This window comes from Podarcis erhardii (genome assembly GCF_964252035.2).
Source record: "Podarcis erhardii genome assembly, chromosome: Z".
NCBI lineage: Eukaryota > Metazoa > Chordata > Lepidosauria > Squamata > Lacertidae > Podarcis > Podarcis erhardii.
The window spans coordinates 31,670,260-31,742,348 of NC_138504.1; the positions used below are offsets into that span (position 1 = coordinate 31,670,260).

The window sequence follows — 72,089 nt, forward strand, 5'->3', positions numbered from 1 at the left end:
TACTACTACAATTTATTACCTGCCCTTCAACAGAAGGTCCCAAGGTAGGTTGCAAAGATCGAAATGCAACTTTCCTATTAAAACACAATATTAAAAACAGCTTAAAGCCACTTTAACCAAAGATGTCATCGTCATCATAAAGGGATGCTGTTCCTGGATTCAACCGCTGCAGGTGAAGGGATTGCATCCTGTACATTGGCTCTCCCAGGGACCTTACCCTCTGCTTCACAGCATCTCTGAATGTCATCTGCTGGGGTTCAGTGAAGGAAGGTGGCTTCCTAATTTGGACTGGGTGGGCCTTTGCCATAGCTATGGAGGGTGGGTAGGAGCTAGCCAGGTTTTTTGTTCTGGAGGGGCACCAATGAGGCTCCCAGCCTCTCTCTCTGTGTGTATGCAAATCCATGGGTGGGTGGGTGTGCCAAACTGGGTCTTTGACCCAGGTGAAATAAAGCCTAGTTTCACCCCTGCCTTACCCAGCACGGCAGGGGGATTGCCTACCCAGCAAGACAAAGCAGTTCCCCACCACTGCTGCTATGCCCTCAGCACTCTCCTGTCTCCTTAAGAAAGATTGTCAGAAAAAGGAGAAAAAGGAAGTATGGGAAGCCATGTAAGTATCAATCAGTGTTACAGTCCTCCAGGGAGGAAACGCTGAGCTCCCCTGCAGGAGCGGCAGTCGATAAACATGGCGCATGCTTTATGTCCTGTCAAAGCAGCCCTCTGTCTATTGATAGAACTGACACCAGCCACCATGTCCAAGAGACGAGAGAGCATTGAGCACTGCAATGAGGCTGGCTTGATTTCCACATCTTGCACTTCTTATGCACATAAGAGAATAAGGACAGGCCTGCTGGTTCAAGCCAATGGCCCATTGAGTCTGGCATCCTGACTTCACACAGTGGCCATTCTTGGAAAACAGGTGAGGTCCCTGCAGACTGGAGGCAGGACCTGAGTGAGCCTTAGTACAAGAGTGCTGTCTATTCCTGTGGCCTTCATAAAGATACAAGTTTCAGGATTATAGGAGATGGAGGAAAATCTTTCTTTACCCACTTCCTCCACGCCATGCATGATTTTATAAACTTCTATCATGTTGCATCTTACTCGCCTTTTCTCCAAACTAAAAAGCCCCAAATGTTGCAGCCTTTCCTCATATAAGAGTCACACCATCCTCTTGATCATTTTGGTTGCCCTTTTCTGAACTTCTTCCATCTCTGCAGTTTCTTTATGGAGGGTAGGCAACCAGAACTGTCCACAGTGTTCCAAAGCCATTACACCATAGATTTGTATAATGTCATTATGGCACCAGCGGTTTCATCTTCACTTCCTTCAGTAAAGGTCCCTGATATCATCAGGCAATGTGTTTGCCTGTCACAGTGAATCTTCTGAGAAATCAATCCATGGCAAGCTTCCAAGGAACTCCGCACATCCTCAGAAACAGGCATGAAATACTCAGTCCTGTAAGTGCAGGCAACCCAGGTCTTGGTTTCTGCAATGAAAATGGCACTGTTCAGTTTCCCCCTTCTGGCAACAGACGGTGATGAAGTGCTGTGAGGTCAGTGGCAACACAGACGGCGCTATATGAGCAGAGAACGTATTGATTAGCTCAGTCCATCAAAGCAGTGAATAAATCATCCGTGATTCATCATTCACGGGAAATCTCCTTTACCCGCCAAGATTCCTTTTCTTATGAGAAATAACTCAAGAACAAACAGTAAGGGGAGGATGAGAGAGACAACAGATGGTCATTCAACCTCTGTTTAAAAACCTCCAATGAATGATAGAATCATAGACTTGTAGAGTTGGAAGGAACCCAAAGGTCACCTAGTCCACACACCCCGCAGCACAGGAATCATGACTAAAGAAACCCTGGAAGAAACCTCTGCTTAGAAACCTCCAACAATGGAGAGTCCACAGCCTTCCGAGGGTGTCCAAATCCTCATAACAACCCCAAAAGGTAAGTTAGGCTGAGAGGCAGTAACTGGCCCAAGGTAACACCCATTGATCGTCATGGTGGATGGGTAAGGATTTGAACTCTGATCTCTCCCATATCCTAGACCTAGTATCTAACCACTATACAATACAGGCTTTAGGGTATGGCAGGGCAGCAAGGTTGAAAGAGTTGCTCCACTGTAAGAAAAGGAAAGGAAAAAAAGAAAGGCAATGCATTTGAAGAGAGTTTGCTAAAGTTATTTTCCAAAAATAATATAAATCACTGCTAGTGGCTTAGATACCCTGGAGTTAAAATCACCATTACTCCTTCAGATTAGAATCCCCAAGCCTTTTGAGGTCTCTGCAGGGTTTGTGACATTATCCTCATTAATAAGTATAAAGACATTTTTCTTTCTTTTAGCACAGCAGGTCCATATAGTTACCTCTGGAAAACAAGGTAAAACAACTCCTTTCTGGCTTTAGTGTGCCATATACAAGTATAAAATGAGCCTACTTATCTGCTCTCAGAAAGCAGGGGACTTGAAATCTAAGAGGAGGGGTGTTTCTCTTCCCCATCTCTGAAGGATTCCCTATTCATCATCCTTCTTAGAATCATAAAATTGTAGAGTTGCAAGGGACTCAGAGAGTCATGTAGTCCAACCCCCTGCAATGCAGGAATCTCAACTAAGGCATCCATGACAGAGAACCATCCAACCTCTAATTAGAAACCTCCAATAATGGAGAATCCACCACCTTCTAAGGTTGCCTGTTCCATTGTCAAAAGGCTCTTACTGTCAGAAAGTTATTTCTGATGTTTAGTCAGAACCTCCTTTCCTATAACTTGAAGCCATTGATTTAGCTCCTACCCTCCAGAGCAGGAGAAAATAAGCTTGCTCCATCTTCCATGGGACAGCTCTTGAGATATTTCCAGCCTAAACATACCAAACTCCCTCAACCATTCCTCATAAGGCTTAGTTTCCAGACCCTTCATCATCTTGTTCATCATCCTCTCTGAAGGCTTCCAGCCTCATATAACCCTAGCATGTTTCAGCCTCATTAGTGCATGAAGGGGTTAAAGCACACAGTAAACTGTCCTGACAGGCTTAGTCTGTGTCATCACTCCTCACCTTGGAGGGAAATAGGTAACCAAGCCTTTGTTATCGTGCTCTCTCTCTCTGCCCGCCTCCCTTGGTATGTGAGGAGCTCTGAGCTGCTCCCTCCAGCCCCATGGCTTTGACCTGCCTCTTCTGTTTCAGACCAGAAGGGAATCAGAAACAACCATTTTTTATACCAGTAATTCAGGAACTTTTACCTTTTGTAGGTGAGCAATGCTTTGACTGCCTCCACACCTTTTCTGACTGCTGTGAAGAATTTCTATGCTAGGGTAGTGTGATAGCTTGGAAGAGATTTAAAGGGGGACATTTTGGAACTCACAGGAAGGGCACATTCTGTGGGTTTTAAAGCCTGCATTTCCACACACTATTTTGCTGCATGTTTTCCTATGTTAAATCTCTGCTGAGGTTCTCTTACCAAAGAGTACTTGCCCCAAACTTGGGTCTTGGCTTCCAGGATTCCAACACTGCACAACTAGCTTGACAATATCCTCCTTAAACTATGAGGCCCAGGACTGAACACAAGACTCCATGTGGGGCCTAACCAAGGCAGAATAGAGTAGGACAAGGACTTCCCTTGATCTAGATTTCAGTTGATTCAGCCTAGAATTGCATGAATGTTTTTGCTGCTGCATCACACTTGTGACTCATGTTCAGCTTGTGGTCTCCTGTGACCCCTTGATCCAGCTTGCCAATATGCTTCTTAAACTAGGGTGCCCAGAACTAAACACAGGACTCCACGTGGGGACTGACCATGGTAGGGACCTTCCAAGTGTCCTGATTTTCTCGGGACACACTAAAATTACAAAAGCCATCATGGCTTCTGATTTGATCCCAAAATGTCCTCCTCCCCCCGCCTCCAGCACCACCACTGAACTTGAGGAGGAGGCTGAGCTGGCTCTTACAGTCGGTTGTGATGCTTGCAGTGGTGCCATGCTCTCACACAAGTAAGAGCTTCCATTAGAGCTCCGCACCAAAATACATGGCCCCAGTTTTCTTTCTTTTTTTTATAATAATTTTTTATTCATTTTCCAAACATTTTTATACAATCAACTCATATTAACTCACATTCATCAATTTTTGATTTCCCTCAGTTTCTCTGCAAATCTTTCATTAAAATTTCTATTGTTAACGCATTTCTGAACTTATTATTGCCTTTAACCATTCCTCTTCCTTTCTCCTACTTTCTTTTTTACAATATTTCTTAATTTTTCACAGAGACTCTTCAAAACCAACAAGCGTTGTCTGTGCATCACATATGCTTTTCAGATAATCTGTAAATTTCCCCCAGTCCTCGACAAACTTTTGGTCTTTCTGATATCGAATCTTCCCAGTCAATTTATCCAGTTCCGCATATTCAGTCAGTTTCATTCTCCATTCTTCCACAGTTGGAATTTCTTCCTGCTTCCATCTTTGCGCCAGAAGTATTCTTGCAGCTGTTACAGCGTATTGGAAAAGTTTATAATCTTTTCTATTAATTTCATTACCTACCAATCCTAGTAAAAAGGCTTCTGGTTTTCTAACAAATGTATATCTCAACATCTTTTTCAATTCCTTATATATCATTTCCCAGAAGCCTTTCACCTTTTTGCATTCCCACCACATATGATAGAAAGTTCCTTCTTTTTCTTTACATTTCCAACACTTGTTACATGTTTTATACATTTTAGCTAATTTAACTGGCGTTATGTACCATCTATATACCATTTTCATTACATTTTCCTTCAACGCGGTACACGCCGTAAATTTCAACCTTTCATTCCATAATTTCGTCCAATCATCATATTGTATATTATAACCAAAGTCTCTAGCCCAATGTATCATTACTGATTTCACCTCTTCATCTTTTGTATGCCATTCCAACAACATTCTATACATTTTAGACAAATTTTTATACTCATTATTCAATACCTCTATTTGAAATTTTGATTCTTTTCCTTCATATCCACACATTTTACAGTCTTTTTTAAACATTTCACTAATCTGGTAGTAGTGCAACCAATCATAAACAAATTCTTTCACCTCTTCATAAGTCTTCATTTTCCATTCCCCCCCCCTTACTATCAATTCTCCATAAGTTATCCACCTCCCCCTCATGTTTATCTTTTTCACACTCATCACTTCCAATGGTGAAAGCCAATGGGGGAGTCTTGTTCCAACAAATTTTTATACCTCTCCCACACATCTATCAATGATCTTCGGAAGATGTGGTTTTCAAAGCCTTTATGAAGTTTTCATCAGAGTTATGTTGGAGGGTTTGCCATGGTTCTATTCTGGTTAGTAGTCTGTTAGGCTCCGCAAAGTGCTAGGTTCAGGGACTGCAAACTCTAAGTCCATCTTCCACAACCAAACCCATGGGTAGGTAAACTAAGGCCCAGGGGCTGGATCCAGTCCAATTGCCTTCTAAATCCAGCCTGCGGACAGTCCGGGAATCAGTGTGTTTTTACATGAGTAGAATGTGTCCTTTTATTTAAAATGCACCTCTGGGTTATTTGGGGGGCATAGGAATTCGTTCATCGCCCCCCCCCAAATAGTCCGCCCCCCCCCACAAGGTCTGAGGGACAGTGGCCCGGCCTCCTGCTGAAAAAGTTTGCTGACCCCTGACCTAACCCAACTACATTTGGATTTTTGTCCTTCCAGGATATGGCACTTAATGACTTGAATTGTTGATGTTTTGTTTTCTTTCCTTTCCTGTTATGTTTGCACTTTCATTGCTGTTAATGAACTGATTTTAAAAAGATAAAAAGGAAACAAATAGACCAGCTTTGGGTGTGGGGCAGATCACCACTAGTGATGTAGATGCCTTGGAGGAATTAACCATGGCAGGGTGGGGCTGAAATCTAGGAGGAGGGGTGCTGCCCCTCTCCATCTCTGAAGGATGCCCCATTCTACAGGCTTCCTTGTTGTATCAATGTACCTGTCTGGGCCTGCATGTCAATCTCTGTGGCCCCCATTCCCACTGGTGGTAAATTCTCTCCCTGACTGCAGTTTGCACTCTATTGGGACATCCTGAGATTACATTGCATGAGATGGAGATGCCTAGGAATAAATACAAGCCCTTTATACAATAAATAAATATCCCCTTGTGGGAAATCTAAGCGGCTGCCCACCAGGCCCATGTGGGCGGTGCAGTCAGGTACACTTACACTGGGCTTTGGAGGGCTAAGGCAACTTGCGGTGGGGCAGGGGCTTGCTGAACGTGTGCTGCCATGCCAAGAACTTTCATTCCCCCAGGCCTCAGACAAGCTGTGTACAGGCCCACCACCCAAAAAGGTGGGTTCTCAAGGGGCCTCTGGCCTCAAAGTGTTTCTTGCTAATCTCTTCATTTTGTGTTTTGCTTGAGGCATCTGCAAAAGGGATGCAAAATGCCCTTCAGATCTTGCTTACATCCAGAGATTTAAGTGGTCCAGGAGGGCAAAAGCTTGTCTGATCCCTCTTCTTCCTTCCTGAATGAGCTTAGTACATAACATAAGAATATAAGTTAACTGTAATTGCATAGACATTTGCTGCTTCTCTCTCGAGGGGGGGGGAGGGGGTTGTTTAAAAACCCCCAAAGATCAGCTGTGTTTGAATCACTTTTATTGCAGATAAAGATATTCAGACCACCTCTGACTCAGACATCTCAATGTCTTCTTCTAGAGTGGAGGGGAGTGTGTGTGCATTATTATTATTAGCTGTGATTCCTGAATTGCAGGGGTTGGACTACATGACCCTCAGGGTCCCTTCCAACTCTGCCATTCTATGTTTCTTGAGCAATATTCAGACCACCTATGACTCAGACTGAAAGAGCCATCCAGCCACATATCAGAGTGCCCTCCTCCTCTTTATCTGTGCTCGGCAGCGTTTAGCAGTAGCAGATAAATAAACCAGCATCAATCATCCAAGCACAGCAGCAAGATCTCCTTACGGGACTCATTTCCTCTCCAAGTACACAGTCTTCAGTTCTGCGTCTCTCCCCTTCGATGTCTGCTATTTACATAAACATTTGTACTTAGGGATGGAGAGGACAGAGTTAGGAGCAGCTGGACTGCATTGACAGGCCCCCTTCCATGTGGTAGCAGCTCGTGGCTGGAAATGATTAGAACTTCCACCCGAAGCCCACCTGAAATGAAATGCAAATCAGGAGAGGAAGGGGCCAGAGGCTTTCCTCCTCGAGAGAAACATCTGAGGAATTTCAGTGGCAATCTAGCATATAAGAACATAAGAAGAGCCCTGTTAAATCAGGCCAATGGTCTGTCCAGTCCAGCATCCTGTTCTTGCCATGGCTAATCAGATGCCACAAGCCGGATTCAAGCACAAGAGCACAATAACATGACAACAGCAGGCATCTTTTGTTGTTATACGTTGGAGGGGAGACTCCCTTCAAAACTCAAGAAATAAATGAATGTCAAGGTCTGGCTAGTATCCGGAGTATTGAAGGGAAGAATCCAAGCCAGTGGGAAAATACAGGCTACGTTTCCTTTCCAAGCCAGCAGTAGCATCCTGGGCAAGGACAAAAGTTGACGGCCACCCTACCCCACCCAGTCCAAAGCTGCCTTCCCAAACCAGGTAAGAGAGGTGTCTTTGAGAAGGAGGCTCCCCTCCCTCGTCCTTTCTAAAGCTGGGCAAGCACTAACTAAGCTTTGCAAAGGAGGTGAAAATGTGCACTCTTGGCTCCTTCCTCCTGCGCAGGGGAACTAGCCACACTGTCCTAAATCTGCCTTTGAAGCCAGGGCCTCACCTGGGATAGAGATGCTAGGATGACAAAAGATGTTGATGACCCACATCAAAGAGGAATCCTTGGGCCTGGGCAGACAGGGGTTGCCAAGGTGATGGGTAGGCAGCAAGCAGTGCACACAGGGGAAATGTGCATCTAAAAAACTAGGCTGGAGAATAGGAGACAGATGGGACAAGTTGCTTGGAGAGGTGGGCTGGAAGAAGCAGAGGTGGGCTGGAAGAAGTGAGGCCATGTGGATAGAACTGCTGACTGGTGAAGCTGCAGCCAAGAGACTGGGGGCCATGGCTGACTACTCTGGACTCAAGCTGTTTGAAGCTGTGAAAGAAGCAAGGGGAGACACTCTGGAGAACTTTCTTTCTCTTCATGTAGATCTAGGTGGATATTAGGTATAAAATAAACCATATATCTTAAAATGCTATAACCTTTGCCATGCCCTGAGTTTACAACGGAAACACGACCTTGGGTGAGCTCCTGGAACTGCTGGAATTTTGCTGCCTCTCAGCAGAGATTGGGATGGCATGTAACAGTATATTCATATTGGTTTTTTATTTCTTTTTGCTTTTAACTTGTTTAAACTTTTCATGATTTTATGGCTTTGTTTTATATTTTTATATTGCTGTAAACTACTGTGATTTACCTTTATGATGCAGCAGTATATAAATATTTTTAATAAATAAATGAAAGAATGAATGAACAAGAAGAGCCTGCTGAATGAATAATCAGGCCAATAGCCCATCTAGCAGAGCATCCTTTTCTGACGGTTGCTGACCAGATGCACGTGGGAAATGCACAAGCAGGATCTGAGCACAACAGCATAAGAACATAAGAAGAGTCTGCTGGATCACCTAGTCCAGCATTCTCTTCTCACAGGGGCCATTATGGGAAACCTGCATGCAGGGTCTGAGCACGAGAGCCTTCTCTCCTTCTATGGGTTGCAGTAAGGGATGCTCATAAGCATTGCTGCCTCCAACCACAGGTCATGTTGTAAATAGTGGGGAAGCCACCAAGATGTGTGGGCCACCATCTGCCTCAAAACAGCCACCCTAACTTGCTTCAGCACCAGTTATTTAAAAGAAGCCACAGCTCCCCTTCCAACTCCAGTCGACAGACTCAAAACCCATTTAATGAAAATCATTAAGCAGAGACATTTCAGAGGGAGAAAATTGTTTTAGGGACAGGCAATTAAATTCTAACACTTAGATCACGTAACTCATTTCTAATTAAACTCAGAGTAAATATAGCAGTGGGGTGTGTGTGTGTGTGTGTGTGTGTGAGAGAGAGAGAGAGAGAGAGAGAGAGAGAGAGAGAGAGATAAAACTAAGGGGGGAAATGCGGCCCTTCAGAATAAAAAATATACAGTGGTACCTCGGGTTAAGTACTTAATTCGTTCCGGAGGTCCGTTCTTAACCTGAAACTGTTCTTAACCTGAAGCACCACTTTAGCTAATGGGGCCTCCTGCTGCCGCCGTGCTGCCAGAGCACGATTTCTGTTCTCATCCTGAAGCAAAGTTCTTAGCCTGAGGCACTATTTCTGAGTTAGCGGGGTCTGTAACCTGAAGTGTCTGTAACCTGAAGCGTATGTAACCCGAGGTACCACTGTACTGTATTTGAAATGGCTGTCATGTCACCTCTCAGTCTCCTCTCCTCTAGGGTAAACATACCCAACACCCTCAACCATTCCTTGAAGGAAAGGTGGAAGGTACTCAGAACAGTGGAGAGGGGAAGCAGGATATTTTAAAAAATAGTAAAAGGAACCCATGTATTTTCTAGAAAGTAGTGCTCATCAATCTGGCAAGCGATGCTTAATTGCCTTGACCATGGGGTCACCATAAAGGATGGACAAATTTGTCAATTTGTCAATTTTTTTTCTTTTTACCCATCTTAAGATCTGTTCACCACATCCCCATCTATTAATGCTACTGAATATTTTTGGTGAGACCAATGTAGATATGTTGTCAAAAAGAATTGGTCTTATTTATATGATGATCTTAGTAGCTCAAATAGTTATTGCAACTCAATGCAAAACAGCCCTCAATGGAAAACTGGCCGCTTGGTACACCACTCACTCCAGAATAGAGCTAGAATGGATAAAATTACACGTAATTTGATATTTCAATGAGGACTAAAACCTCCAGACGCTTTTTACATGATTTGGCATTCCTTTATTACATATACAGCGGAAGCATCATTTGCAAGGCAACCTTCATCATAAGCCTGGCAAATCCGGAACAAGATTTGATTCTCAGGCAACACTGATAATTCTGCATTGCATTCAGTTAAATGACCCTATGGATCCATTCTAACTCTATAATTCTATGATTTTTTTATGTGGGCTTTGCTGTTTGCACCCATGCGCAGTTGTATTTATTCTACAGGCCTATTTTATGATGATGATAACAAGAACAGCAACAATAGTAATAATTTGATTTATATCATGCCCATCTGGTTGGGTTTCCCCAGCCACTCTGGGCTGCTCACAGCATACATATAAAAACACAGCAAAACATCAAACGTGAAAAAACAGAATATCCCATACAGACACCCAACAAACCAATAAATCAATAGAAACCAATAATAACAACAATAATAAACAGTTTACAGTTATACCCTAATTAAAATAACTGCCAACCCCAACTAAGCATTTAACCAACTCCAACATGACAAAAACAAAACAAAGGAACCAAAATTAGAACTGCTTAAAACATTGTAAAACATTTTAGCCAGTTGCCCCATCCCAAGAGTTGTTCCAGCAATGTCCCAGTGGCCTCCAAGAAGGCTCCTTTGGCTGTTCAAGGTGAGTCTGGGCCCTGCCCCCTAGCCCATCAGGAAATGGGCCTTGCAGCAGGCAGCAATCTTCCTTCTAGTACTCACAGCAGCAGCAATGTCTCTCCAGCCTCCCAGGAGCTTCTTTTAGGTGCTATTACAGTCATACCTTGAGACGTGGGTGGCGCTGTGGGTCAAACCACAGCGCCTAGGACTTGCCGATCAGAAGGTCGGCGGTTCAAATCCCCGCAATGGGGTGAGCTCCCATTGCTCGTTCCCTGCTCCTGCCAACCTAGCAGTTCAAAAGCACGTCAAAGTGCAAGTAGATAAATAGGTACTGCTCTGGCGGGAAGGTAAACGGTATTTCCGTGCGCTGCTCTGGTTCGCCAGAAGTGGCTTAGTAATGCTGGCCACATGACCTGGAATCTGCATGCCAGCTCCCTCGGCCAATAAAGTTAGATGAGCACTGCAACCCCAGAGTCAGTCACGACTGGACCTAATGGTCAGGTGTCCCCTTTACCCTTACAATCATACCTCGAACATTTTGGCTCCCAAACGCCACAAACCCGGAAATGAGTGTTCCAGTTTGCGAATGTTCTTTGGAACCCGAACATCCAGTATGACTTATGCGGCTTCCAATTGAGTGCAGGAAGCTCCTGCAGCCAATCGGAAGCTGTTCCTTGGTTTTCGAATGTTTTTGGAAGTCGAACGGACTTCCGGAACGGATTCCGTTTGAAAACCAAGGTACGACTATATTATTACTATTTCCCCTATATACAGTTCTGCAAGCTATATCCCTTGTATACTGTAGTTTTCTGAGACGTAAGCAGAATCATGCCTATTTTCTCCTAATACACACATTTCTATCCATATTGGATAGAAAACTGCATTACGAAACTTTGAGAAGTGCAAATTTCTGAAAGGTAGGCTGCATTTCCATTTGAACATTGTTTCCTGGAAGCGGGTAAGAACTGAATCTATTCTCTCCAATCTCCATATCTAAGTTTCCTTGTATATTTTCTTCAAGTTACAAAGAGATTCTGATTAAATATCAGGAAGAACTTTCTAATGGTAGGAGATATTTGACAATGGAACGGATTCTCTCGGAAGATGGTGGGCTATCCTTTCTTGGATATTTTTAAGCAGAGGTTGGATGGCCATTTGCCAGGGATGCTTTAGTTGACATTCCTGCATTGCAGGGGCTTGGACTGGATGATCCTCAGGGTCCTTTCCAGTTCTATGAGATTCTGTGAATTGTTTTATAATTATGGTTTTTTCCTATGCTTTTAGCTGTTTCTACTTTATCTGTAAACCGCCTAGAGCCCTTGTCAGGGAAAAAGGTGGAATGTATCTCTGCACTTCAACTGCAGTTATGGAAACGGTCCTGATAATGATTGCTTGGTTGCCTGAATCCATAGCAGTGAGTCAAGGGTCTGCTTTTGCAGTCAAAAGAGTTCTCCATTTCAGCCCCCTGCTGTCTGTTGGAAGGCCTTGAGATGGGAGATGGAGTGATGGTGGTCAGGACACATTGATTATATATGGTTTTTATTATAAAAGACATTTTTTTAAAAGAAGAAGCCTGGAGTTGATGGTCTAAACAGCTGTAGAGGGTTGGCTGCTGGAATCTGTTCCTAGGAGAGGTTTGGAAAGATCTGCACTGTCTAAATAACCCCCCAGCAGAAAAAAGATAAATGTCCTGCTGCCTCATCCTGCCCCATTAACCCAGTGCACACTGAAACCCTGAAACTGACTAGTTCCTACTGTGAAGGCTAAAATGAATTGTGCACACTCTGCAGAAGCAGATTTGCAGGCTTCTCCTCCCCTCTTCCCCATAAGAAGAGCCCTGCTGGATAATGCAAGTGGATCCATTTAGTCCAGCCACTTGTTCTCACAGTGGCCAAATACCCCTAGAGGACTGCAGGTAGACTGCTTCTGCACCAGGAGGTTCTAAAGGAACACTAGAAGAGCCTGGCTGCTGGAAAAGGCCTGCAGCCCATCTAGTCCAGCCCCCTCTTCTCAAAGTCACCAACCAGATGTCCACTATGTGAAGCTCACAAGCAGGATCCCGAACGCAAGAGCAACGCTCTCCCCTCCTGTGGTTTCCAAAAAATGCCTGAGTTTGAGAGACATTCCACTCCTGCTGGATCCTGTCCCGCACCGCAACATCCATCTGATAATGCCATAGCAACTGGGCAACCCCCAACCCTGCACGGACTGCATTCTTTTCACTTTTCAGCCAGAAAAAAATATGAAATTCAAGCCATGTATCTGAGTAGGAAAACCCGCAGGAGGAGAATCCAGCTGCGTCTATGACAGGATGAGATCGATGCAACAGGGCAGACTTCAGAAAGAGTTCTGAATCATCAGCCTCCAAGGTTACTTGGCATTACCTGGGAGAATGTACATCACAAACAGTCAGCTCTGCTTTCGTCTTCCCACCTGGAAACTGTTATAGAATCAATAGAACTGTAGAGTTGGAAGGGACCCCTAAGAGTCATCTAGTCCAGTCCTCTGCAAGGCAGGAATCACAGGCTTATGAGCTTCGTGTTTCTGAAGCAGGATCCAAGCATGGTTAGGGGGTTAACAACATATCAAATGTAAAGTCATGCAAGTTGGAGCAAACTGCTCCCCTTACTTTCACATATATGCTCCTGGGATCTGAACTGGAGGTGACGGACCAGGAATGATACCTTGGGGTTGTAGTGGACAGCTTGATGACAATGTCAACCCAGTGTGTGGCAGCTGTGAAAAAGGCAAATTACCTGCTAAGGATCATCAGAATAGGGAATTGAAAATAAAACTACCAATACCGTAATGGCATTGTACAATTCTATGGTATGAACACATTTGGAATCTATTATGTACACTTCAAGACACCCCACCTAAAATAAAATAAAAAGTTCTAAGCAGTTCAGAAAAAGGCAACTCAAATTATTCGATGAATGGAGGAACTCCCCTACTAGTGTTTTTTAGAGAAAAGGTGGCTAAGATGCAGCAGGAGAGACATTTACAAAATCATGCATGGCCTGGAGAAAGTGGGTGGAAATGGTTTTCCTCCCTCTCCCATAACACTAGAACTTTGGGGCGTCCAGTGAAGCTGAATGTTGGAAGATTCAGGACAGATAAAAGAAAGTCCTTCTTTACTCAGCACATAGTTAAACTGTGGAATTCCCTTCCCTAGGAGTCAATGATAGCCACCAACCTAGATGGGTTTAAAAGAGAATTAGACAAATGGCAGAGAGGGCTTAGGAGGACTACTCATCACCTTGGCTGTGCTTTGCCTCCACAATCAGAGGCAGCAATGCTACTGAATGCCAGCTGCTGGAAACCAAAGGAGGAGAGAGGACTCCTATGCTCAAATCCTGCTTGAGGGTTTCCCAATGGGCATCTGTTTGACTACTGTGAGAACAGGGTCCTAGACTAGATGGCTGCCCATTGGTCTAATCCAGGAGGATCTTCTTGTGTTCTTATGGGACCACCCAGTCCAGAAGCTGTCTATCTAGCTCTCTAGGTTCTTAGCAGTATTTGGCCACTGTGCTGCACGTTTGGCACCAGCTTGGCTGCAGGAGTTGCTGGAATGAGGTGTACAAGGTGCCATCCCACTGTCTTAGGGACTGCACTTCAGATCTGTGCAGCCTTTTCTTCTCCCAAAGAAGGCAGCAGAGGCTTAGGACAGGGGTCGGCAAGGTTTACCCTGCCTGGGCCGGTTCACTCCTGCAGAGATCGGTCTGTGGGCCGGATCATGTCTGCGTAGATGCAATTTTTGGCACCACAGAAGCGAGTCCCCACTCTCACCAGTTTAGCGCAGCGTGTGGGAACTCGCTGAGTGGGCGGCTTGGTTTGGGGCAGCTCGGGGACCATTTAAATGACCCCCATGGGCTGCTTGTGGCCCATGGGCCACAGGTTGCTGACCCCTGGTTTAGGATCAGTGTTTAGGATCACCTTCTCCTAGATGGGCTCCCTTCCCAGGTTGACAAGACCCATCAGCCCCTCACTTCCCTCTACAGCACATGCAGAAACTGCCTTCTTGACTGTTGGGCCCACTATCAGTCTCATCCACTCCATCTGCCAAAGCTTGTCTTTGCATGCAGGGGAAGTCCCTAACCCACCAAGGGTTTGAGACCTACTGGCTACCCAAGACAAAGAAATATAATTAGTGATAACAGAACATCATGCATAACAAGCATAACAGAATGTAACATTTGATGTAACAAACCAGAAATGGAAGTTGGGAGAAGTCAACAGGGAGGAGGGAAATTAGAAAATGGATGTTAAATGATGATATTGAATAATTGTTATGAGAAAAGAAAATCAATAAAAATTGTTGTTGTTGCTGTTGTTGTTGTTGTTAAAAAAGAGAGACCCACTGGCTACCCTCGCCTGTTGAGTGGACCAGTCAAAACTGTTTCTGGAGTGTGACTACTGTCAAATGCTGACAGTTTATAATGACTAAAATCAATAATATAAGCACACACATGATCATTGCCGAATGAACAACACACTCTAAATGTTAAACTTGTATGTGCAACAATGTGTATCACACAACCACTTCATTGTATTCACACAGTGTTCACTAATGAAAACCTACAAATGTGCACCATAAGATGAGGCTGCGCTGTCTAACTGCCAAAGCAAAGAAGTGGATACTGTAAGGAGTCATAAAGGGCACAAGTTCAGAATTGTGTGTGCATTGAATGTGAAATATATCTTTTGTTAAGAAATGCATGGAACATGTGAAAGAGAGCTGGGCCCCAGACCCCACTAATTTCTACCAGCTTCCCCAACATTTTTGGCTCTGGCTTACCCAAAATTGTGCCCTCCAGCTGCTTTGTTTGACAACTCCCATCATCCCCAAGCAGTTCAGATGGGAATTGTAGTCCAAAAACATCGGGGGGGGGCAGGCTTCAGCCACCCTCATCTAGTTTAGCTGACCGGTCAAAGGTGTGGCCACTGTTATAATAAATAGTAATAAATTTTTATTTATACCCCGCCCTTCCCGGTTCAGAAAACTGGGCTCAGGGTGGCTAACAACAAATTTAAAACACTTAATTGTAGAAGCAGCATAAAATACAGCCTGCATGCCATCAGCTTCCAGAAGCCACATGTGAGAGCTGAGTGCAGGATGGGGACCAAAGGAGGACAAACCACCCCCGAAGGAGCACAACATATCCCCCACCAGAGCTACTACTCCTCCCCTAACACCCCATTTTGGTTAAATGAGGCTGGTTATCCCACATGAAGGTGATGGACTGTACTGGAGGTTTCAAACACAGAGTGGATGGCAACCTGGCAGGGATTCTTCAGCTGTGATTCCTATGCTGCAGGAGGGTTGGACTGGATGATCCTTTGGGATCCCTTCCAACTCAACAGTTCTATGATTTGATGACCTCGAAAGGTGGTGGACTCTCCTTCCTAGGAGGTTGTTAAACAGAGGTCAGTTGGCCAATCTTAGGCTGCAGTTGCTGGGGTAAATTAAATGACCCTCTGGAATCCCTTTGAACCCTACCATTCTATGGTTCTGTCACACATCTGTGCTGGCAGAGGCAAACAACGTTTCTCTACAGCTTTTTCAAATGAGGCATGTCCTCCCCCCAATGTCTCTGCACCCTGAGAAATGAAACAGCCGCTGTAGTAATGGACAAGGCCTTTCTCATTTACAAGGCCTGTCCCAGGCAGCGTGGTGAAGGAGGCGGCCAGCGATTGGAAGCAGGTTTGATGTGATGAGAGCTATTAAGTCCAGATAGCCTCCTGGAAGGGAATCTTTTTCCATCTCCCTGTCTCTCCACTGCCCACAGGAAAAGAGTGGGTTCCCTTGCAAGCTCCACAACTCTCTCCTCCAGCACATAAGGAGAACATAATATGAGCCCTACTGGATCAAGCCAGTGGCCCATCTAGCCCTGCATCCTGTTCCCACAGTGGCCAAATGCCCCTAACAACATAGGAATCTAGATAGACTGCCTCTGGGCCTGGAGGTTCTTTCAGAGCATCAGAAGAGAGTCAATGGATCAGGCCAATGGCCCATCTAGTCCATCACCCTGTCCTCACAGTGGCCACCAGATGTCCCAAAGGGAAGCCTGCAAGCAGAATTCATTCACAAGAGCCTTCTTCCCTCCTGTGGTTTCAAGCAACTGGTATTCAGAAGCATAGCTGCCTCTATCTGTGGTGGCAGAGCAGAGCTATTATGGCAGAGCAGAGCTATTATACTGATTGGACGTGGGTGGCACTGTGGGTTAAGCCACTGAGCCTAGGATTTGCCAATCAGAAGGTCGGTGGTTCGAATCCCCGCGACGGGGTGAGCTCCCATTGCTCGGTCCCTGCTCCTGCCAACCTAGCAGTTCGAAAGCACGTCAAAGTGCAAGTAGATAAATAGGTACTGCTCCGGCGGGAAGGTAAACAGCGTTTCCGTGTGCTGCTCTGGTTAGCCAGAAGCGGCTTAGTCATGCTGGCCCCATGACCCGGAAGCTGTACTCCGGCTCCCTCGGCCAATAAAGCGAGATGAGCGCCGCAACCCCAGAGTCGGTCACGACTAGACCTAATGGTCAGGGGTCCCTTTACCTTTACCTTTAGTCACTGATTAGCCCTCTCTTCCTCCATGAATTTTCCCTCTGTTAGAGACATCCAGGTTGGTGGACATCACTGCCTTCTATAGTGTTTAATTCTGTGCTGTGTGGACGACTTTCTTTTATCTGTCCTGAATCTTCCAAAATCTTCATCTTCATAGGATCTCCATGAGTTCTAGTGTTATGAGAGGAAGCAAAAAACCTTTCTCTACCCACTTTCTCCATGCCAGGCATCATTTTACAACTTCCATCATATCACCTCTTTCTCAGATTTTCTCCAAAATGAAAAGTCCTAAATGCTGCAATCTTTCTTCAAAGGGGAGTCGTTCCATCTCCACAATAATTTTGGTGAGAGGCAATAGCTCTCCCCTCCAGCCCAAATCCCCCCCGTGTGTGTGTGTGTGTGTGTGTGTGTGTGTGTGCTGGGAAGATCAGATCAGTGGAATATCATTTCACAATGTGTGTAGCAATAATTCTCCTCTCTCTTGCCCTTTGGAAACAGCAAGAATGAAACAAAGCAACTCCACCCTGCAGTTGCTTTATTATATTACATGAATGTGAATCCCAGAACAAGCATCTGGGGCCCAGCTGCTGGGAGCTGACGCCTTTGCGTTCTGTCTGCACGGATGCAAAGAGAGGAAAGGGAAAATGTGGAGAGGGAGCAGCATGCTTTGGGGTCTTGAGCCTACTGTGACTCAGTGCTTTCAAAGTGAGCATTGAACTGAAGAGTTGCAAGGGACCCAGAGGATCATCTAGTTCAACCCCCTACAATGCAGTAATCCAATATGAAGGAGAGTCTACCACCTTCTGATGAAGTTCGTTCCTCTGTCAAACAGCTCTGACTGTTGCAAAGCATAGTTGTCAACTTTTCCCTTTTCTTGCGAGGAATCCTATTTGGAATAAGGGAATTTCACTTTAAAAGGGGGAAACGTTGACAGCTATGTTGCAAAGTTCTTCCTGCGAAAACAAGAGAAAACAAGCTTGCTTCACCTTCCATGTGATAGCCCTTTAGATATTTTAATATGACTATCTAATCTTCTCTCAGTCTCTTCTGTTCCAGACTTAACATACCCAATTCCCCAAGCTGCTTGGTTTCCAGACCCTTGATCATCTTGGTCACCCTCCTCTGCACACATTCCAGCTTGTCAATATCCTTCTTAAATTGCGGTGCCCAGAACTGGACACAAGACTCAAGGTGTGGTCTGACCAAGGCAGAATAGAGCGGTACTCTCATTTCCCTTGACACTAAACTTTAGTTGATGCAGCCTAGAACGGGTGTTGTTGTTGTTTTGTTAATAATGCAGAGAGGGGCACCTACAGATGTGTAGGGACATTTGCAGAGGCAGAGAAGCATCAGCACTCGTCTTGCGCCAAGGACTCCTGCCTGCCAGGTGGGAGGCAAGAATGAGTCAGGGCCGCCTTACATCACCTCTAAACAACCGGTTGTTTATGTTTGGAGGCCATCCCTGCCTGATTCCATCCTCCCCACCACTTCCTGCCTCCCACCCTCCTTAATGGCTGTGTTCTTGTGGTGTGTGTGATGCTGCCAAGCGGCAGGAAAAGACAAATGGGACCTCCTTGCAAGGAGGATCAAAGGAGAGGAGACAAGCTTTCCCTTCTCTCCATCATCACAAAAGGAGGAGTGGCTAAAAATGCTCTCAGGCTCTCCTGAGGTCTTTAGGCCAGGAGAGGCAACCAAACTCACACTCAGAAACCATGGAAGATCTTCAGGCCAAAATGATCAGGGGGGTGGAGTGACTCATCTATGAAAAACAGATTCTCCAAGTGTCCCCCTTTGCCAGGGACGTCCCTGATTTAGAGAAGTTATCCCGGTTTCTGATTTGATCCCAGAATGTCCCGCTTTTCCCTAAAACGTCCCTCTTTTCATTGGAGAAATGTTGGAGGGAATGGGGAAATGGTTGCAGCGTTTGGGACATTTTAGTTTGGAGAAAAGGCAAGCAAGAGGCAACATGATAGAAGTGTATAGAATGATGCATGACATGCCAAAAGTGGAGCTGAATGTTGGAAGACTCAGAACAGATAAAAGGAAGTCCTTCTTCAAGGAGCACACAGTTAAACTATGGAATTCTATCCCACAGGAGGAGTGATGGCCACTATCTTGAATGACAGTTGAACAGATGGCCTCAGAAGATGGTGGACTCTCCTTTATTAGAGGTTTATAAACAGACATTGGGTAGCCACCTGCCAGGGATTCTTTGGCTGTGCAGGGGGTTGGACTAGATGACCCTTGGGGTTTCCCTTCCAGTTCTATAATTCTATGAAAATGTGGCACTGACTGACTCCCAGAAACAGACACTGGAGACTTGGTGATTCACTGTTCCCAGAAGGAGGAGGAAAATCCTCTTCAGCATAACCATGTGAATAACTGTTAGATTGAGTGGCTTGTATCCAAAGACCAAGCAATGGTCTCAGTTAACACTGGGTAAAATTAGAAGTAATCCCACCATGTGCAAAATTGCACAGTGATCATCCAACACCCAACACCCACCCAAACAGCCCCACACCACTACCCAGATGCTTTTATTAGCTCCTCCTTACAGTGGAAAGAAGAGGATATTCTGGGATGTATTACAGTTAATAGGAAGCAGAAGTAGTGATGCAGAGCCACTGGAGAGCCAAATGCAAGAATGGAGCTGAAAGGGGTGTCAACAGGATTTCCTGCCTCCCCCCACCCCAGCTCACTGTACATGAGCTTGGCCCCCTGCTTTTCATCCTGGGCCTCATCTAAGACCAAGCAGCCTGATGTTCCAACATCAGCACCTGGATAGAGTAGCTGGGAGCTCCACAAACAGATTTTTTAAAAAACATAAAACCTTGCATTGCAGGAATCACAGGTAAAGAATCTTCAAAAGATAGTCATCCAGCCTCTGCTTAGAAACCTCGAAAGAATCAAAGAACCATAGAATTGCAGAGTTGGAAGGCATTCCCAGGGTTATCCAGTCCAAACTCCTGCAATGCAGGAATCACTGCTAATCACTGCTTGGCAGGTGGCTATCCAAACTCTGCGCTTAAAAAGGGAGCCTCTTCCACTGTCACACAGCTCCTCGGAAAGTTCTTCCTAATTTTTAGTCTCAATTTCATTGCTTTCAATTTATATATAAAATAATTAGCGATGTGTGTTTTACAGATGTGACTCTTCAAGGAATCTAGGATGACTGTCTAACTGATTCGTCAAGAGATTCATAAATCTGAATATATCAAAGTACTCCAAGATCAGCTAAATATTATTGCATAGCACCCCGGTCTCTGAGCAGGGGTTCCAGGGTTCGTGTTTCCTTTTGGAATGAGGCACAGTGGAGACTGTGGTGTCTTTATGATAAACGGTTTATTTACATCCTGAGCCCAGGATGGAGGGGTTCACAGTATCAACACCCCAAAAGGGTCTTGTTTCTCCCGTAGCCACAGCCTTGGATTGAAACACCAGACATTGTTCTCTGACTTGTTGCTTTACTCCTAGATCACACCACTGCCCCCAAACTCTACGCCAAACTCTGGCTTTGTCTGTTGAGGAAGGAGGCTCCATCCATTTGGCCGTCTTGCACTGAGCCCCTTAATCCACCTCAATGGCTCATCTCCCAGACTATCACCCCACAAGGAAGCTAGCTTTGCATATATTTTAACATTTGTTAGGTCCAAGAGTTAGAAGGATTTCATAAACAGTCGACTTCCTACCCCGCAAACAAATAACACTATTGCCATTTTCCTATATGCAGCATACTGATTTAAAAAGAAAACTTAACACACAATTCTTTATATTTATTTAAAAATAAGATTTCCATAAATACATAATGCCTCTGAACAAAAGTAAAAAATAATCATCACTAAAATCTCTCCCCCCCCCCCCCCCCCGATGCAGCAAGTTGACAGGTGGGACATTATTGTTGAACTTCTTGTTCCAAAAATTACAATAAAATTACCCATTTTCCCACAAGCTGGTCTATATGTATTCTTTTATAATAAGTCAGCTTAATCATAGTTACTAGGGTCCAGATTTTCTCAATCTATTTGGATATTGTAGGAGAGGTTTTTTTTAAAAGCAATCTTAGCAGCTGTTATAAGGTTAAACACTATTTCTTGATCATTTCCCAGAATAACCTATTTTAGATAACCAAGCAGAAATGTTTTAGGTTCCAAGGGAATATAATATCCCAAAACATCATAGGTATCTGAAAGGATTTCCAGAATATTTCTACCTGAGAACAATTCCAAATATATATATATGTAATCAGATTTATTTAACCCACATCTACAGCATTTATCCAATCCTAACATATATATTAAATTCAATTTATAACGTGTTAAATACAATTCGATAGAGGGTTTTAAAAATAGTTCTCCTTCAGGTCTGCTGAAATCATATTAGAATTAAAGTTGTCCCAAATCCAGTCCCCTTATTTCCTGGTTATTCTCTGATCCAAATCTCACACCCATTTTCTCATATATGTATCCTGGTTCTGATCCAAGTTTAACCAAAGGTCACGGAATCTTGCTGTTATATCTTTATCCAAATGAGAGATAAACAGAATTTTTCATTTATTCTCTTTCCTGACTTGCTCATATTTTCATATCAGAGAGAAGGTTGCACCTCTAATTTGAAAATATTGGAAGAGTTGAAGTCTCTTTCCTTCCATGGCACTTGTGGCTTCCTCAGTTGTCAGAATAACTTGATCTTGCAACATCATTTTTATGCTTTCTAAACCAGCATTTTGCCATTGTTTGAAAACTTTAACTACCCTAGATTCCTGATTTAGAAATTCATTATAAAATGGGAAAGTTAAAGGTGATAGGCCCATAGATATCTTATAGTAGTTAATACAGACAGGGGGCAAGGGGAATCAAATTTAGATTCCCAATAGTTTACTATAAACCATAGCAGATATTTAAGCTTTCTCTTTATTATTAATTCTTCCACTTCCAATACTGGATCTTCTTAAACCTTTCTTTTAACATAGTCAAGGACCTCCATACACACTGCACAGCAGGCTAGCATCCCAGGGAGCTCACTTCAGTGCTTCTAACGCAGCAGTTTGACTTCGTCTCTTGAAGGTGCACTCCATTGTCTCATGAGACACAGATTCCAAAAACAACTGTGTTTATCAGTCTCCTGGTGTTTGTTTCCTATATTTCCAGAAACCAATTTGATCCAAATCTATTTATTTTTACAATGATATCACTCACTCTCATAGCTAATATTGAAGACCATATCTTAATGTCAACATTTAAAGGAGAAATTGGCCTATATGCATTTGGAGATGTCAAATCTTTATTTGGTTTGGGAACCAGGACTATTTTAGCTTTGTTCCATGATTTAGGCAATCTGTTAATGCAAGTAGCTTCCATTACAGTATAGCTTGCAATAAAGGTTTTTTTTATGTCCTTAAGAAAAACTCTATAGAATTATAAAGTTCTATAAACTATAAATTATAAAATTATAGTTGAGATTCCTGCATTGCAAGTGGTTGGACTAAATGGCCTTTGGGATACCTTCCAACTCTACAATTTTATGATTTTATTATTCACCTGCTAACCCAACAATGCCCAGTGATTTACCATTTTAAAAAATGTTTTAATCACTTTTCTAACTTTCTTCCAGTTTAATTTGCATCTTAGTTTTTGTAGACTAGTTTTGTCAGTTTGAGGACTTCTAATATTTTAAAGAACTCTTTAATATGTTGTATTGCAGGGTTATCTGATACACGTAGTTCTCCATAATATATCTTAAGTTCCTTCTGAACTTGCATTAATTCAAGCAGTTGTTTTGTACCCTTCAATTGTTCATACACTTGGACATTTTTATTTTGTTCCAAAGTGCTAATCTTAATTTTTAGTTGAGTTTCTTGTTGAATATTGTTTTTCTTTATTTCTGATGCTTTTTAGAAAAGGATTTAGGGGGTCTTAGTAGACACAAAACATAACATGAGCCAACAGTGTGATGCAGCAACAACAACAAAGGTAAATGTTATTCTAGGCTGCATCAACAGAAATCTAATGTCCAGTTCTGGGCACCACAATTTGAGAAAGGCAAGCTGGAATATGTGCAGAGAAAGGGGTCCAAAATGATGAAGGATCAGGAATGGTCCCCCTTGGAATGTGGTGGATTCTCCCTTCCTAGAGTTTCTTATACGGAAGTTGAATGGCCATCTGACATAGATGCATTAGTTGAGAATTCTGCATTGCAGGAGGGTTGGACTTAATGACACTCAGGGTCCCTTCCAGTTCCACAACTCTATGATTCCAGGTGGTGCCTGAGCAAGGCAGAATAGCATGGTGCTATTCCATCCCTTGATCTGGACACCTGTCTTCTGTTGATGCAGCTTTGAGCTACATGGTGCTTTTTTGTTGCTGCATCACACTGTTGACTCAGTGAGCCTAGCAGAGCGTTGTATCCTGGAGGAGAAGCTTGATCAGCTTCAAGCTGAAGAAAACCTGAAAGGGATTCTTTAGATGGGAATCCTGCATTGCATAGGGTTGGACTAGATGACCCTCAGGATCCCTTCCAGCTCTTTAATTCTATGAATCTATTATCCATCTTACAGCCCCGACGTCATATTCGCATAGGAAGCATCCTTAAATGGGCAACACCGGAGCAAGTTACGCAGAGCAGGATTGATTACAGAGATTGGGACAACTCTGGGAGAGGCCAAGATCTCCTTGCATGCAGCATTAAAAACAATAAATAAAATCCTCTTTTAATAATTTACAAATCTATTACTAATTCATCAGCGTCAAACAAGCTCACGCTGGTGCAACAGCCTGCTGTCTGAAATGGAATCAGAGAGAGACAGAGTTTATGAGTCAAAGTCATTTCGGTCTTATTTATCCTGTAAGAATTCATAAATTGCCTTAAGTAGTCGCTCACCCCAGGCTGCTGAACCACATCCCTTTGCTGCCTCCCTATGGGCAACAACTCACCCCCCATTTTCAGCAGGGAACAAGCCAGAAAAGGAGCTACTCAGACCCAGCTTTGCTTATACATTATCTCATTCCATTCCTGCTAGCTTAAGAAAATCCCAGAGCAGTCCACCAGAAAACAGGAAATAAAATACTAAATGCTAAAACCACAGATCAGAGTCAGCATGAAAATTCTTCCTACAGAAGGTTCACCAATTCATAGAAGGGTAGAGTTGGTGAGAGTTATTGACAGCTACTAGCCACAGTGCCTCAGCTCTGACTCCACACTCAGAAGCAGCAATGCCACCAGGATGCTAGACTAGATGTGCCTTTGACTTGATTCAGCAGATTCTTCTGATGTTTCCTCCTGCTCCAGAGGGTAAGACCCAAACTAGTTGATTCAAATGACAGGAAGAACTTTCTGGCAGCAAAAGCTCTTCAAGGGTGGAACAGACTCCCTCAGAAGTCTGTTTTTACACACACACACACACACACACACACACACGGGGGCATTACTGTGCAAATCATCTTGGAAGGTGGTGGCCTCTCCTTCCTTGAAGGTTTTTAAACAGCAGTCAGATTGCCATCTGTGAGGGGTGCTTTAGTTGTGATTCCTGTGTTGCAGGGAGTCCCTTTTAACTCTACAATTCTATGGTTCTGTGTTGTGATGTTCTGATGACATGCTACTCTGGTGTGCCACCAGACTGCTCCTTAAAGTCTTTATTTGCTTGTCCACCAGGTTGTAACACCGGGTTCTTTGTTTTGGTTTCCAAGAGCAGAAAACAGACATCGATTCCTTGCGAAACTGAATCTGAAGAGTGGAGGAGCTGTTTGCTGCAAACGGCAGCGATGCATTCTCTTGTCCTTAAGCCAATGGCAACCCTCCAAGTGACTCATGCGTTGGCAGATGAAGAAAGGACTCAGAAGTCAGTTGAAACAGGTGTGGTCTTATTACGGAATCTGTGGGCCTATGACAAGGATTCTTTATTCATATACTTATATATTTTTAAAAAAAGATTATATACAACTAAGTCATGAAAATGTATATCAAAGTGATTTACAACAAAAAAGCAAAAACTATTCAATAAAAACTGGGGTGGGGGAAAACAGACATCAATTGACCATTGTCATGAATCATGTTAGCCAACCTTGCAGGGTTGTTGAGGGGATTAAATTACTAGGACCTGGCAGAGATCAGGGTTCAAATCCTCCCCACTCAGCCATAAAGTTCACTGGGGGCTGTTCACTGCCTCTAACCCAAATTCCTTCGCAGGGTTGTTGTAGGGATTAAATGAGAAAGGGGAGAGCCATGCACACCACCTTGAGCTCCTTGGAGAAAATGGTGAGATATGAATGCAATACATTTACAAGAGCAGTCACTCTGCCTGTATTTTCCAGCAGCTGGGATTCGTAATCATTGCTGCCTCCAACTCTGGAGGCAGAGCCTATCCATTCTGACTAGTAGCTACCAAAAGCCTTCTCCTCCATGAATTTTGAGAATCCTCGTGCAGGAACGAGTTCCACAATTTAACTATGCACTGCTTTGCGAAATCAGGAGTTGCATATGTCAGGGGAGGAGCTGACCTTTGGCATTCGGAGCATAGAAATCTCCTGCTTGACAACCAGCAGGATGTCTCTGCACACTTCTTAGCAATGTCTGTTTAACCACAATTAAGGCTCCCCATGCACCGTCCCTGCACAGAATTAATTAAATCTTTGCAGCCAACACCTGTGGGATCTGCATCATGCCAGGATCCAGGTTCCCAGGAGAAAGACACACTGCAGCAAGTCAGCTTCTATGTTAGAATAAGCCAGCCTGGGAAATATCTTAGTCCTGCACTGACCATAAAGGTAAAGGGACCCCTGACCATTAGGTCGAGTCGTGGCCAACTGAGGTTGTGGCACACATCTCGCTTTATTAGCCGAGGGAGCCGACGTACAGCTTCCCGGTCATGTGGCCAGCATGACTAAGCCGCTTCTGGCGAACCAGAGCAGCACACGGAAATGTCGTTTCCCTTCCCGCCAGAGTGATACCTATTTATCTACTTGCACTTTGACGTGCTTTTGAACTGCTAGGTTGGCAGGAGCTGGGACCGAACAACAGGAGCTCACCCTGTTGCGGGGATTCAAACCGCCGACCTTGTGATTGGCAAGTCCTAGGCTCTGTGGTTTAACCCACAGTGCCACCCGCGTCCCAATAACACCCGCGTCCCAATTGACCATACTCTCCTACAAATAGCATAAAGGCTGGATCATTGGAGAAAGTGAGGAGCTAAAGGAAGAGAAGCAGGCTTGCGCAAAGTTTTTTCTTGGCCACAAATGAGTGCAGAGGAAAACAGGCAGAAGCCCAACCAGAATCCATGTAGTTTAAAAAATTATTCACTGTGCAATGGACCGCAGCAGTTGTAGGGATGGAAGGTCCTCTAAAGGTCATCCAGTTCAGCCCCCTACAACACAGGAACCATAACCAGATTCTGCATGAGTTTAGGATTTCCAACTGCCTCTTATTCACTGTCATTGCTAATGGACTGATTGTGGGAATGACAGAGGTTTGCCCAAGGACCTTAACAGTAAATGGCATGAAGCCACAGCAACACCACTCTGCAGAGCCTGTCTTGCTTCTCTTGCTGGGGTTTGAGATGGACTGGAGGCTGAAGCTCTATGATGGGGCTGGTTCTTCCCTACCCAAGCTGAGTGCATAGTCTCTTACTGACGGGGTTGGACTAGATGAGCCTGGGGAGTCCCTTCCATTTCTACAATCCTATGATGCTTAACAGAGGGCCAGTAATGGAAGATTGCCCAAATGGTACTTCCACAAGCAGGGATTGAATATTTATAAGGCTTCAAGAGAGCCTAAGGTAACACTGGGGAAAGAAAAAGCAAAACCAAATGTCTTTCTGCTTGTTGGGAAAAAAAAAATTGTGTGTGTGTGTGTCTCACAAACTGGAATGCACCTGCATTCTTCTAGGGCTGGTGCCATTACGGTAATTTTTCTCTGTAGTGTTCATTAGGGACCCTTCCCAGCTGATACTGTCTGCAGAACCTGAAACCGTGTGCTCTGTTCTTGGAGGCAAGCCTGCTTTTGTCTTTCTTCATGATCATAATGGACATTTGCATGAGAAAAGGATCCGAAGCAAGGATAATGAAGGGTATTTGTTTCACCTGCGGCTCTGGCACTACGTACTACGCACCCACATGGGTGATTGACAACCACCATAGCAACCAGCCTCAGAAGGCCTCATCAATGCCATTTCCTAAGAGGTCAATCAACGGGGGGGGGGGGGGAGGCCCCTATTACTATGTTTTTCACTGAGACTAGATACACTAGCAACACTGGATGGCTCCATGGCAATGTTTTGTATATTGGAGTTTATACTCCTGAAGCACAAAGTTGCATTCGTTATTCCAGGTTCCATAGAATCATAGAACAGTTGGGTTGGAAGGGATCCAAGGGTCATCTAGTCCAACCCCCACCCATGCAGGCTTTTTCTTTTTCTTTTTTTACATTCTTATATCTCTATAAGCGTGGTCTCATCATTTTTTCTCCAGCCCCCAATTCTGCTTCACTTACACGGACCAGATACAGACCATTCTTCAGGTGCTTTAGCCTCACGTATGCCTTAAATATTTAGTGGGGAAAACTTGAATGTTTCATTTTTTAAACACAAAACCTTTTGTGAAATTGCTGAATCAGCATCACGTCCAGATGGGAGCTAGTTTCAATTCTGCAATGCCAACTTTTTTTTGCATTGCAGATGACACCATCTCTGCTGCAAGATGGTCATTATTGAATCATAGAATTGGAGAGTTGGAAGGGATTACCAAGAGGGATCTAGAACCACATGTGTCACCTTGAGGTCCTTGGAGGAAAAGGTGAGCTATAAATGTAAATAATAAAAACAAACATTTTAATCTCTTTTAGTATTTTAACTTATATCCATTTTAAATTATGGGTGTGAATCTTTCTCAGTTTTATTGTTTTATCGTTTTGTAAACTGCTTTGAGGTTGTTGTTTTTTTAAAAAAATGATATTTATTAGAAGTTTCAAAAATTACAAAAAAAGCAAAAGAGAGAACAACAAAAAATTAACAAAACATACAAAACAGTACATCAAAAAAGAAAAAAACACACATATAAATCAATACACCAATAACAATAAAAACACACACACATCCAATATTCCATATCTCCATCCTTCATTTACTTGTTTCATCGACCTCCTCACATCTCCCTTTTTGTATTCTAGTTTAGTTATTTGTTTCAGCAAATTCTTTCCATCTTTCTCAATTTTTATTGAATAATTTGTCTTAACATTCTAACCTATTAGTTAACTCAGCAAATCCTTTCCATCTTTCACTATATTCTGTCATTCAATTTACCTTAATTTATTTTAACCTTATCTTTCTATAAAATACCTTAAAGCTTAAAACTTAATATTTATTTGTACATAGTTCCTTATATCATTTCTACTAAAGCCAAATATTTTTATTCCAACATTTTCCTAATGCTCATTAATTTTACACTAATTCCCAATATAAGTTTCCCAATATAAATTTCTTCCAATCTTCCTCCAGCGTCTCTTCTTCCTGGTCTCGGGTTATGTCAGTCCTTACTGTCCGTTCCATCTAGTCCATCAACCTGGTAATCTTATGTCCGAGGCTCTTAAGTCTTTTCCATGTCCCTTCTGCAGATCTTCTTCTTGTTTGTACTTGCACTTTACCTTATCTTTTGTTGATCTCTTTCTTAATTCCTTTCCTTTCTCATTGAGGAGTAGGTCTCGGGGATGTTCCAACTCAAAAATATCTCCGTCTCTCCTCAGCAGATCGGCCCATTCCCCACAGTCCCATTCCCCACAATCAACAGTGTAGTCCAGAAAATATTTAAAGGCATGTTTCAAAGTCCCTCCAAACTTAAGGGCCCCCACAACTCCAGACCCCCCCTGGCCCACTCCAGATTCAACCTTCAACAACAACGGCTTATGCTCCTGTAGGGCCTCGGGCTTCTCCATTTGTATTACTTGAGGTTCAACAGCAGCCTCCTCCATTATCTTCTGCGTTTGCACTTTCTCTGTCAAAGCAGGTTCCTGAGTTGGCTCCTGGATGGTTTCTGTATAAGTATTCACTGTTTGTCCAAACTTTTTGATTGCAACAGTTATCAAGTCCATCTTCTCATGCATCTGCTCCAACAAAGCGCTTGTCTTGTAAAAGGCAAGCACCAAAACTTCTTCCAAACACATTTTTGTTCAAGGTCACAGTCTGGTCCCACAATCCTTATCACCACAGCTGTAGAGTCCCCAGATCGACTCCAGCAACAATTTAACAAGCTCCCTCTAGAGCAGACAATTTCTATTTGTATCCATCTTTTGAAAGCAGATCCAACAAAAAAAAAGTTACTTTCATTTTTCAGATTTCTTGTTTCTTTTAAATGCAAAAGGCAACATTGGAGACAATTTGTTTCTCTTCTTTAACTATCTGTCAAAGGATGCTCCTTTCTCAGTCAATGAACTTCACCAAAAATCTCTGTCTCTGACACCCCGTTCCCAGGTTTGAGACGGTGGAAATTTATCTTTCTTTACTCTCTCTCCTGCAGGCTTAAACAGTCAAAATTCCCCCTCTTTACTCCTGCTTCCAAGAGGGGTTTAGATGGTTAAAACAGGAGGAATTTTAAACCTTTATGTACAACTTTCCAGACTTTAGCTTGCACAATTTTTGCTTCAGGCTATTTACAAAAGCGGAAGGCGGACTTTCTGTTTAGAACCTTCCCGCTCGAGTGCCAAATTAAAATGTTTCTTAGCCCAATTTTTCGTTCTACTCACGGGTACTTGTTTAGAGTCCAATTGTCCACAGGAAAAAGTCAGTGCTCTCCGGCAACGGCTGTGCGGCTTCACTCCACAAAAATAGCGGTCGATTCAAAACACCGCGCTGCTCACCCCACGTCGCTTCGGATCCCCGAAAAAGGGGTTTCCTTGCGTGTGGGGGGGGGGCGCTCCTGGTGTCAGCCGAATCCCACGTTCCCAGGCTTCCTCCACCTGGGATTTTTAAAGGGTCTCCGCCTTCGCCGCGGCGGCAAGACCCGATTTTCGCGGAGCGGGTTCCTCTAGATCAGAGGAATTCCGCCATTGCCGATGGCGCTAACCCGGAAGTCCTGCTTTGAGGTTTTTTGCAATCAAGAGGTACGTAAATTTTACGAAATAAATAAACAATAAATAATATTCTTAATTGTTTTGCTGTTTTATTTGTATCTCTTCCCTTAATCTGGACATTATACTTTCATTGCTTCAGCCTATCCTATAAAAATTTGCTGCATGCTTTGAGATGGATGCTTTTTCATTGGGAAGACCCAAAAAATTGCCCACTCTGGTTGTTTCCATAATTGGGAGCCTCACCATTTCCTTCCCATTGCCTGCTCAATGCACTCTAGCATGGTCCCAGAGAGATTGCCTTCCAACTGTTTTCCATGCAGAACTGTTTTTAATATGCCAATGATGGTATCTAATATGCAAAAATTATTGTAACTCGGTTTTTAAAGATGCATTTTAGATTTCCCAGAACAGTGATGAGATGTGAGCGAGATGCAAATGAAACACTAAAACCATGGGAGCCCCGGAATGTAATGCAGCCAGTGAGCAGACCTCAGGAATTGGACGGGCATCTGGCCGACCTTTGCCCGGATTTGTTGCAAAAGGAGTTGCCACATTATTAGCTCAGAATGCAAATCCCGTTAGATCTGGGTGGTCCAACATATGGCCCGCGGGCGGCATGCAGTCCTTGAGACCTTTTTTTGGGGGGGGGCGGCCCTAGCTAAGTACCAAAGGAGCGTCGCTAGTGGCAGCAGGAGTCCCAACATCCAGCATCACCCCCTCCCCAGTTAACGACTGCCAGAAGCAGAAGCAGCAACAAATCGTTGAGCTTCGACGTCCCCGCCTCCCCACTTTTCCAGCCGCCGGCGCGCCAGGTGATTGGATAGCAGCCAGATTCTGGTAAGCAGGGGTTCCTCCTGATCAGTAATAGTGTATATCGTAAGCTGCACGCCCCCCTCAGGCTGTGTCTCCTGCTACTGCAGCTGCCCCTCTGCTCTTCCAGACCCTGGCAGGGGGTTGAGAACGGGAGGCAAAAGCCCAGCGGCTGTGACTGAGCTGCTCCGTGATGTCTGCCTGCAGGGCAGCTCCTCCGCCATGACTTCATTGCCCGGCTTGCCTCGGCCCCTTCCCCTCGGGGGCTTGGCCCTCTCAGCCTCCTGCTTCCCCCAGCCCAGGGCGCTGAACCGGCAGCCCCAGAATCTGCTGCGGCTGCCTTCTCCTAGGCCTTCTCTTGCCTTCCGGGGGTTGGTGCGGGGCTCGCACTCCCTACCCAGGGATGCTCCCCCTGACTTCCAACCTTGTGCTTAGAAGGTGCCAGGACAGTATCCGAGCACTGCCGGGCGGGGGGGGGGGGACTAGGGAGCGGCCAATGGCAAGCGCACGGAGCTGGCTCTGCCTCCTGGGCTGGTGGAGGGCGGGGGTGACCGGGTAGGGACCCAGTTGTGGGGTCACCCTGGTGCTGTGATAAGGGGCACATGGTCCCTGTCGCCCTGAGCTCAGCACTTTCTCCCTCTATGTGTGTGTATGTGTTTTACAGCTGGCACATATGTGCCCACTGTGCACTGCTGCATAGTGCTGATAAAGCCAAGTTTGCAGGTTCAATCCCTGTATGAGACAGCTGCATATTTCTGCATTGCAAATGGGCTGGACTTGATGATCCTCAGGGTCCCTTCCAGCTCTTCAATTCTATGACTCTGTCTGCAGAATTATTATTATTATGGAACACATTTTGGGCAGGCACACATCATTTTCCATGTATTGTTTACACAGTACATTTCTTACTGTGGCTGATACTTCTTGCACTCAATTATATGTAACACTCAGGCCCAGATGAGACAGTTTATCTATATATATATTTCTTTAATGACAGTGTGAATCATGAGACCTCTATACAGTGGGAGGGATGTTTCTGTCTCTGAAACATGAAGTACACTCTGAGCATTTTCTTTTCTTTCATGTTTGATGCTGTTAAATCAAATGGAGGGGGGTGGATAAAGGTTTTATGGTCATATCTACAGTGGGGAGGGGACTAGATGCCCTTTGGGTCCCTTCCAGCTCTACAATTCCGTGTTTCTGTGGTTCTATGATTGGGGTGGGGGGTATTCCCGATGTATATTTTGCTCTAGGCGGCTAAAATTGGTCAGAATTAACACTTTCAGAATTAATACTAAATACATTACTTCCCGTAAATGAGCCACCATAGCTGCTAGAGGGCTGTGAAAATTTGTGTTCTGGCCTTTTTAGACTCGTCTACCCATGTACTATCTAAAACCAAAGGGGCACATTGGTTTCTAGATGTAATTTTTTCCCAGCTCTCCTACCCCACTAAAGAAACTTATTATTATTATTATTATTATTATTATTAACCTCTCTTGCAATCCTGAACTATTTCTGAGCTTGGCCCTGCATGACCTTCAGCATGCAGCTGTTGGTTCCTGGTGTATACTCTTCCTTCTTGATTTCACTTTTCTTCCATTTCTTATACATGGCCTTCTTAAATCTCAGCTCATCTGTAAGATCCTTCTGCAGCCACACCAGTTTCTTCAGATTAAGGCCAAGCAATTTACCAATACATTGTCTGAAACGGGTTTGAAGTTCAGATTATGGTAATGGTTTCAGAATTTTTGAGCTGGCAGTGTTTTGTGAATCCCCAGCTACCGCCAGCCCAGCACATGTTACTCCCGGGTGACATTGCACCCTGCAAGGCCTTCCAATGCTTGCCCATTCCCTCCCTCCCTCCACAGGTCTTGTGGGAAATTCTTCCTAGCCAGCCCCTTAATCTCCAGTTGAATCCTAGAATACATGACAGTCCCGGAATGCTAAAATACTGTAGAATTTTAGACTGCTTTCATTTCATTGTTCATGAGAAGCCTTTTCCTCCTTTGTTGAATCTCCCTTCTTGCCTGCTACAATTTTATTCAAATGCAACAGCAGGGCAGAAGGCAGCTGAACAAAAGACCCTTTTCATTTTTTTAACAGGTCTTCAGATCTTTGTACTCCCCAGAGTTGTATTTAATAGGTTAATTTTTCAAGCTGCTTGAATGTGTGTGTGTGTAAGGGGGAGTTTGTATATTGCAAACATGTCCCGCAGAAACACAACCACAATAGAATCATATAACTGTAGAGTCAGAACGAACCACGAAGGGTCATTTGCTACAGCCTCCTGCACTGCAGGAATCAGAGCTAAAGGACTCCCTGGCCACCCAACCTCTCTTAAAAAACTTCAAGGAAGGAGATTCTAATAGCTTCCCAGGGAGTCTGTCCCACTGCAAACAGCTCTTAGTGTCAGAAAGTTCTTCCTGATGTTTAGTTGGAATCTCCTTTCTTGTAACTTGAAGTTCAGGTCCTATCCTCCAGAGTAAGAGAAAACAAGCTTGCTCCATCTTCCATGGAATAGCTCTTTATATATCTGAAGACAGCTACCATATCTCCTCTCAGTCTCATCTTCTCCTGGCTAAACATGCCCAACTCCCTCAGCCATTCCTCACAAGGCTTGGTTTTCCGACCCCTAGTCCCAGAACTGGACACAGGACTCCAGGTGGGGTCTGAGCAAGGCAGAATAGAGTGGTACTGTCACTTCTCTTGATCTAGACATTTGGCTTCTCTTGATGCAGCCTAGAACTGCATTAGCTGTTTGTGCTGCTGCATCATACTGTGGACATATGTTAAGCTTGCGGGCTCCTAAGACATCTCAATCCTTTTTGCATGGACTTCTGTCAAACCACATGCCCTCCCCCCAATTCTATATTTCTGTATCTAGTTATTCCTGCCTAAGCAGGAACCTTTCATTCATCCCTATTGAAATTAATTTTCTTAGTTTTGATTCTGTTTATGAATATGTGCTTTCTGGAACCACCCTCTTCTAAGTTTTCGGAAGCACAAGCACACACGCCTGGACCCTTAATCTCTCCCGTCAAAATATTCACTCCCCTTGCCCCGTAACTCTTCTCCAAAGCCATCATCTTTCCCTGCCTTCTATAATTCAATGACATCCTTCTTTCAATTATCTTTCAGGCTCTTAAAGTCCTGAAATTAGCACCCCTCTCAATTTTGTGCATAACTGTGCATGACTGCATGAAATGGTTAAGGACCACAGAGTTTTATTGCTAGACAGACTCAGGTCATGCTCCCAAGGAAGTGAAGCTTTTCAACTTCCTCTTTCTCTGCATCATGTAATAAAGGAAATGCGTAAGCTTGCTCTTGAGTTTACAGCATGTGTTTGGAATTATATACAGTACTTTCCACCCAAAAATATTCTGCCTGTGTTTCTCTTTGCAGCTGCATGGAACAACACATTTATCAAACCTATGAATCTCGTAAGTAAAGCATTTCTAACTTACTTTGCAGTTTGTGGTCTGTTCCTTGTAAATGGGGTAGAAAGAAAGGTGCATTGTAAATGGGATAAGAAAGATTTGACAACCTATATTCACTGTGCTGCTTATTTTTGTGAGTTTAATACTCTGCTACTGGAACGCTCTTGTGTACAAGTCCTGCATTTCGAATCCAGGCACCCAGCAAATTCTTTTGTTGTTCACCCACACACATAGGTCCACAGGGATTCATATATTTTTCCTCCCACAGTCTTCAGGTAGAAAACGATCTTCCACTAATGCTGCATATGGATCCTGGTTCTCCCCCCGCAAAAAGAATACACACACACACACATATACACAGGCAGCACCTGTTTGTCATGATAGACGACTTCCATGTGGGCCTGGGCACAGAGTGTCACATTCCCCCAGGGCGTGCAAATTTGTTAAGAGGGGGTCACTGCAGAGGAAGGGGGTCAGTTAATGGACGATATCAGTTTCTCTCTGCTAATGAAGATAGCACTCTCTCGGAAGCTGGACATGTGGAGGAGGGTGAGACGTCAGTGGAATTTGATACCAGGAGAGAATAAATGGGCAGATTGAGGCAACAGCCTCAGCACTCAGATGTTATTATACAATTCATTAATAGAACACTTTTAACTTATCATGTGAATAGAGCTCTGGAATGAAAGGGGGATTTGTTTGCGAATGTTTGTATTTAGATTCTAATTTCTAATTCAGTCTGCACGCACACACAGCATTCTCAGTAATGGATGGCTCTGGAATCAGCAAATTGTAGAGATGAAAGAGGCCACCAAGAGTCATTTAGTCCAACCCATTTGCAATGCAGGAGTCACAGCTAAAAAATCCCTGCCAGATGTCCATCCAACCTCTCTTTCAAAACCTCAATTGAAGGAAACCCTCCCATCTTCCAAAGGAGCCCGTTCCACTGTTGAATAGCTCTTACCATCAGGAAGTTCTTCCTAATGTTTAGTTGGAATCTCATTTCTTCCAATTTGAATCCATCAGTTCTGGTCCTCTTCTCTGGAGCATCAGAAAGCAAGCTTGCTCCATCTTCCACCTGATGGCCCTTCAAATATCTGATTTGAAGTTGGTTATGATCTCACCTCACAGTTAATGCAGGAATTTAGTTAGGTCTTAGGAAGGAAACCTGGGATTTATTTTTTTTAAAAAATAATTACTCTATTTGGCATGTCAACACTTAATTGTCCTACCTTAAGAGGCATCAATAAACCAGGTCTCGTGTAAATCCAGCAGAGCTGAAACAGATAGAGTACTTAATAGATAACAAATTGGATGATTAAAGAGATGTGGATTACACAGAGTAGTAGAAAAGCAAAGGAACCAGGAAAAGGTTGGAAGGGAAGTCATATGGTACAGATATGTAGATATGCTGTTTTTGGTATGGTTGTAAGTGGGGCGGGGGAGGGAAGGGTTAGATATGTTCTCTGTTCCTGTTTTGGAAAATGCGAAAAAGAAAAAAAGGCATCAATAAATTTCAACTGCTTTTAAAAAAATTGAATCCTTTCGTAATGATTTTCAGGACAGAAGCAAAAGCTGAATTTTGGTTTGACCCAACATGTCAGATCTCCAGCCATGAGTCTGTTTTCTCACCAATTTTTTTGTTATTATATTGGATGAGGGAGAATCACAGAATTGCCAAATCATAGAGTTGGAAGGGACCTGAGAATTATGTAAGCCAACCCCTCGCAGTGAAGCAGAGCCCACCACCTTCTGAGGGAATCTATTCCACTCTTGGCAGAGGTGTACCCTGGGGGGTTGGTGAGGTTGGCCCCTACCAGGTGTGCAGCCCTGGGCACGGCTGCCAACTTCTGGGTGGCATGTTCTGTAGCCACCCATAGGTAACTGGCGGTGAGGGAAGCAGGCTGCTGGAGAGATAGCCAAGAGGGCAGCATCCTGGCTCTTGCCCACTGCTCCTGACTGACCACAAAAGCAAAAGGGGGGACTTCCGGGTTAGCGCCATCAGCAATGGCGGCGTTCCTCTGACTGAGAGGAACCCGCTCCGTGGAATTCGGGTCGTGCCGCTGCGGCGAAGGTGGAGACCCTTTAGAAATCCCAGGCGGATGAAGCCTGGGAACGTGGGATTCGGCTGACACCAGGAGCGCCCCCCCTATCCACAGGGAAACCCCTTTTTGGGGGTTCCGAAGTGACGTGGGGTGAGCGGCGCAGTGTTTTGAATCAACCGCTATTTTTACGGAGTGAAGCCGCGTAGCTGTTGCCGGAGAGCGCTCACTTTTTCTTGTGGACAATTGGATTTCAAACAACAACCCGTGAGTAGAATAGAAATTGGATTTTTAAAATATTTTTAAATTGGCACTGATCGGGGAAGGTCTAAACAGGAAGTCCGCCTCCCCTTTCTGTAAAAAAACTGAAGCAAAGAACCTGTTAACTAAGGTCGTGGAGAGTTTTATGTAAAGGATTTACTGTATTTTTCGCCCTATAGGACGCACCGGGCCATAGGACGCACCTAGTTTTTTGGGGGGGGAAATCAAGGAATTTTTTTTTTTCCCCCCCAGGTTTGCGCAGCCATCCCCAAGCTAGAAGAGGGAGACAGAGCGCTCCGTCTCCCTCTTCTGCCTTCAGGGACAGCCTCTCTAGCCTCCGTGGGGCAGCGGCTTGCCCCGCTGTCCCCCAAGCTTGAGGGCTGGCGATGGGGAGAAGCAAGCTTGCTTCTCCCCCTCCCGCCAGCCTCCAGACCAGGTCCAGGAATAGCGGGGTGGTGGCACTCCGCCTCCCCGCTATCCCGCGAGCTTGTGGGGCTGGCGGGGGGGAGAAGCAAGCTTGCTTCTCCCACCGCCAGCCCCCAGATCAGGTCGGGGAATAGCGGGGTGGCGGCGCTCCGCCTCCCCGCTATCCCCCAAGCTTGTGGGGCTGGCGGGGGGGAGAAGCAAGCTTGCTTCTCCCCCCCGCCAGCCTCCAGATCAGGTCGGGGAATAGCGGGGTGGCAGCGCTCCGCCTCCCCTCTATCCCCCGAGCTTGTGGGGCTGGCTGGGGGGGAGAGAAGCAAGCTTGCTTCTCCCCCCCGCCAGCCCCCAGATCAGGTCGGGGAATAGCGGGGTGGCAGCGCTCTGCCTCCCCGCTATCCCCCGAGCTTGTGGAGCTGGCGGAGGGGGGAGAGAAGCGAGCTTGCTTCTCCCCCCGCCAGCCCCCAGATTAGGTCGGGGAATAGCGGGGTGGCGGCACTCCGCCTCCCCGCTATCCCCCAAGCTTGTGGGGCTGGCGGAGGGGGGAGAGAAGCGAGCTTGCTTCTCCCCCCCCCCCGCCAGCCTCCAGATCAGGTCGGGGAATAGCGGGGTGGCAGCGCTCCGCCTCCCCGCTGTCCCCTGAGCTTTTGGGCTGCAGGCTGCTGCCCGCAAGCCTTGCGAGCCCGCGGGACCTCCCGCCGGGCTTGCAAGGCTTGCGGATAGCTTCCTGAAGCCTGGAGAACGAGAGGGGTCGGTACTCACCGACCCCTCTCGCTCTCCAGGCTTCAGCGAGAGCCTACATTCGCCCCATAGGACGCACACACATTTCCCCTTCAGTTTTGGAGGGGGAAAAGTGCGTCCTATAGGGCAAAAAATACGGTAAATTCCACTGATTGAAACTACCATCAATATTCTTTTTGGAAGCAGGGGAGCCTGCAGGAGAAGGTTAAAATTCGGAAATTGAAGCGCCACTTCCCTAAACCCGGGAGTGGTCTGTGAGAGCCCGCTGACAGTGAATAGATAAATTTGACAGCTGTCAAGTTAGCTGTCAAGATACAAAAGAAGGACTTTGTTTTGTTACAATCTTACATTTAAAAAGAAGGAAGGAACTGTTATAATTTAACGTATGGGCCCTTTGGGTCTGTGCTGGAAGGAGTGAAAAGGAACTTGAATCCCTCTAGAGGGAGCTTTGGGATATTGTCGTAAGGAAGCAGCTGGGAAATTGTTTTTAAAGATAAAATCCCTGAGAAACCAGTTTTTGGACTTCCGGGTTGGCGCCATCGCCGGATGGCGGACTCCCTCCGAGCTCCGGAGGGAGTCTGCTCAGCAGGGGTTGGGTCCCGCCACGCCGGCGACGCGGGGACCCTCAAAAACCATGGGCGCAGAAGCCCATGGACCTGGTGACTCGGCGGGCACCGTTTGCGCCCCCCGACCCGCGAAGGAGCCTTTTTAAAGGCTACGGAGCGGGGGACGGGGGTGGTGTGGTGCTATGAGTCCTCCGCTTCCCCTGCCAAGCGAAGCCGCATGCCATTCGATGGAGAGCGCTGACTTCTTCCATTGAAAATTTGGACTAAAAATAACAACCCGTGAGTAATTGGGAAATCGTATCTAAAAGGAAATAATTTTTTTTAATTCGGAACGAGCGGGGGAGGTGCAAAAAGGAAGTCAGTCTCCCCCCTGTTGTAGATGATTTAAAGCAAGGATCTGACAACTAAGATCGAGAGAAGGGTCTGTTTTTTATTGATAAAAGCTATTAATTTCACGACTGGAAACTACAAGATTGTGCTGGAGGAGAAAAGTGGATTGTGTGAGCTAAAGTGCAACCCCCCGGGAACCGGGAATGATCCGTGAGAGAGCCTGGTGAGGAGATATAGAGATTTTGACAGCTGTCAAAGTAGCTGTCAAAGTTGGAGAATAAGAGGAGAACTTTGTTACGATGACTTTGCCGGTTAGATTCGCTACAATTTGGATATAAATAGTTGAAAACAAGGAATAACAAGTTAGTTTGACTTTTGGGTGTGATCTGGAAGGAAACTAAGTTACTATAATCCCTCTAGAGGGAGCTTTGGGACACTACAAGAATCGTTGTAAGTGGAAAAATACTCGTGGAATTGAACAGGACTTTTTATCTCCTGGGAAAGCTGCAAAAACGGAACATTATTTTGTCTACAGAGGTCTCTACACTAAAGGAGACAATAGATATATCTACTGAAGAATGGAAGGGACTTGACGCAAGTTTTTGTTCCTGAATAAATAAATAAAGCCTCTGTAGAGGAACTAGAAGCTTTTGGAATTAGAATGTTTTTGCAGCGGAACAGGAAAAGAAACCTGAGGAAAGTGAGGAAAGAGAACAACAAGAATTGGACTAAGCTGGAAGTGGGAGCATTTGGGACATCCAGACTTAAAAGGATTAAGAAACAAAATTTGAGTTTTACTCTTGAATACAGAGATCTGGATGGAAGAAAAATGGACCTTCTTGAGATAAAGCTTTTCCAAGATTGGGTGTTTGAAACTAAAGACTATTAAAAAGATGGCAAAGACTACTAAAAAGACGGCAAAGTGGAGCTGAGAGAGATTTGGACATGGATGTGGCGTCTCCAGGATGACAGTAGATAGATTGATGGACATTGGGGATCGAAACCGGGAAAGGGGGGAGGGAAATTCGGAATCCAAAGGGTGTAAAACTATATTCTGAACTATGTTTTCTTTATTTTTTATTTCGTTCTGTTCTGTGTATTAAAGAGGGGAGTTCGTGGAAGGGAACAGGGGTCGATCTTGGGGGGGGGGATTTTTAAGTTGAAGGATGGTGGAATTTAAAGGAAAAGTGGTCATATAAGATGAATTAAATTGAATATTGGACCAATTATAATAAGCTTAAAATTTGGGGTAAGAACTTGTGGAACTAATTTAATGGAAATGGAATACAAGAGGGGGCGGGGTGGGGAAGATGTTAATGAAAGCAAGGCCTAAATGCAAATGTTTCTTTCTTTTTTTCTTTTTTTCTTTTTTCTTTTATATTTTGGATTTTTCTGGAAATTCTAATAAACATGATTTAAAAAGAGAGAGAGAGAGCGAAACCAGTTTTTGACCTTGGACTGTTTAAGGATGGCGGTCGGGAAGGAAATCGAGTGTGAACTGAACAGGACATTTTATCTCTTGGGAAAGCTGCAAGACCAGATAAATGTTATGGCTACTAATGTTGTAATCTTGGGGAAAAAAGTGGGTATTAGTAAAGAAGTTGACAAGAACTCGGCACAGGAACCTCTATCAACTGAACAAATTGAAAAATTTGAGAAGGAGAATCATGTTGTAATTAAAGTGATGAAAGGGGGAGCCGTAGCCCTACGGAGGCAAATGGTGGACTACAATTTGAGGCCTTACATGATGGCAACTAGGAGAAGCAAATTTTTGGAGATGGAAGCCTGGCTTGGTCTGGAAAATGAAAGATGGAGAGATCACCCTATGTGGAGATCAAATGACCTTTGGGATACAAATCTGAGCCAGGTGGAGGTTGGAGCTTCGGGGGCCTTTGGATTTGAAAGGAGTGTGAAACAAGATTTGGAATATCCTATAGGCCCTATTTTTAATTATGGAAGTTTGGCAGGAAGGAATATGATTACCGTTGGGTTGGAGCTTCCCCGAGATCTGGTTTTCAACACCAAAGATTATCAAAAAGACTGGCAGAGGGGACATGAAAGAGACTTAAGAGCCTCGGACTTAAGATCTCCGGGTTGATGGTTTTCCGAGATTGATGGAACTATTGCTAGGGGCCGAAACCAGGGAGGGGATCTGGTGGAAGAAAATTGGGAATTTAAAGTGTATATAATATAATTTGTTTGTTTTTTTTCTTTTAATGAGAGATGGGAAAATCGTGGAATGGAATCTTTTTTGACCCTAGGGGAAACGTCTTAAGAATAAGTACAGATATATAAGTTTTAATGAGAAATAAGATTAAATAAAGTAAAAGTGGATGGTTATTTGGTGAAAGAAAGAATGGAAAATTATAGTATATTAAGATAAGATATAAGTATAAAAATAAGATGAAGGATTTGCTGAAATATCTATATGAATTAGAATACAAAGAGGGGAATTATAGTATGTTAAGATAAATTATTAGGATAAAAACAAAGTTGGAAGGATTTGCTGGAATATCTAATTGAATTAGAATACAAAAATGGGAGGCATGAGGAAGTCAAGGAAATAAGTGAATGTAAGTAAGTGAGTTAAAGGTTTGACTTGTTTTTTACTTCTTCTTTTCTTTTTTCTGTTTTTTGATGATTTTTTTAAATATATATGTACTGTTTTTTCTTGTTTTTTCTTCGATTGTTTTCTTTTTATTTCTTTTCAGTAACCTTTAAAATCTTAATAAAAAATTATTATTTTTTTTAAAAAAAAGCAAAAGGAAGCTCTTGTCAGCTGTTCAGCTTCTGACCTTCCCTTTCAGCCCTGCTCCCCAGGAAACCTTTTGATGTGCTGAAGAGGGAACCAGATACTTTCCATTGTGGTTGGATCCCACAAAGCCCTTTCACACAGCAAGCTCAGTCCTTCAGTATTGCTTCCCTTTTGTGGGGGTGCAGGAGGGAAGAGCTGGCTGATTTGTACCCCTTAAATCACTAACTTTGCAGGTGACAAATGATGGTATCTTCTGGGGTGTTTCAAACAGTCTCTCAGTGTGAAACCTGTTGAGATTTGCAAGTTTTACTTGTGGGGTTTCGGCTGCTGATTCCTGTGCTGGCTGATTATTTAAGGGGTTTCTAATGGCGATATTAATGGACGTGGGTGGCGCTGTGGTCTAAACCACAGAGCCTAGGGCTTGCTGATCGGAAGGTCAGCGGTTCAAATCCCCGTGATGGGGTGAGCTCCCGTTGTTCGGTCCCTGCTCCTGCCAACCTAGCAGTTCGAAAGCACGTCAAAAGTGCAAGTAGATAAATAGGTACCACTCCAGTGGGAAGGTAAACAGCGTTTCCATGCGCTGCTCTGGTTCGCCAGAAGTGGCTTAGTCATGCTGGCCACATGACCCGGAAGCTGTATTCTGGCTCCCTTGGCCAATAAAGCGAGATGAGCACCACAACACCAGAGTTGTCTGCGACTGGACCTAATGGTCAGGGGTCCCTTTACCTTTACTTAATGGCGATATTGCTTCTCAAACGTGAAACAGCTCTAGCAGTAAAACAGGGCCCCTTTCTTTGCATTGCTTTTCATTTCTTCTGTGTATGACATACATGTGTGTGTGGCACTACACTGGCACTGTCACAGCAAGTTTTTTGGGGGGTGGGGGGTGGGAGGGTTGCCAGTACAGCTCCTGGCCAAGGGTGTAAGGGACCCCTAGGTATGCCCTCTGACTCTTGGACAGCTCTTGCTGTCAGAAAGTTGACTCACTGGAGGTTTTTTAAAATAGGGGGCTCTCCTTCCTTAGAAGTTTTTTAACCAGAAGTTGAATGTCAGGGGTTATTGAGCTATGATTCATGAAAATGTTTTGAACAGTTACAGAAATAAAATAAGCCTGGAAGTAAAAGGATGTTGTGCAGGAAGCAGCAGCTGTTGCAAAGCTGTTGCATTGCAGGGGGTTTGACTAGATGACTCTTGGGGACCCCTTCCAACTCTACAGTCCTTTGATTCTATGAGATCTTAGTAGGCAGCACACAGCAACATGCACCCCACTTGGCTGGCAGATCTGCTAAACACACCTGCCCATTATCCACCAGAGAAAGTTGCAGCAGGCACGCATAGAGGACAGTGGTTTGGACAGATACCTACATCTGATTTACTAGCATAGAAGCAAACCTTTAGGGACCAAGGTCCCTTTGCCCCACCTAAAATAGTTGAGGGAGCTGTCCCCCCAAAAAGTTTATGGGCATTGCTGTTCAAAAGGTGCATGTGAACAGCATCTTTTGTTTGATTATGCACAGCGGAGCTTACCTCCCCCCTCAATATTCAAGTTGGCACCCCTGTTTAGTAGGGATCTTCACATGCCAATGTCCATTCAGCTCGCCCCCCCAAAAAAATTAAAGGGAGAGATCCTTACCATAAAACATTCATAAGCTGGTTTAAAAGAATGAAAAATTAAACAGCCTTTTGCTATAAAGTATGAAATATTTACTGAGACGCTGTTAGCTAATTGCCTGTGTTGTATGACCGGCTAAGTGGCAGGAGCAGACTTTGCAACTGGTATTCATGTCCAGTATTTACATGACAGGACAGATGTGCCAAGCTAGATTTCTCTGGTTGGGTGGGGGTCATTTCTTCAAATTAGAGATGTATCATGTTCTCGCACAGTTTAGCCCCCTACTCATCTCTTCTCAGATATAGATTTAGGGTATTTCAGATAGTTCTTTTTGATGCAGTGCATAGTTAAACTGTGGAACTCACTCCCACAGGAGGCAGTGGTGGCCACCAATCTGGATGGCTTTAAAAGAAGATTTTACTACTAGCCACAAGCACAATGCTCTGCAATGCTTCTGAATGCTGGAAACCATGGAAGGGAAGGGTATACTAGAGTCCTGCTTGTGGGAGTCCCATTGAGATATCTGGTTGGCCACTGTGAGAACAGGATGGGACTAGATGGGCCATTGGTCTAATCCAGCAGGCTCTTCTTATGAGCAGCAGAGGACAGGGGGGAGGAGAAGCCACTGTCAGGAAAGATTGAGGACCCAAAGCTCACCCAGACCCTTCAGAGGGACCCATTGATAGAATGATAGAATTGTAGAGTTGTGAGAGGTTTCAGAAGGAGACAGGATTAACATTGGTTAAGAAAGTGAAATATCTGGGGGTTAATATGTCTGCTAAGAATGTGAATTTATTTAAAGATAACTATGAAAAATGTTGGATGGAAGTGAAAAAAGATCTAGAAATATGGTCAAATTTGAAGTTATCATTGCTAGGCCGAATTGCTGCGATAAAGATGAATGTATTGCCAAGGATGTTATATTTGTTTCAAACATTGCAAATTTTGGACAAAATGGACTGTTTCAAGAAATGGCAAAGAGATATCTCTAGATTTGTCTGGCAGGGCAAGAAACCTCGAATAAAATTTAAGATTTTAACTGGTGCTAAAGAAAGAGGTGGATTTGCCCTGCCAGACCTGAAGCTTTATTATGAATCAACTGCTTTTTGCTGGCTGAGAGAATGGCTGCTTCTTGAAAACACAGATATTTTGGATTTAGAAGGTTTCAATCATGTTTTTGGGTGGCATGCATATTTGTGGTATGATAAGGTCAAAGCACATAAAGCGTTTAAAAACCATATTGTCAGGAAAGCACTGTTTAATGTTTGGATAAGATATAAGGACTTGCTTGAAAGCAAAACGCCAAGGTGGTTGTCACCAATGGAGGCTAAGGCTCTGAAAAAACTCAATATGGAGGCAAATTGGCCGAAATATTGGGAAATTTTGGAGCAAGAAGGGGACAGATTAAAACTGCAGAGCTTTGACAAACTAAAAAACAAAGTACGAGATTGGCTCCATTATTATCAAATAATGGAGGCTTATAACTTGGACAAGAAAATTGGCTTTCAGGTGGAAAAATCAAAATTGCTCAGAATTGTTAGATCCTAAAACTAAGAATTTGTCAAGAATGTATAACTTGCTGCTTAAATGGAATACTCAGGATGAAACAGTGAAATCTGTTATGATTAAATGGGCACAAGATTTTGGACATAACATTATGATGGCTGACTGGGAACAGTTATGGACCACAGGTATGAAGTTTACGGCATGTAATGCCTTAAGAGAGAATATAATGAAAATGATATACAGGTGGTACATGACACCAGTCAAGCTTGCAAAAATTTACCATTTGCCCGATAATAAATGTTGGAAATGTAAAGAGATTGAAGGCACTTCCTTTCACCTTTGGTGGACATGCCCAAAGATTAAGACCTTTTGGGAGATGATCTATAATGAAATGAAAAAGGTATTTAAATATACCTTCCAGAAGAAACCAGAGGCCTTTCTCTTGGGCATGGTCGGCCAATTGGTGCGAAAGGAGGATAGAACTTTTTTATGTTTGCCACAACAGCAGCAAGAATACTTATCGCAAAGTTTTGGAAAACACAAGATCTACCCACCCGGGAAGAATGGCAGATGAAGGTGATGGAGTACATGGAACTGGCTGAGGTGACTGGCAGAATCCGGGACCAAGGAGAAGAGTCGGTGGAAGAAGATTGGAAAAAAATTAAAGTTTATCTTCAAAAATATTGTAAAATTAAGGACTGTTAGAAAGATGTTGGGAAAAGAAAACTATGTGGTTTTAGTGGAAATGATATAAAGGATTAAGTAAAAATGAGTTGGTGAAAGAGAGAATGTTAAATTATAGTATATTAAGATAAATTATTAAGATAAAAATAGGGTTGGAAGGATTTGCTGAAATAAATTGAATTAGAATACAAAAATGGGAGGCGTGAGGAGGTCAAGGAAATAAGTGAATATAAGCAAGTGATGTTGGATTTGGTTTTTTTGCTTTTCTTTTTCTGTGTTCTGTTTTTAGATGATGTTCTCTCCTTTTTTATATGTATTGTTCTTTCTTTTTTTCTTTGATTGTTATTATTTTTCTTGTTTTTTCTGTAATCTTTAAAATCTTAATAAAAACTTATTTAAAAAAAAAAAAAATTGTAGAGTTGTGATAAAATAAGATGAGCCTCCCGGATCAAGCCAATGGACCATCTAGTTCAGCATCCTGTGTCAGCATCGCCCTTGAGCCAGTGTACCAACTGGACTCATGCACTACAGCCCCGACTGGGCTAGGCGAGCTGGGTAGCACTGCCAGAGACCTCCTTTCCCACAGGAACAGGTCACAGTGCTGTGGACTCACAGCTTGGAGCTGAGAGCGCCGGATTCACTGTCTCAATAATACAGCCGTTGCGCAGCAGCGTTTTGCAGAGTCTTGCAGAGTATAAACCACTCGGAGAGCAGCTCTGTAAAATATCTTCCTTTTATTCTGTAACTACAGCTATAATACAAAACTATATACAGAGCTAAATATTCTGAGCATAAATCAATGCTATACTCTGAGTGCCTGCAGCTGCTCTTAGCAGCAATCTTATCTATAAACACGATCTCTTGCACTCTCTCTCCGACACACTGACTGACTCTCTCTCACACACACACATATTCACTCACTTAACTAATTAAGTAGAGAGCAGTACATTGCTCCTCCTCTCTGTAGAGTCAGCAGAGACCTCAGGAGATTCTCAGGAGATTCTTGGGTATGGGAGGGGTGAAATCTCCTCATCCTGTTCTCACAGGGACCAAAAAGATGCTTATGGGAAACTCAAACACAAGATACCATGCAACTGGTTCAGAAGCATTACTGCCTCCAGTTGTGGAGGCAGAGTACAGCAGAGTACAGCCATTGTGGCTAGTAGCCATTGATAGCCATTTCCTCCATGAATTTGGAGAATCCTCTTTTGAAGCCATCCAAGTTGGCAGCCATCAATTCCTCCTGTGAGAGGGAGTTCCATAGTCGTCGTCCCGTCCCCGTCCCCCCACTTCTATGTATTTATGGTTTAATTCACTCCTTTAAATGAGAATTCATTATTTCCTAGCGGGAAAACCAATGCGCTACGTTCTCACTAGCTTGGGAGAAAAACTTTCGGTGTGAGAAAGATATAGGATGTGTGTAAATATACATATATACATACACATTAGCACATTATACACATTGGATGAGTGTGCGTGTGCATATATACTCTAGGTAAGCACACACATATACACGCTGTCAGTGTTTGTGCATGTGAGACATTTCTGTACCATATTTCTGAACCATACTTCTGTATTCTGTACAGAAACCATATTTCTGTACCATACTTCACTGAAATTGGCTTACAAAATATGCAGCTTGCTGCCCCCCAAAAAACTATCAATTAAAGTACATGATTTGAAACAAATCTTATAGAAATGACATGTCATCAGTAGTTTACACTTTAAAAAACTCAGCCACAAAAAAAAAAATATGGAAGCTGAAACAAGATTGCTATTCATCAGTGCTGCTACCACCCTTAAAGAAACATGGTTTACTATGGGATATAAAGGCAACATTGAGGTTGTTATAAAGATTAGCCACCTAATTTAAATAACAAACCAACCAGACTGTACTTCATTTTTCCCCACAATACACCCCATGAAACTACTCTTCTCACATCTCGCTTACGTTTCTTGTACATTGTTTGCTTCCTGTTCATTGTGGATTGTTTCTTCCATCTGCAGTTTTGGTGCCTCCCCCCCCCCCCCTTTAAACATCAATCCAGGCAATCCTGCTGGATTTGATTACATGATGATCCCACTATGCTGAATCAGGGAGTTCCATAGTTTAATTCTGTGCTGTGTGAAGAAGGACTTTCCTTTGACTGTCCTGAATTTTCTAACATTCTTCCTGATGTTGAGTCAGAATCTCCTTTCTTATCATTTTGAATCCATTGGTTCAGGTCCTGCCCTCTGTAGCAGCAGAAAACAAGCCGGCTCCATCTTCCACCTGGCAGCCCTTCAGATATTTGGAGATGGCTCTCATAACACCTTTCAGTCTTCTCTTCTCTAAACATCTTAGCTCCCTCAACCGTTCCACCCAAGACTTGCTTTCCAGGCTCTTGTTCATCTTGCTCACCTTCTTCTGCACTCCTTCCAGTGGTGCCCAAAGTGGATAGTACCACACTGGGGGGTGGCAATAGGATTATTGGGGAGGGGCACTAAAAGGCAACAGGGTGTTGGAGGTGTAAATGTCTCCCAGACTTTTGGAAGCTGCTATCACCAGATCAAGTTAACCAATTAGGTTGAATTAATTAAACTCAATAGTTTTAATTGGATTGTGAATAAATGTGCTATCAATGGCTGTTCTTTTGAATTTTATTGTATTATATTACCTTCTATAGTGGGTTGTGCAAACCACTGACTACTACTTTGTATAGGGTAGGGGGCACTGGGGATAAGTTTGCTTGCTTGTTTGTTTCTTTATTACTTTCTTACATTTATATCCCACCTTTTCCTCCCAGATGCTCAAGTTTGTGTTCATGTTTCTTCTTCTTTCTGGTTTTACCTTCACAACAACCCTGTGAGGTAGGTTAAGCTGAGAGTGAGTGACTGGCCCAAGGTCACCCAGTGAGCTTTCTGGCTGGCTGTGGATCTGAATCCTAATCTCTCCTAGGTCCTAGGCCAACAATCTAACCACTAAATCACCACTAATTGATGGAACCAAAAAAAGTTTGGGAACTACAGTATACATAAGAAGCTGACCCAGGAGTCCCTTTCACCTTCAAAATCTGGGATGTGCTTGGTCAGTTGTGGATTTGTGGCCCAGAGTGATGTGTCTTGCAGGAGAAATGATTTTCTGCTGATGCTTCTCAGTATTCATTTTTCTTGGAAACAAGTTCATGTCATGTAGCCCATTCCCACCACTAATATTTGGTGCCATGAAGATCAAAGGAGTCGTCTGTCCCAGAGACCCATCCTCACATTGCCTGCCACCTATATCCCCACTGACAGCTGGAAGTGATAAGGATGTCTTGAGTGCAGAACGGGTGGCTAGAGCAATTTGAATATATATTGGAAATTTCCCAAGTTGTTAAAGGCTTCGAAGAAGACGGTTGTTCGCTTATCTTGTCCACTGCTCCTTATTAAATAAAATGTAATTGTCTGAAGTATTACACATTTCCCAGGGCTTTGGAAGGCTGGTATGTCCAAATAACTAGAAGCAAATGTACCATCAAGCCCTTCTGCGTTTATCTCAAAGGAGATCCACACTGACTGGGGACAAAGGAGGATTCACATGGAATAAGTGCTCAAATATAGGATGGGGGACACCTGGCTTGCCAGTGGTACATGAGATAAGGATCTAGGGGTCTTAGTAGACCACAGCTTAACATGAGTCAACAGGGTGAGGCAGCAGGGGGGGGAAAGGTTCATGCAGTTCTAGGCTGCATCAATAGAAGTCCATTTAAAGAGTCCAAATCTAGGGAAGTCATAGCACCACTTTATTTTGCCAGGGTCAGACCCCACCTGGAGTCCTGTGTCCAGTTCTGGGCACCCCAATTGAAGAACGATATGGACAGGTTGGCATCATCATTTTTATTATTTATACTCTGCCCACCTGACTGGGTTGCCCTAGCCACTCTGGGTGGCTTCCAGTTTATATAAAAGCATTAAAAAAATTAAGCATAAAAAAACTTCCCTATACGGGGCTGCCTTCAGATGTCTTCTAAAGGTTGTATAGTTACTTATTTCCTTGACTTAAAGGGTAAAGGGGACCCCTGACCATTAGGTCCAGTCGTGACCGACTCTGGGGTTGTGGCACTCATCTTGCTTTATTGGCTGAGGGAGCCTGCGTACAGCTTCCGGGTCATGTGGACAGCATGACTAAGCCGCTTCTGGCAAACCAGAGGAGCGGGGTTGCCTAACTCCATACCTTCCAACATTTCTCCAATGAAAATAGGGACATCCTAAGGAAAAGTAGGACATCCTGGGATCAAATTCAGAAACTGGGACTACTTTTGTGAATCCGGGACAGTCTGAACTAAAGAATGCTTGACAGGTTATCACCCGACCTCTGTTGGAAAACCTTTGTGGCATAATAGAATTATAGAACTATAGAGCTAGAAGCAGGGTCATCCTACCCATGAAGCGAAATGAGGCAGCCACACTGAGTAGCAGGAGCCTGAGGTGGTGCCCCCCTCCAGGCCCTGCCCCCCCCCCCCCCCGCTAGCAGAGCAGCAGCACTGGGGGAATGCATGAGGTATTGCAACATGAGATCCTACCTGCAGCCAGCACTGCTACTGAAGCTTCATGGTTGCCACCATATCACACATAAGGACGGATGGTGAAGCAAAATGGGAGGCACTGCCCCTGGCTAGAACAGACCTCAAGGATTCTTTAGCTCAACCTTCTTGCAATGCAGTTAATGAATCCCTGACAGTTGCCCAGAGTGGCTAGGGCAACTCAGTCAGATGGGCGGGGCATAAGAAATTTGTTGTTGATGATGATGTCATTGTTAATACTACTACTACTACTACTACTACCACCACTACTACAGGTGGCCATCTGACCTCTTTTTTTATAATGATTTTTACTGGTTTTTCAGTTACATACTCCACATATAAATATTGTTTTACATTTTACATTTATACTTGCTCCTAAGAGCTGACTTCCTTCCTTCCTTCTTCTGGTATTTTAATATCATATCTAAATTTTTCCGCATTGTCGTCATCCATTTTATCTATTGCTTTTCTTCTTCCATATTTGCCCATGATATGTCCAAAAACAAATATATACAATTCTTGTTGTCTGTCTGTATTCATTTACAACCATTATTATTTACATTACTCACATTATACATTTTGCTTCTTATTATTTTTCTTATCTGATAATTTTCTTTGTATTTCACATTATGAGGTTTTTTTCCATTTCTACTGGTTTCGCTATTTCACCTTATTTTTCCTATATACGCCATAAATTTTTCCCATTCTTTCTGAAATGTTTCATCGCCCTGTTGTCAAATTTTACCCATTAATTTAGCTATTTCTGCATATTCCAATAACTTCTGTCGTTGTGGAAACAACAACAATTGCCAGCAGTAGAAGAATGGCATCTGACCTCTTTTGAACATCCTCCAATATTACCTACATAAATTGTGGTTACACACACACATACGATTTTTTAAAAAATCTGAGGGCATTGCAAATAATTTCAGAATGTGGTGGACTGTCCTTTCTTGGAGGTTTCAAGCAGAAGTTGGGTGGACTCTACCAACTCTACCATTTATGATGCTCTTATCATTTCTCCTCTTTCTAGAATTTACTGAGCTTGAGAATGTAAAGACTGATGGAGCTCTTTGCTGGCGCTAAAACATCCGTTCCTGCCCACAGATAATTTTCCTGATCTGGCGTTGTCCCTCCTTCCTTATGCGATAGATGACACTGAAGACTTCTGAGTGGGAGAGAAATGGATGATCATTTACAAGAGCAGCTTGCTTTGAAATTATAGCTTTGCAAATGACTAGATCTTATTTCACGTTCCATTCTCTCCAGCACCCACAGAAGGTCAATTTCCCCACCTCTTCTGAGGATGGGTCCACATGCTCTCCTTAAAAAGATAAAGGGACCCCTGAACATTAGGTCCAGTTGTGGCCAACTCTGGGGTTGTGGCGCTCATCTTGCTATACTGGCTGAGGGAGCAGGTATACAGCTTCCAGGTCATGTGGCCTGCATGACTAAGCCGCTTCTGTCGAACCAGAACAGGGCAACGCAACTAGTTCTGCCACACTGAGCACCAAGCCTAGGGGCCGCTGCAGGGTATTGCAACTATAATATAGTGAATTGAGCAGATTTCATATATACAACCTGAGCATACGATATTTGCAGGGATAGCTGGTGCTTCTTTGGAACAGTGGGGCAGAAGATAGGGAGCCAAGCAATAGGTGGAGCCAGAGTCATGGGTGGGCAGAGTTAACTGACTCTAGTTTTTCTACCCATCCTCCTCTCTGCTGGAAGGAGCAGGAAGCTGACAGACAGCTCCATCCCCTGGACTACATTCACTGGACGGAGGGCAGAGGGTTGGGCTAGATGACATTTGGGAACCCTTCCAACACCACATTTCTATGACATATATGATTCTATGACTGCTGACCTTTTCACCAACATGGCATTCAGTGTGGGGGAGACCTCTGTGACATTGTGAAAGGCCAGCACCAAAAAGGTGTCGTTGCTGCTCCTCTCACCCAGAGTTCCTTCCAGGCTCAGGGGTGGCTAAGAGCGAGTGCCGAGAGCAATCCCTGGGTGATCTGCCTCTTAATTACAGGGTTAATGCAGGTGTCTCTATCAGAAGAAGTTCCTTAACCTGATAATGAGCAGGAAGCAGCTGTACTTTGGAAAGTAGAATAATTGCAGAGCAGGGATTTCTAATTATAAGGTGTGTGTGTGTGTGTGTGTGTGTGTGTGTGTGTGTGTGTGTACTGCTGAGGAGTTTATTTAGTGCCAGCTTGGAACTTCCTCCAAACAGCAGGCTCAGTTTCTTAAGAGTAGGAGGAGAGGGTGGTGTGTAGTGGCAGGCAAGATGTCAGGGTAGAGCAGGTCATTTTAGGGGGTGAAGCTTAATTTTTGCTAATTTCAGTGTGGGGTCTTAAAACATGTTTTTGAGTGTCAGGAGTTCAAATCTGCTATTATTTTTGTGATTAGACAGTATTTAGCTTGGTAAATCTATGTTGGATTAAAAAGCACGTAAACTGTTCTCAGAAGACCACAGAATTTTATTTTTACCTTCTGAAAATGTCAGCTAATACTATAAAAAAATTCTGCATAAAACATATCCTACTAAGTATACAACATTAGCTTGGACATCAGCTGCCAACTTTCTTCTTGACCTCTGATGTAGCCCTTACATTTCTCATGTGTATACACCCTGCCTGCTGCCTCTGTGACTTGTTTCACACACCTCTCTACAGACGGAATATGACAGGGCCACTCTGGAATTTGCATGGGCTCATCAATGACTTGCTTTAGTTCCTCTGAAGGAAGTTTACATGTCAATGGAGGTTCCTATACTCAGTGAGACCAGTCTATCCAGGGCTTTTTTAAAGCCAGAACTCAGTTCTGGCCCCCTCAGGTGGACATAATTGCTATTCTAAGAGAATAAGGGAGGCGTTCATGGTGAGTTCTGGCACCTCTTTTTCTACAAAAATATCACTGAGTCTATTAGCTCCAATTGGGATGAAGCACTAGGGTTAATGAAAGCTGTTTTCCTCAGACGTACAGAAAGATTTCCCAGATTGTCATCATCTCTGACCCTCAAGTCAACAAGCTTTTGGACACCAGCTCTCCTCACTGCCATCTGAGCACAAGAGTGTCTGGATTATCAGCTTCCTGACTACATACCATGCTGAACGTTGGATGGGTGGCAAAACAGCATCCACTATAACCATTTTTTTTGCAGCCTAACTCGCTGCAGCTGAACCAAAATGTGGCATGGACCTTCCACCCAAGAGTGTTTTATATTGATGTTGAACCAGCAGGGGCAGCACACACAAACATTATGTTCCTCTATCGGTCTTAAGTTGTGGAGGGTTTTGCCTCCAAGGCCATGTTTTGAAACCCGTATGTGACAAAGCTTCCTTGCTGTTGTTAATCACCTTGAATGGCCCACTGGACCAATTTCAAGAATAGCCAGATCCATGTGAAGTTTTCCTGTCCTTATGGCCTGTGTGATCTGATACCTGTACTCTTGATGAACAGACAGATCCTTTATGGCATTGCCACCTAAGAGGCTTTCCAATTGAGAGTTTCATGAATGACTGAAATGGAATACGCAGGATGAAACTGTTAAATCAGCTATGATCAAGTGGGCACAAGATATTGGTCACAATATTATGTTCGCTGACTGGGAAAGGTTGTGGACCACCGGCATGAAATTCACGGCGTGTAATGCCTTGAGAGAAAATATTATGAAAATGATATATAGGTGGTACATGACCCCAGTCAAGCTTGCAAAAATTAACCACTTGTCAGATAACAAATGTTGGAAATGCAAAGAGAATGAAGGTTCATTCTTTCACCTCTGGTGGACATGCCCAAGGATTAAGGCTTTCTGAGAAATGATATATAATGAAATGAAGAAGATGTTTAAATACACTTTCCTGAAGAAACCAGAGGCTTTCCTCCTGGGCATGGTTAGTCATGTGGTGTTAAAGAAGGATAGAACTTTGTTTTTATATGCTACAACAGCAGCAAGGATTCTCATTGCAAAGTATTGGAAGACATCAGACTTACCAACCCTGGAAGAATGGCAGATGAAGATGACAGATTATATGGGACTTGCAGAGAAGACGGGCAGAATCCGAGACCAGGAGAAAGAGACAGTGGAAGAAGATTGGAAGAAATTTAAGGACTATCTTAATAAATACTATAAGATTAAGGAATGTTAGATTGACGTGGATTTAAAAATATGGTGGTTTTCAGAGATATTAGAGTATGAAAAGGAATGGAATTTGTTAAAAAAAATTGGGAAATAAGGGAATGGAGTTGCTGACGGGATAATGAAATTAGAATACAAAACGGTGAGGTATGAGGAAGTCGGGGAAATTAGGTTGAGAAAATAATTTTTGGAATTATACTTGTTGTTTTTTGTTTGTGTTTGTCTTTATTGTAATTGTTTTGTATTGGTATGTTTTACTGGAAAATTCAATAAATATTATTCAAAAAAAAAAAAAGAGAGAGTTTCATGAATGAGGTATGAATTTCAAGTTCTGTAGCAGTGACTAGCACCTTGCCTATGTTACCTGTCCACTTGCAGTTAGACAAGGTCTTCCCATGAAGTGGTGTGATCGAGTGTTGCAGGGATAACTTGTTGGTGTGGAGGGTACAAACCAACCAGCTTACAACCAATGCATGGTACCACCCTCCTAGTCAGTGTGAATATTTGTAGAATCACCTCCAATGACCTGTAGCTTCTATCAATGCCCTTCTGTTGAGGCAGCCTAGAATAGCATTAGCCTTCCCCCCCCCCCGTCACATCATGTCATTGCTCATAGGAGTGTGACAGAATACCTGGTGGAAACTGGACCCACTGGGACAGCAAAGGAAAAACCCATTAAAGGGATTCCTTCTGCAATCAGCAAAGACCTATAAAGTGCCCTTGGCCAGAGGGCTAACAGACTCATAAAGGCATCTCTGGAGCTGAAGGAAGCCATCCAAACAAAGCCTGGGGCGAAAGTCCACAATGCAGCCAGGATGTTGGAGAATGTGTCAAGGAAGGCTGCTTTCAACTCTGATGTGAATTGCTCTTGGGGTCCCTTCCAACTCTGTAATTCTAAGATTCATTGGAGGTTTTAAAGCAGAGATCAGGTGCCCCCCTGTCAGAGATTCTTTACCTGTGGTTCCTGCATTGCAGGGGGTTGAACTAGATGACCTTCTGTGGTCCTTTCCAACTCTGCAATTCTAGTATTCTCTGATATTTAAGACTGCCAAATAATAATAATAAATCCCTGGGTGCACACCAGAAGGAAATGTGTTGTGCATGCCTAGATGCAAAATGAAGATTCGCTGGGGAATTGTAGTTTAAAATGGAGGTGGAGCATTTCATAATCGTATTTTCGTTCTAGCAGCTGGTTGGAAGCAACATGAGACTTGAACGCTTCCTAAGAAGGCATCCTCTACCTGCTTGGTTATTAAAAGTCTTTGTTCGTGAGACCTTTTGCCCCAGTCTTTCTTATCCCTGCACTTCTGGGTGCTTTTAAAAGAAGGGGAAGGAAAATTGTTACTTTATTCTTGATGCTTTTGTTCCCCTTCGGACTCCTGTTGAGTGGAGTGCTTTGTACTTTGGAGTGAAACTGCTTCTGTGGAGAGACCTTTCCAATGTCAGCCTCTTCCTCCTCAACAAAGGAGGAAAAACAGCAAAGGCCTTCAGCTGAATTTCTGCCCTTTCCATCACACCACAGGCCCTGGCAATGTTTAGAAGTGTGACTGTGGGAACAGAGGAAGACTAATTTAGCCAGAGACTCAACTCCCTGGACACCCCATGCAGAGAGAGATGGTTGCACAGAAGATTCCTGTCTGTCTTGTGGAAAGAGCTCAAAACGCCTCTATCAAAGCCAAGGAGAATCCCTGGGATTTTCTAAAGCAAACCTCCCCACGAGCAAAGAGACTCTCGAACATCTAAAAGATTAACTGTGTTGGGGGTTCCACTGTTGAATCCATTAGCCCAGACAGGATGCAGAGTTAGAATCATAGAATAGGTGAAAGCTACCCCAACGGTCATCTAGTCCAACCCCATACAAACCACGAATCAAAGCAAAAGAATCCCAGACAGATGGTCACCTGACCTCTGTTGGAAAACCTCCAATGAATCCTAGAGTCATAGAGTTGCAAGGGATCCCCAGCCCCACACAATACAGGAACCATAGCTAGAGAGTCCATGGTAGGCCAGCCAATGCCTGTTTAAAAACTTCCAATGAATCACAGAGTGAATCACCCCCTATACCCTCCCATTCCAAAAGGACACCAGGCACATCTCAAACCAAGACCACCAGGGAGATTGAGATACCACTGACCAAGGAGATGGCGAACAGCACTGAGACCACAGCATCCCCCCATGACAAGCTGCCAACCAAAGACAACCAACCAAACCCTAGGCCACGCCCAACTTCTCTCACCACCAAGGAAATATAACAAGCGAACAGAAAGAGAACCCACACAAGTGATGCTGACACAAAACCCCACACATACACTAAGTAGAAAAATAGAGGCATTACCAACCCAACCCAACCCAACCCACTCCACCCCACCCCCCTCATCATTCCCCACCCCATCCTCTTTTCTTCCCAAATTAGTACTGCATGCAACACTAATGTCTTGCAACAAATGAAATGCACATATTTTTGTAAACTAAGAATTAAAAATTAAAAAATTAAAAAAGAATGAATCACCCCCAGCAAACCAGGAATCATAGCTGTACAATCATGGAATTGTAGAGTTGGTAGGGACTTTGTTGGTCATCTAGTCCAGCCCCCTGCAATTCGTGAATCACAGCTAATTCCATCTGGGCTTTTGGTGGGGAAACAAGCAATGCTTCCTGGGATTCCCAGCCTGGCAAGTGAAAGCACAGCAGCCGAGGAGAAATTAGGTCATATCCCTCAACAGTTTGAGTAAATGGGACAGTATGTACGTTCTGTTTACCTCCCTACAGGGCGAATGCAGCGAGCGTGCCATAAATCATTTCGGCAGCTGCTGGGTGAATCTCCTGCTGTAGCGTGAGGAAAATGCAGACATGCTAAACCTGTCCTAATTACAGTTTCCCTTACTATCATAACCCCTCACAGATCTGCCTCTCCTTTCAGACATATTTCTCTCAAATCACACATGGTCTTCAATGTCACCAGCTTCCTCTTCCTTTCCCTGGTGTCATTTGTGGTCTGTTGCCAGCTGGTGCGAGGCTACGCACACTGCAAAGTCCCCAGCCTCAAACAAAGCCCACTTAGGATGCTACAGAAAATGCATCCCCCGGGACAATGTGGATTAAAGGAAGCCAATTATATTTTTAGCTAATGGGCAACTTAAGAGACTCTTTCGAGAGACCATGAGATCCCAGCGGTTGATATTCTATCTCAAGCCACTTGTCAGCTAGAACCCAAGAATCACAGATTATGCGACCACATAGTTGGAAGGGACACCAAGGGTCTTCTAGTCCAACCCCCTGCAATGCGTGAATTACTGCTGAATAATCTGTAACAGACGGCTCCATCTGACCTCCACTTAAAAACTGCCAATGCAAGAGAGTCCATCACCTTCAGAGGGAGTCTGGCCCACTGTGGAGCGCTCTTATGATCAGGAAGTTCTTCCTAATGTTTAGTCAAAACCTACTTCCTTGTCCTTCAAATCATTTTGGGGCCCCATTTTCTGGAGCAGCAGAAAGCCAGCTTGCTCCATACTTCATGTGACAACACTTTGGAAGTCCTTTTTTGGTCCCTGTGTGACATTTCCCTGCTATATTCCCAGAAACTGAAAAGAAGAAAGCTGTCCTTTGAAGCTGTCCATTGAAAGATAGTGGACTCCCCTTCATTTGATATTTTTATACAGAGGTTGCATGGGCATCTGTTGGGGGTTTTGAGGGTAAGAGTTCTTTGAAATTGGGATGGATGACCTAGGGAGACAGTGGACCTTCCTTCACTGAAGGTGTTTATACAGTATTATTGTGCTCTTGTGTCTGAATTCAGCTTGTGGGCTTCTGACAGATATCTGGCTGGCCACTGTGAGAAGAGGATGCTGAACCAGATGGGCCAAGGCCTGACCCAGCAGCTCTCATCTGAAATTTCCATGCCCAGAGGCAGTTTATTTAGATTGCTAAATTCTTAGGGATATTTGGCCACTGTGAGAACAGGATACTGGACTAGATGGGCCACTGGCCTGATCCAGCAGGGCTCTAATTATGTTCTTATGCCAAGCGCCTCCTGTGTATTGAATTCCTTATCCCAGATTTCTCCACTACCAAAAGTTTCACCTTGCAGAGAGAGAGAGAGAACACACCCTTATGTACTGAGCACATGATCATCCTGCCCATGGATGAATGTTTACTGTTCACCCAGTCACACCTTAAACTCGCCACACCTCCTCCCACAACAAACATTCCAGGCATGTTTCTGCTTCTGCCCCCTCTGCTGCTCCTCCCTGGCCCAAGGTGGGGCACAGCGTGGGTGGTACATCACCAGCTGCCAGGTGACGTTGGCGTTCCAGGCTACTGGGTGTGCTGGGGATGGTACCACTGCCAGGTTCCCCTCAAGCACCCTGATTTGTGTTCACAGCTGGTTCGTGGTGGGTGCTCCAGCTTCCTCCTCCTTCTGCGGACCAGCTTGATGCAAAGTCATAGAACTGTAGATATGGAAGGGACACCCGAGGACCATCTAGTTCACCCCTTGCATTGCAACCCCCTGCGATGAGAACAAGTGTGGTGTAATGGCTAGAGTATTGAACTAAGACCTGGAAGACCAGGGTTCAAATCCCCACTTGGCCATTAGTGACCTGGTGAGGGGGGCAAACCAAGTATGCCCCCTGGAGATAACTGGAGGGAAAGGTGGGGTAGAAATGAAATGAAATGAAATGAAATGAAATGAAATGAAATGAAATGAAATGAAATGAAATGAAATGAAATAAATAAATAATGCAGGAATGCATTTATAAATGCAGGAATGAAGTCCAAAGAGAATCAATGTGTGAATGTTGCAAAATTCAGGACAGGTTAAAAGAAAGGACTTTTTCATGGAGTGCATATTTAAACTGTGGAACTTGCTCCCACAGAAGGCAGTGATGGCCACCAACCTGGATGGCTTTAAAAGAGGACTGGACAAATTCATGGAGAAGGAGAGGAATATTGATGACTGCTGGACAGGATGGCTATGCTTTGGTCAGAGGCAACAAAGTATTTGAGTGCCAGTTACTGGGGAAAAAACAGGAGAAGAGAGGGCTCTTGTGCTTGAATCCAGCTTGCAGCTTTCCTACAGGCATCTAGTTAGACACTGTGAGGCTATATTTTGCCAGTGACATATTTCAAAAGCCCTGTTATGAAAATCCTTCTTCCATCACTGTCAGTAGCAACGGAGTCTGCAGAGGTGAGAATTTTGGCCTGCTAAGAAAGGGAAGGTCCTCATTTCCTCATGGGAAAGCAGGGCAGGGCCATTTTGGGATTTCATAAGCTACCTGACAACTGCTCCTCCAGGTGTGTGAGAATTATGTTCCACACTTACTCAATCAGATCTCCATTGTACAACAGTATTTATGAACAAAGGCTTTGAAGGTACCTCTGGCAACCCCTTCCTTCAAACTGTAGAATCCTAGAAGTGTAGAGTTGGAAGGGATCCCAAGTTCCATCTAGTCCAACCCCTTGCAATGCAAGGATCACAGCTAAAGCAACCATGTCCATACAACCTTTGCTGAAAAACCTCCAATGAAGGAGAGTCCACCATCTTCCAAGGCAGTCCCTTCTACCATTGAACAACTCTTCCTGTCAGAAAGTTCTTCCTAATGATTAGTCTCCTTTCTTGCCATTTAAATCTGTTGTTTCCAGCAGCCTTTTCTTACATTCTTAGGCTCTGTGCTTAAATCCTGTTTGAAGGTTTTCCATTGAAACATCTGGCTGGCCACTGTGAGAACAGGGTAATGGACTAAATGGGCCATTGGTCTGATCTAGCAGACTCCCCCTATGTTCTTACATTGCCATTCAAAGACCCAAGGGTCCATGAGCTTCTAGTAGGTTGCTGGAAAATATCTTTGCTGGTGGTTCTGTCCAGGGAAGCATTCCTGATCTTTTGAGACCAACCAGGAGACTGAGCTGTGATGGCAGGCAGAGTATTATCGATGGGTGAGTGGATGCTTTGAAACCAATCTGTCACTAGCTCCATTATCTCCCGGTATATGAATATTGTTTATTTGTGTAGCCAAAACCATTATAAAACGGAATACAAAATAAAATACATGGCACAGTTAAAATAATTATTAAAACTAGGCATTCTGTTAGATAAGAGTTTGCAACCCTGAAGAATTAAATGTATCATCCCCACTAACCTTTCTCCTTAAAATTGCTGCTCTAAAGGAAAAACAGGCCAGTTTTTCAGAGGTGTATGCGGTCCTGTCACCTAACAAAAAGTTGATCAAATACCCAATCGGCCTCCCCACTGGGAGATTTAAATCTTTGAACAAGGCTGCTCTTTAATGATTCTAAGTCTTTGTAGACTGGGCAAACCAGCAAATAGTGGGGTAAATCTTCAGGCACATTACCTCCATATGGGCAAACTCTCTTCTCAAAAGGCATCTGGCAATAGCATCCTTCAACTATGGCACTGTGCAGAGACTGGAATTGCAGAACTACAAAGGCTTTCCTCCATTCAACATTTGTGATGCTGGTCACATAGTGAGGACAGGGAATCTGAATGGATAATTTGGCATACACGAGGCCGCATTTGGACAGACAAGCAGAAGTGTGATCAGCACAAAAATCATGTTTTAAAATATGAGATTTCATGCGGTGAGATGCCGTCTCACAGTCCAGTGAACTCAGAATGTCCAAAGAGAGGCCAAACATGTCAATAACTTGTAGTGTTTCCAGATTCCAAGACTGAGTCACTGTACTGTTAAGCCTCAACATCTCACTGAAAGCAGAAAGTACTAAAACGGGCTCTATCCCTTGTTAAAATTTTAGTCAATACTGAAGGGAAAAGATCAGAGGTGGTTTTAGAGTAGCGTAACTGGTACAGCTGCACTAGACACCATGCTGCAGGGGGCGCCCCAACAATGCTGTAGAATGGAGCTCAAGAGTTGGGGTGTCGAATTTTAGCATTGCACAGGGTGCTTCTGGAATTTGAGAGCCCAAAGACCGCCATTGGCAAGAATATGCAGTCTGGTCTTCACTGAAAATATATCAGCTTCCAAATGAATAATGCATACCTTCCAAGTGCCTTGGAATAAAGGGACATCTTGCATTTTCACACGAAATCCCAATGGCCGTTTTGGGTGCCACAATCTCTTGTGCTCTTGCTCCCCGAAAATATGCTGGTGCAATGCCCCAAAACATGTATTTTGGGGAGTCATGAGAGATATTGCCCTGAAAAAGGTGCTGGGGGAGGCAAGAGCAAGGTGCAAGTCATGTGACTCACTCGGGAGCGTGTCCCAGAAGAAACATGTTCCGGTTTTCTGTTGGAAAAAGTTTGACGGTATGGGAATGGAAGATTCAACTGCCTTGGGGGAGCTCATAAATAACACAAAGATATTTATTCTGGGGTATTTCCATATTCATTTTCTGAAGAGATCCCCATATTTGTACGCCACAACAGATTTGCGAGATGACTTTGGCTTCATAAATTTTGAGGGCTGGGGGAATCTGCCATCTTTATTCCAATAGAACTTTGATAGAAACTTCACTGTATTAATAGCCAATTTACTGTATTCATATTTACAAAGTGTTTGTTACAATTCCTAGCTGAATAAAAGTACTAACCTAGATATTTAAAACTTTTTACCTGCTCAGTGGAGTGACCACCAACTTGCCACTTGTGTTTTTAAACTTCTTGGGGTGGAGAGGAAACACTTTTTCTTTTCATAATTAATTTTTAGTTTTTCTTGCACCACCAGTTGATTAAAGATTTCAAAAGCCTTCTTAACACTTGATCTTATCCCCATTTCCATTCGTCCCATGATTCCAAGTCACAGGTCCAGTGGCAGACTTGGGTACTATGGCACCCTACGCAAGGCCAAAACCTGGTGCCCCCAACCTTGTGCTAGCTTTCCAAAAGTGGGTAAGGAGGTGCTGGGCTTTAGGAAGGAAGCACGGGACTCCAGCAGGGTCCTAGAACCCTCCCACCTCCATCGCAAAGTTGGGCAAGTTCTAACTAGCCTTTGGCAAGGAGATGGGGGGGGCGGACCCTAGGATCCTGTCAGAGTCCTCACATCTCCTTCCAAAAGCCCAGTGTCTCACTACACTGCTTGCAGAGCCCTAAATCTCCCCCTGATAGGTCCATGAAGGTGGGGGTGGTGGTTGTCCCACCGCTTTCTCCTGGAAAACCTGCTGTTTACTGCTGAATCGGAACAAATGTGGGAATTATGCTACAAAAAAACGATAGGGGAAAGAACCCTGAGGGCAAGACAGCATGAACAAAAATGAAAAAGTTTGCATGTACGCTACAGCAGCAGCAAGAATACTCATCGCAAAGCATTGGAAGACACAAGATCTACCCACTCTGGAAGAATGGCAGATGCAAGTAATGGACTATATGGAAATGGCGGAAATGACTGGCAGAATCCGAGACCAGGGAGAAGAGTTGGTGGAAGAAGATTGGAGGAAATTTAAAATCTATTTACAGAAACATTGTAAAATTTTTGAATGCTGATGAAATTGAAATGAAATGAAGGGGTTCTAGTAACAAGGTAAAAGACTATGTAAGAATGGACTGATGGTAGTTGAAAGCTTGAAGTTAATGAATTTGCTGAATTAAATTTTAAGTGGAATACAAAAAAGGGAGGCGTGGGGAAGTCAGGAAAATAAGTTAACTAAAGAGGAGAAGATAAAAAAGGGATTTTTGTTCTTCTGTTTTGTTTTGTTTTTGTTTGTTTTTATGTTAAATGTCTGTATTTTGTATTTTTGTGTTTTTGTATTTTTTCTTGTGTTTTCTTTACTGCTTGTTTTATAACTTCTTATTGTTAAAATTCAATAAAATATCATTTAAAAAAAAAATGAAAAGTTTGCAGTGGGCTCTCCTGAGCTTTACCCTTGCATTTCCTTTCATGTTCACATAATCAGAAAGCTGTAGAGTTGGCAGGGTCCTGTAAGGGTCATCTAATCCAACCCTTATGCAATGTAGGAATCACAACGAAAGCATCCCTGACAGGTGGCCATCCAACCTCTGCTCAAAAACCTCCAAGAAAGGAGTGTTCACAGCCTACCAAGGGAGTCCACTCCACTGTTGAAAAGCTCTTGCCATCAGAAAGTTCTTCCTGGTGTTTAGTTGGAATCTCCTTTCTTGTCATTTGAGTCCATTGGTTTAAAAGTGCCTTTAGTCTCTAAAAATACATGGCACGAGGGACCATCCCCAAAAGCACATGACCTGATTTCAACCTTCCTCTTAGGAGGTAGGAATCCCACCCTCTGAAGGGAATTCCTTATATGTTGGCCATTCAGGGTGGCCTATTTTGCAACCAAGTTTCATAAAACTGTCAAAATGATAAGGACATCATGCAAATCCATGATGCAACTGCATTTGGAATATACAGAGTGTTCAGTTCTGGTTGCCTGACCTGAAAAAGAATACTGAGGAGTCGGAAAAGGTTCAGAAAAGGGTAGCCAAAATGATCAAGCGGGTGGAAAGACAAAAGAAGAGTGAGTGGCTACATGATAGAAGTTTCTAAAATGATGCAAGGCATGGAGAAAGTGGTTAGAGAAAAGTTTTCCTCTGTCTCTCATAACACTAGAACTTGTGGTCATCCTGTGAAGCTGAATGATGGGAGTTTTGGGACAGATTTTAAAACGGATTTCTTCATGCAGCACATACATAGTTACCTTTGGAGTTCCCTCCCATTGGAGGCAGTAATGTCTACTAACTTGGATGGCTCTAAAATATGGTTACCAGATTTTTTTCAGTGAATACAGGTACACCTTCTTCTTTTTTTTTTCCTTTTTCTTTTTTTGAAGCTGAGTAGCAACACAGAGTCATTAGCGGAGATGGTGAGGCAAAAGACCCTGGGCCCAAGCACACATGCATATAGTATAAAGGTGCAAAGTCCTTCTTTCACACCCTGTGAAACATAAATGCACAGTTTTTAAAAAAACTGGGCAATGATGCACCAATCTCCTGCCCTCTTTCCCCTTTGTTTTGACAGATCTGGGGAGGCTTGGGAGTCACGGGCCGGCGTTGTCCAGGAGGGGTATAAGGCGCACAGTTTCTCTGCCAGGCAAGGTGCAAAGCCCTTCTTTCGCACCTTGTGAAACATAAATGCACAGAGTTTCTAAAAAAAACTGGGTAATGGCTGGCCAGCCGGCCGCAACTCCTGAGCCTCCCCCAATCAGTCAAAACAAAGGAGGCAGGGGGCAGGAGTTCTGGAGCTCCAGATGTCCCCGGTTCTCCTTTGGCAGTGGCAGCCAGCAGCCTGGAGCCAGCCTGGTAGCGCAGTTGGCTCTGGCTGGCTTCAGGAGCTGCTTGCTGCTTGCTGCTCGCTGCCATTTTTTCTCTGCAGAAGTTCCCATATGATGTGTTGCACACAAGACTCATCATATGGGGACTTCTCGCAAGGGAAAATGGCAGGCGCCATGGCAGCAAGCAGCAAGCAGCTCCTGAAGCCAGCCAGAGCCAACTGCGCTACCAGGCTGGCTCCAGGCTGCTGACTGCCACTGCCACGTTTCCTGGGGACAGATCTGCAAACATTCCGGGGACAGAATTTGTCCAGGGACAGATTTCAAATCTGTGGACATCTGGTAACCCTACTCTAAAAGACAAATTCATGGAGGAGGAGAGGACTATGGGTGGCTACTAGCCACAATGGGTATGCTGTGCCTCCACAGTCAGAGGCAGAAGTGATTCTGAATCTCAGTTGCTGGAGACCAGAGGAGGGGAGAGGGCTCTTGTGCTCAAATCCACCTTGCGGGTTTCCCCATGGGGGCATCTGTTTGACCATGGTGAGAATGTGATGTTGGACAAACAACTGATCCAGCATGCTCTTCTTATGCATTTATGGAACCTCCAGGCACAGAGGGTGTCTATCTAGATTTCCTAGGCTGTTAGAAGCATTTAGCCACAGGACAGGATGCTGCATGGCATGAGCCCTGTTTTTCCAGCAAGCTCTTTCTACTTTCTTCTGTTCACATGCCCTGTTTTCACCCTACCTCTCAGGAAGCAGGAATTCTGCCCTGTTTAAAGGAAGCACAGAAATGTTAATGATTCAAAGTGGGCTGGTTTGCAACCAAGAGAGAGGAGGGAAGGCATGCCGCGGGTAGAAAGGGGACAAGCTGAGGACTGACTCCATTTAGACACAAATTACTCCTTGGAATTCAGGCCTCCAGACAATGGAGGTTGCAATTATCCTTTGGCCCTCACACAAATTGTTTAATTCGGCTTCAAGCGCCAGCCACCGAAGCTTTGACACAGCTTGGGAACAGAGCTTAAATCAAATGCTTCCCTTGGTGAGGTGCCAAAGGAGGAGGAGAAGAGGGTGTAGACAATTAGGCCTGAGTCCTGAAGTTTTACAAGCCTAATAAATATCCCAGTAGCCTCAGGCTGTCTCTGTGGACCTTGGTGGATGAAAGTGCTAACGGCCCTCCTGGATCAGGCCAGCTGCCCATCTGGGCCTGCATTTTGTTCTCACAATGGCCAACCAGCTGCATATAGGAAACCAGCAAGCAGGATTCATGCACAAGAGCAGCAATGCTTCTGAATACCTCCTGGAAAGCACAGGAGGGCAGAGGGCTCTTCTGCTCAGGTCCTGCTTGTGGATTTTCTGAAAGAGGCTTCTGGTTGGCCCCTGCAAGTAGACGATGCTAGACTAGAAGGACTATTGGTCTGATCTAGCCTGACAGCATCTTTTATACAAATATTATATATATATATATATATATGCTTTCGTAGATTTTCACGGGTACAGGAATGCAGGTTTTGGTGTCCTCGGGTGTCTTCCCGTGTAAAAGTTGGGGTGTCTAGGCGACGTTTCGACGAGGTCTCACTCGTCATCTTCAGGCTGGTGCTTTCGGCTTCTTGTTACTGGAACTCTGTTCCAGTAACAAGAAGCCGAAAGCACCAGCCTGAAGATGACGAGTGAGACCTCGTCGAAACGTCGCCTAGACACCCCAACTTTTACACGGGAAGACACCCGAGGACACCAAAACCTGCATATATATATATATATATATATATATATATATATATATATTCATCAAAAGGTAGTTCCAATGTGTATGTTGTTGTTGTTGCTGCTGCTGCTGCTGCTACTCTTGCTATTTCCCTCTATCCTTAGGTTTCAGTATTTGGGGGGCAAAGAAAATACAGCACATTCTCCAATTTCTGATTGCTTGGGTCCCTCTACCATGATGCAAACAAAAAACAAATGTTTTATCCAGAAATGTTTTATCAAAGGGATGCAACCACAGGCATCCAGTTGTACACTGTGAGAGCAGGATGCTGGACTAGATGGGCCATTGGCCTGATCCAGCAGCCAAGCTCTTCTTACATTCATTTGTCCCCTTTTGAGGCTAAGGATTCATGAAAGCTCCAGGAGCAAAGCTCTGGTTTAGAACTGAATTATCTTGATCCAGAGCAGAGGATGCAAAGGTTGCTCTGAGCCCTCCTGCGAGAGCTGTAGCTATGGCAGGGGAAGGCTTTTTTACCCTGGGTGAAGCCTCCAGAGGGGTGCCTTTTAGGTTGTGTGTGTGTGTGTGTGTGTGTGTGTGTGTGTGTACACAAAGGTTCATGGGGGTGCCAAACTGTGTTTTTGAGCTAGGTGAAATAAAGCCTAGTTTCACCCCTGCCTCCTCTGCCCCCAAAAAACTCTTTATCCAGATTTTTTAAAACCAAGAGCTGCAGTTTCCTCCTGGACTTAGGAGTCAAGCCACCTGTATCAGTCAACTCATCTCTTTGAATAAAAGACACTGAAGAGAGAAGGTCGAGGTCAAAAGCTGGAGGATTGATCTCATGTCATCTCCTTGTCATCTCTGTGCAGCTGCCTGCCCACCCACCTGCTGCTTAAGAAGCAAGAAGCAGAAACATCATCATTCTGGAGTTGTATTTATTTATGAATTATTTATTGAGTGCATTTCTATCCTACTTTTTTCTCCAATGAGCTCAAGGTGGCATATATGGTTGTCTCCCCCTCCTCACTTAATCTTTACAACTGTGGGGTTTGCATCCAAATCTCAAATGCATATTTTGCTAGACAAGCACAAGGCTAGTACACAGAGAGTTCTTAAACTCCCTAGGTATCCTACAGGCATCCTAGAGGGTACCTTCTGTGTGGCTACTTCTCCTGCCTCCTCCGGGTAGAAATTATGTAACAAAGAAGATAATCCTTTATACTTCCTTCTGCCACCATGCTTCCAAACTGATCAGATGTGTGTCTGGGGGGCTTTTATGCACCCTGTTTTGAAGCCAACTTTTGTATTTTGTACCTAAGAAGATTTCTTACCTATATTGTATTTGCTGCCTACGCTGGAATGTAAGTAAACCTCTGTTTTGTTTTGTTTTTATCTTACTAAAAACAGGTATGGTTCACTCTCTGCAACAGGGCTGAAGAGATGGAGGTCAGCGGACCACAAATAAAAAGGATTAAAAAATGTAATTGCCTAATTCCTAATCTTTAGTATGCTGTAAAACGTATAGGTGTTTTACTCTGCTAAAAGGCTTCACAGCCCACTAACTTTTTGTCTTTCTCCCACACACATGGGATAGGAAGTTTAAATTTTAATCTACAGATTTAATCCTCAACCCATCTCCTACATAACAACAACCCTGTGAGGTAGGTTAGGCTGAGAGGTGGCCACTAGCTCAGGTCACCCAGTGAGCTTCATGACTGAGAGGGGAATTTGAACCCTAGTCTCTCTCGGGTCCTAGGCCAACAATCTAACCACTATACTGTCCTGGCTCTGGTTTGGTTACCACAGGGTGAGGTGCGGATGGAGTAGGCATGCACTTCGACCTCTAGGATAGTCCTGGTCCCTTCCATTTCCAGCTCTTTACATGCATATGAAGAAACGCATAACTTTCTAAACTTCTATCATGTCACCTTTTGCCTTTTCTCTAACCTGAAATGTCTCAAATGCTACAACCTTTCCTCATATGTTACAGCCTTTATTTATATGGGTGTCTCCATCCACTATTTGGCACAGCATATCCTGTTACATGGGCGTAGCCAGGGAGGGCAGGTAGGGGCAGCTGCCCCCCCATCAATAAAAATACATAGCAAATTGAGGTTCTCTCTCCCCCCCCCCCAACAAAAATCCTGGCTATGCCCACAGCCTGGTATCAAAAATGGAGGAGCAAGAATGATGACAAGGAACCATTCTCTGTATATAAAATAAAAAACAAATTCCTTTCCAGGAACGTTTGCAAAACCTGTGCCTGGACCAGCTGAATTTCTGAGTTTACGATGAGCTGCAAGAAGGAAAAGTTCTAAACAGAGGAAGGAATTTGCAGAACCCAAGCTGTCAAGGCAGCTGAGAAACGGTCCTTGCTGTCTCCCCCCAGGGATGTTTGTGTTATGTCTTGTTGGACCTGGTGGGTGGAGAAGGAATGTCCTATCAGAATAGCAACTGAATGCCAAACAAGGGCATCACTGGGATGCAGACGGGCAAAGTTACAAGGGTCTCTTGCCAATATACAGTAATTTTCTGTGACTTACTTTTTTTTTAAAGAAAGTTTTTACATAGCTTTATGGATGCCCTGACTTCCCTTGCACTTCATCCAGAGGCTGCAGTCAACGCAGAATGCTGCAGCACAACTGCTGGTGCCTGGTGGCAGTGAGGCCTTGCCAGCATAGAGTCAGGGAATTGTAGAGTTGCAAGGGACCTCAAGGGTCATCTAGCCCAACCCGCTTCAGTGCAGGGATTACAACTAAACAATCCAAAATCACCCCTGCTTAGAGATCTGCACTGGTTGCCTATTTGCTACTAGACCAAGTTTGGGGTTTTACTATCAGTATATAAAGCCCTTAACAATGTGGGACCAATTTACCTGCAAGGCCACATTACCATATCAGCAAAACTAGCCATGTTACAGGTGCCACCAGGCATCCATTCCTCATTTGTGGGAAATCAATATTTTATTGTGGCAGCCCCTTCTTCACTGTACTCTTTTTGGCACCTGCTAAAAACATTCTTTAGACAAGCCTCTCTCCAGATGTGTAGAAGGTGGATGTCTGTTTTAATTCGTTTTTAGTATATTGTTGATTTTATCTTTTGAGAGTTGTTTTTATTGATTTTATTATTTCACTCTCTTTGTAAATCACATTGAGCTTCTTTCCATGTTCTGATTTTGCTGAGAACTTTTTAGCCAAGTATGTCCCACCCCCTCCTCCCCCCAAAATCTGCAGCATCTTAACAGAGGGACCTGACTCACCACACAGCAAATGTGGACAAAAATGTATTCAGATTGCAGTTCTGTCCTATCATAGGACTATAAAGCGAGAGTACCCCAAGGGTCTTCTAGTCCAACCTGTAATGAACCATAGATTCATAGGACTGTAGAGTTGGAAGGGAGCTAAAGGACCATCTAGTCCACTCCCTGCAATGCAGGGATCCCAGCTCAAGAATCTCTGACAGATGGCTAGACAACCTCCATTTCAAAACTTCCAGTGAAGGAGAGTGACCTCCTTCTGAGGTGTTGATTTGCGGGGCAGCTGCCTCCACTTGGCTATGCCCACGCTGATTGGTGGCAAATCCAGATAATAGTTTCATAGAATCGTGGAGTTGGAAGGGACCCTGAGGATCATCTAGTCCAACCCAAATATGCAGCTGTCCCATATGGGGATCGAACCTGCAGCCTTGGCGTTATCAGCACCATGCCCTCACCAACTGAGCCGTCATAGAATCAAAGAATTGTAGAGATTGGAGGGACACCAAGGGTCATCCTTTCCAACCCCCTGCAATGCTCCTCTTGCTCTGCCACTCCTGCCACTTTCTGAAAAGGTGCTCCTGCCTTTCTGCATCTGCCTTACTACCTTCTCAGCCTCCAGAATTACCTGTTGCCTTGCTGCACTCAAATAACATCTCTTTTTTCCTGCCTCTGTCTGGAGCGCTTGGCCTTACATATTCATTGTGCTCACGGACATGCAATAACATGGCACTTTCATTCCTTCACAGAGTGTGCTGTGCGGGGTGTGTGGCGCTTTGGGAACACAAGGCCTCCTCACTCTCGTCCTCTCTGCGGGTTCCCGATCGTGCAATGGCAATTAAATCTTCCTACCTGTGTGAGGAAGAGGGTCAGGGGTCAGGTGCTTATAATGCAGAGGAAAGGCTCAGGGATGCTCACCTGTGGTTGCCACAGCAACATGTACAAGGGCACATAATGGAGCAGCACACTTAAGGAAGCAGGGGTATGGTCTGAAATGTTGAAGTGGGGGGAGGGTTGGTTAATTTTGCAGCATTAAATATGTATTCTATATCTGGCATCCTTTACATTTTTAAAAAATTTTTGGAATCTTTAAGATAGCATCTTAGTCTCCTGTTAATTATGTTGCACCAAATGTATACTTCAGATATGAATCCCCCCTATAATGTTTTATTTTGATTTTTTTTAAAATATTTGAATGTAGGTTGTAAACTGCTTTGAGGGTTTTTTCTCTTTAAAATATTAAGTGGTAAAGAAATGAAAACATGGTGGTGGTAGTCTCTGCACCAGAGCAGAGCGCAGATATAGAAACAGACATTCCCAGGCTAGTTGCTGAGTCAACAACACCCACCAGCCCTGGGAGGGTTTCCCCTCCGCTTCCTTCACTCCTCAGATCAGCTGCTTTCTCTGTGATGGACTTAATTTCTTCCTTTCATTCTCGGTTGTGATGGAGAATCTGTATGCCACTGTGGATTATAAGCAATTGTGTTCCAGTCTTTCCCCTCCCCTCCCCTTCTGCTATCCTTTCAAGCAATGCATGAATTGTAGCTCAAGAATTATAGGACTGTAGAATCAGAAGGGTCCCCAGAATGTCATCTCTCCCAACCCCCTGCAATGTGGGAATCACAGCTCAAGAATCCCTGACAGGTGGCCAATGAATCATAGAATTATGGAGTTTTTGTTTGTTTGTTTTGCCTAATTGCAGCACCAGGTACCCATGGCAGGTTCAAGACACATGAAAAGATAGCAATACAATTAGTCACAATGGCTACAGGGTTTACTCATTAGCCTTTTCTACTCCTGAAGATATCCCACAAGTCAGTGGGAGTTAGGATCAGAGCTTTCCTTCTCCTAGATGGGCTCCCTTCCCTGGTTGACGAGCCTCACTTCCCTCTACAGGACATGCAGAAATCGCCTTCTTGACTGTTGCACCCAGGGCTTTTTTTCAGGGGGTTCTCAAGGATATGCAGTACCAGCATCTCTTTTTTGTTGTGGTTGCACAGCGTGGCACTTACTGTAACAACTTCATGGTGAGTACCGGCACTTATTTTTCTAGGGGGGAAAGCACTGGTTGGACCCACTATTAGACTTATCCACTCAATCCACCAGAGCCTGTCTTCACATGCAGGGGAAGTCTCTAACTCATTGAGAGTTTGATACCCACCTGCTACCCTCACCTGGTTTAGCCAGGCAATCAAAGCCATTTCCTAGGGTGTGGCTGCTTCCAGGAGCCACAGGTGAGAGCTGAGTGCAGGGTGCCCAAGATGGACAAACTACCCTTGAAGGAGCACAACATGTCACCCCAGAAGTACTATTGCTGGAAACAACAGGAGGGGAGAGGGCTCTTGTGCTCAGCTCTTGCTTACGGGTTGTGTGTTTGGGGTATGTGGCTGAACACTGTGGGAACAGAATGTTGGACTAGATGGGCCACTGGCCTGGTCCAGCAGCCACTTCTTATGTTCTTATGCCTTATAGCTTTTTTCACATTTCTAAACAGCAGATCCAAGATGGGGGTCTATGGACATGTGAAACTAATTAAGTGGAACAGGGCGGTGAGAGAAAAGCACAGTTTCTGCATTGCCTTTGAATTGTATCTGGAGGTGGGAAAGTCAGCATGCTCAGGGCATAATTAATTGCCCAGACATGAGATACCTTAGTGAGGCATCCACAGATGCACGTCATGTGCAGACACAACAGAAGGGGGGGCGGTCAACAAGGGGATCAACCTTCAGTGCACTCAGTGAGCCTCAGAGTTGCAAATTAATAGCTGTAAAACCCCCCCCCCATTTTTTTTTAAAGGCAAGATTAAAAGAAAACATGTCTCCTAATGAGGAGGTTAAATGGTTGGACAAAGTTTGATGCATGGAGGAAAAACTCTAATGAAACCATGATGAAGTTAGACTCTTTTTTTTTTTAAGTATCTAAGCCATTAACACTTGCTCTGGCCCATTA

The 72,089-nt window shown here is 44.1% G+C and overlaps 1 long non-coding RNA gene across 1 annotated transcript; it reads left to right on the plus strand.

The window, feature by feature from the left end:
* Positions 1–27,804: 27,804 nt before the first annotated feature.
* On the plus strand, positions 27,805–41,649 carry LOC309333676. Its single transcript, XR_014152666.1, has 3 exons — positions 27,805–27,862; positions 30,790–30,968; positions 41,549–41,649. It is a non-coding gene; the product is annotated as an uncharacterized lncRNA (long non-coding RNA).
* Positions 41,650–72,089: the final 30,440 nt, after the last annotated feature.